Source organism: Paramormyrops kingsleyae, chromosome 19 (genome assembly GCF_048594095.1).
Source record: "Paramormyrops kingsleyae isolate MSU_618 chromosome 19, PKINGS_0.4, whole genome shotgun sequence".
NCBI classification, from domain to species: Eukaryota; Metazoa; Chordata; class Actinopteri; order Osteoglossiformes; family Mormyridae; genus Paramormyrops; species Paramormyrops kingsleyae.
The window spans coordinates 31,049,244-31,121,332 of NC_132815.1; the positions used below are offsets into that span (position 1 = coordinate 31,049,244).

Here is a 72,089-nt window from a genome sequence, read left to right on the forward strand (position 1 = left end):
TGTCCTTTCTTCACAATGCACTGAAGATATTCCATGATATAATTCTGCTGTTGGAGGGAGACAATGTAACTGTGTGTGAGTTATATGACATTCTCTCCACTCTTCAGAGAAAGCTCCAGCAGAGACAGGCAGACTCCTTTTTTGGAGTTGAGACCTGTGCTCTTCTCCAGCAGTTTCGACACTGTAAAGCAACAGCAATCAAGCAGGACTTGTCTAATTTCTACAGTACTTCACTGAGCTACCTTGAAAAACGTTATGACTTCTCAGACAGCAACTTTCACAAGCATGTGGCAATGTTAGGACTCAAGAGTGAATTCACATTCTCCAACCTCTGTGATGTGGTGAAGATCCTCCAGATGATGGATAAACTAAACATGGATGAACTCTATGAAGAGTACTTTGTGACTTTGCCACGCCAGCAGGAGGTTGTAAAGAGAGCAGTTCCTGTTGTGGAGAAGTGGTCAGCATTGCTTCAAGGCACAAACACACCAAATTTGACTGTACTTGGATCCTTTCTCTTCAGCATCCCTGTGACAAATGCACATGTGGAAAGAGTGTTTTCCCTGATGACTGCAGCATGGACTGACCAGCAAAACCGGTGCTCTGTGGACCTTATCAAGAGTGAGATTCAAGTCAAGAACAACTTTGGATATAGCTGCGTGGATTTCTACAGCTACTCATTGCAAGAGAAAACCCTACTGGAAGCAGTGCGGTCAGACAAAAAGTACAAATTCAAGAAGAAGAATTAAGGTAAGATGAATAGCCTATTCTTTGTGTAAAATTTAGAATAGCCTATATAGCCTAGTATATTTGTGATCATATTACTACACCAGTTTTTAATATTTGGTTGGTATGCTGCTACTCCTGTGTTTCAGAAAAGTGCTATCCATGGTTCTGGGAAATGCTGGTGGCCTGCTACCATCTGGATATTGACACATAGGCAAAATATGTGTGTTTGGTGGAAGGATTTTTTTTTCATTCCAAATGGCTGTTGTAATCAAAACCTTTTTGCACTGAATTTTTGCAAGGCCTTAATAATAGCCTATATGTTGGGCTGAAATTGTTAAAACTTTGTATTGGCTAGGCCTTCATATTTTGCACTGAAATACAGAGATGGGAAGTAACGAAGTATAAATACTTCGTTACTGTACTTAAGTAGAATTTTCGGGTATCTATACTTTACTTCACTATTTATTTTTTTTGCCAACTTTCGACTTTTACTTCGTACATTTTAGCACGAGTATCTGTACTTTCTACTCCCTAGATTTTTACTCTTGCATTTAAATGGTGTTTGTTCATAATCATAGACAGTAAATGGCATATTTATTATGCCATTTTGCAACGCATTTTACCTATTCCGTATCAATAATACGCGCCATGCAGACAACGTGACTGATTGGTTTATGCTTAGAAACGTATGTAAACACATACAGAAAAGACAATCCTATTGGTGCATTTGTCTTTACGCGCACAAGACGATGAACGTAAAGCGAGTAAGAGAAAAAAAAATAAAACCAGGCGGCAACTCGGTGGGAATTCATATCGTTCGCGACAGTGGCACCAAGAAGCGAAGTTCAGCGAAGTGACTGATAAAACTGGTGAGCGTGTTAGTGGAGATTCCTTGGGCGATGGAGAGTCGAGTGAAGACCAGCAGCACCTCCCGCATCCCTGGCCTTACCTCAGAGAAATGTTTGAAATCGCAGGCAGCAAGAAAGACTCCTGGAGAATGTGTTGTAAATTGTGTCTACCAAAACGCCACGAACTTTTGGCATTCAAGAATTCGCCTTCCAATTTGAAAAAACATGTGGAGGTAAGAAATGCTTCTTGTCATGGATAGTTAATTCCTTGTTTTTAGTAATAATGGCTCGGCTACGTTTGCAATGCTGTACTCGGCTAGGAGCGACACGGTGTGTCTTGGTTTACTCATTTAGGTTAGCTAGCTATCAGTTTGAAAATAAGCTCATAATCACTTCACTACCATAACCAGGGGCGGATTAAGGTGTACAGAGGCCCCTAGGCTATAGTAGTCTGTTGGCCCCCCAACCCAGCCCCGCTCCGCGCCAATGGGGGCCCCCTTGCAGGCTGGCACACGTGGGGCCCCTAGGCTTAAGCCATATCTAGCCTGTGCGTTAATCCGCCCCTGACCATAACCTAATATTATTTAGCATACTCTGTTGCTTGTATAGCCAGATATTATTCAAAGAAAATTATTTAATGTAGTCCTAATGTGTGTGTGTGTGTGTGTGTGTGTGTGTGTGAGTGCCTGCTTTTGGCCTCCAGAGAAAACACAAAAATCAATTGGAGAGGTACACAAACCTCACTTCCAAAAGGCTCACAGCGCCAGATGAAGGCCCAGCCTTCAAACAACCAAAACTATGGGAGACCAGAAGAGTGTCACAGGCCAGTGTTGATAAAGTCATCATGAATTTTGTCATTCAAGGGCTGCACCCATTGAGTGTTGTTGAGCAGCAGGGTTTCCAAGGTCTAGTTCTTCACCTTCAACCTGATGTGTCAGTGATGTCACGTGGCACTGTTAAAAATAGAGTAGAGAAGGCTGCACTGGTCATGAAAAATAATCTGAAAACAGCTCTTGGCAAAATTGAGTTTATTGCAATGACGACTGATTGCTGGACCTCACGCGACGTAGTTTTATAGGAATCACAGCACATTGGATTGAACCGGAAACTCCGCAGAGACGTCACATCATTGGCTGTGTCTTTCTCTTCCCTCTCCCCCCAACACACACACACAGTGATGTGGGTAGTTCTCACATAGATGCACTCAAAGTCCTACACATGATCTCTTGCTGTTAAATAGAAGTTAGTAATAGGGTATGCTTTTAATGTTACTGTCTAGGCTTTGAAGTCTGTTGTGATGGATAATATTTATGTGTAGGCTAATATCTATTTGCATACCAATAAATTTTTTGAACACCGCGCACATTGAGTTTGCAATCCCTCAATCTTTTACAGCAGTTTTATTTTTTGAATGTGTTTAGAAAAGATTGGTCAACGGAGCTTTTTGTATTCATTTCACTTAATTTTTTTCTGCTTGCACTCCAGGAAGCTTTTCCCTAAAATGGTGGTTTTGTCCTTCGCAAAGTTACTTTATACTTTTATACTTTAAGTATGTTTTAGAGCCTGTACTTTTCACTTTAATTTGAGTAAAAAAGTTGAGTCAGTACTTCAACTTTTACTAGAGTGTTTTTAAACACAGGTATCTATACTTGTACTTGTCAAAAGTACACACATTCTTTACTCACCTCTGCTGAAATATGCCTATGCATACTGTAATATTTTGTTGAACTTATACAGGTCAGGCCTGATATTTTTGTGCCTTTTCTATTTTTATTTTAATGTGATCAAAAGTAATAACATACTTTTAGTTGTATAATGCCTGGTCCTCTGGACAGTTGTCTAATTTGGTCTTTTCTAATAAAGATAAGAGGTTGCAAAAGTGTTCTGACTTGTATAGGCTTATGCCTTTAACTGTAGCCTACTTTGGGCTACTTCTGGGTCAGGAAGTGTCTTAATCTTCTGATGGTGTTGAAGGGCAATAATTAATGTTTCTTAGTTAAATATATAGACATTATATCTTAAGCTTTAAGATTTTACGCCTGTCCCACATTGTCCCACTTAAACTTGGTACTTGTCCCACATTTTGTCTGTCTGGAGGTGGTCACCCTACCTGTAAGGGGAAATATAAAGAATTGAAACGAGAGACAGTGTTGCTGGCTTCAGGTTCAAACTGTAATGAACGAGCCGTCGGCAACACGAGCCCCCTACAGGCGGGTTCCATAAGACAAGAGCAATCAATCAAAACACGTTACTCTGCTGGAATAATCGATTGCAAATATCTCAGAGTAAATATTAATTAAGCAGTAATGAATCTGGAGGAATAACAAATATTTTAAAGTATCATTTCAAAGTGTCTCTTTTCAGATATGAAAAACACATTAAAATGCACCTGAACTATTAGTTTTTCTTTTCTTTTCTTTAACACAGATTGTCACATCCATTCAGTGGCGTGCACAGACATTTTGGGGGGCAAGTGCTCCAGGGGGAAAAAAGGGCACTTTTTGCATATGTGGAAAACCTTTTCTTTTTATAATAAAAAAAACGCACAGGTTAAATGCAATTTGACTTTTATTTCAAAACATTCTCTAAAAATAGACCAAAATGTATGAGAACGAATAAGACTGACTGGTCATTACAAGAACAGGGCAGAATGGTCGTTTTCACAGGCAATTGGGAACTGCCTATTTTTCCTTTAGCAAATTAATGTGTTAATGTTGCCAATATGTTACACCAAAAAAAATTAACATGTCTAACCAGTGCTTCTCAAATCTTTTAACATGCACCCCCAACACCGTACCCTTCAAACTACCAATAACAACGTCACTGTTCTGTCACAATCAGGTCACAACACAGTGCGTAAATGTCTGCGAGCATCGCTGAGTCAGTAACAACCAGTTAGGCTAAAGACTGCATCTTTAGACAGTTGGACGGTGTTCTAACTTTCTCACAGGAGACACCTACTAAAGACAGTCAAAGACATTAATTTCAATCTTACCAAAGTAGGACAGTAGTTGACGTTAGTTATGGAAAGGCTAATCCACAAAAACTGAGAAACGTCCATAATTCTATTATTCATAATCATGTCAAGGTTTTAGGTTTTTCTGCAGTTCCATCTCTAAAAAGTGTGATGTCTTCCCGTCACTGACTTCAGTTTGAAAACTTTGTATTTATTCACAGATTTCCGTGAGATCATCCTAAAATTTGTAACGAAAAATGGGCTCAAAAGAGCCCTCTGCCTAACGGCATGTAGCCTATAGCATAACGTGATATTTTCAATAGTGTATGCAAAAAGGTCGGAATTGATGGAGAGTGGGGTTGCCTAAATGGTTTAGGTTACATTTTAAATGTGTCGTTTTTTTGTTTATCCATATGGATGGATGGAGGGGGCAAGCTGGCAAAGTTTGTCATGTGCAGTTTCTGACAGGCTACTTCACAACAAAACAATTGCAGGTTGGTCTTAGAGGGCAAACAGAATAATTTCACTCGATTCATGGGTTACCTGACTGGTTGGGAAGGGAAAGAGCTGCCGTGTTGTCCGCCGTGGCTCCCAGTCGCTATAGTTAGCCTACTATGCCTACTCCAAGTAGTCCTATGTCATGCCGCTGCTACACGCCTCACAACAAATGAACTGCAAGCGTGTTCACGTGACACGGTGACAGTGAAAAAGCGACAGGGTTCGGGTGTCTTTGAAGAAGGGGCACAAATCAAGCCATTATTTTCACACCTTTTTAAATCGCGCAGCTTTAAAAAAAAAAAAAAATCACGCCTTTCAAAAGGGCACTTTTTTGGACTGAGGGCAAAAGGGCAAGTGCTTCAGCACCACCTCGTCTCTATCTGTGCACGCCAGTGCATCCATTACAAGAGCACGTTAGAAAGAAAGTCATGCTGTCTCGATGAGGATGTTTTTGGTGAGGGAGGATGTTCAGAGTTAGAAGCTGATGTGGACAATGATGTTCCAGATCAGGGGTGGCTTTCCCAAAAGCCTCTTAGCACTAAGTAGTTTATACTAGTACTTAAGATTGATCGTTATTAGCACACGTTTCCTTAAAACCTTCATAACTAAAGTAGTGAAAATCTGTGCGTCACTGTTATTCATAATGAATGTCACACTTGAAGTGTCGCCTAAATATAAATAATTTAACTGTCATTTTGTGTACCATGGTGGAAGAGTATTTCATACAGTCAGCTTCTAGCTCACTAGAGCTTCTAGGACTTGATTGAACAATCCCTTGAATAATCAGCACGGATTCTTGCTTTATATCCTGAATGGGAGAGGGGAAAACAACATCATTGGGGTCATCAGGTGGGCACCCTCCATCTTCAGTGTTTCGCTGATTTAGCCCCACGACACCTCCGGAGGGCTCAGCAGCAACACCTAGTGTCCCAGGTGTGCTCCCCTCTGTCTTTACCCCTCAACGGTCATCTCGTCGGCCAATTTGAGTCCTTTCTCTTGATCCACAGCCAGTTGCTACTTCGGTCCGCAGCCTCTGAGAGTGACTTCTCTGCCTGCCGAAGGGCCTGTCCTTTCACCCCCATCCTCTTCAGGAGCCAGGTTGTAGTTTTGGCAACGAACCCTCTGCACCCAACTTCTACTGGGAACACTTTAGTACGCCATTTGCGTTGTTCTGTCTGGGCAGCTAATTCAGCGTACTTCAACCTTTTCCACTCGTATGCCTCTTCAACAGCAGCTTTCCATGGTACCGTTAGTTCCAGAATATACAAAAGTTTCTGAGAAGTTGACCACATAATGATGTCTGGCCTGAGGGTAGTTGTCACTATCTCTGTTGGAAAGATGAGCTTGTGGTCAAGGTCGACCTGCATTTTCCAATCCCGGGCTGGGTCAAGGAGGGAGGTGTTCGCTCTTGTCAATGTTTTTGGTGGACATTCGCCTGTTCTCACAAAATGGGTGGTGTTTGAGAATCCATGTATTGGAGGAGGGAGGGCATTAGTGATGTTTCTCCTTTCTTCCAGGATGTTACCCAGCTGACGCAGGACCTGGTTATGCCTCCAGGTGTAACGGCCTTGGGACAGGCTGGTCTTACAACCGGTCATGATGTGCCTCAATGTTGCTGGTGTTTGGCAAATTGCACATGTAGGGTCATCTCCTCTCCACTGATGTAAATTTTTTGGAGTTGAAAGAACATCATAGGTGGCTCTGATGATGAAGCCGAGTCTGCTTCCTTCCATTTCCCAAAGATCTCTCCAGGTGAGTTTACGATGTTCTAGGTTTACCCACCTGGTCCACTGTCCCTGTTTAACCTGTGATACTGCCTTTGCACCTCTTTCTGCCTCCTCTTGGCACCGAACTTCCTCCACTACCAGTTTCCTTCTCTCAGTGGGTGTAGCCTTAAGAACATAAGAACATAAGAAATTTACAAACGAGAGGAGGCCATTTGGCCCATCAAGCTCGTTTGGGGAGAACTTAGCTAATAGCTCAGAGTTGTTAAAATCTTATCTAGCTCTGATTTAAAGGAACCCATGGTTTTAGCTTCCACTACAATAGCAGGAAGACTATTCCATACTCTGACTACACGCTGTGTAAAGAAGTGCTTCCTCAAATTTGTTTTAAAATGTTCTCCCGCTAATTTCCACTTATGGCCACGAGTTCTAGTATTTAGACTAATATTGAAATAGTCATTTGGCTGAACAGCATCCAGACCCGTTAGAATCTTATAGACCTGAATCATATCCCCCCTTAGTCTCCTTTGCTCAAGGCTGAACAGATTCAGTTCCGCTAACCTCTCCTCGTAAGACATTCCTCTAAGACCAGGAATCATTCTCGTAGCTCTTCGTTGCACCTTTTCTAAGGCAGCAATGTCCTTCTTGAGGTACGGTGACCAAACCTGCACACAGTATTCTAGGTGGGGTCTTACCAAGGAATTATATAAGTGTAACATCACCTCCCTTGACTTAAACTCCACACATCTAGAGATATAACCCAACATTCTGTTCGCCTTTTTTATTGCTTCCCCACATTGGCGAGAGTGGGACATGGAAGCATCAACATACATACCGAGATCTTTCTCGTAATCCGCTACCTTTATTTCAGTGGAACCCATAAAATATCTGTACTGTATATTTCTGCTCCCTGCATGGATTACCTTACATTTATCTGTGTTAAATTTCATCTGCCAAGTATCAGCCCATTCGCTAATTAAATCCAGATCCCGTTGAAGCCTCTCTGCTGCTAGATTACTATCTGCTACCCCGCCCACCTTAGTGTCGTCTGCAAATTTAACCAGTTTACTGTATGTATTCGTGTCAATATCATTAATGTAAATTAGGAACAATAGTGGTCCTAAAATTGAACCCTGCGGTACCCCACTATAAACGGAGGCCCACTGTGACATAGTGCCTCTAATAACTACTCGCTGCTTCCTATCAGTTAGCCAGTTTTTGATCCAAGCTGCCACAGTTCCTAAAATTCCTGCAGCTTTAAGCTTTAACAAGAGCCGTTTGTGGGGGACAACATCAAAGGCTTTCTGGAAATCTAAGTAAATCACATCATAGGCCTTTTTGTGATCAATTTCACTTGTAGCTTCCTCAAAGAACTCAAGCAAATTCGTTAAGCAGGATCTACCTCTCCTAAATCCATGTTGGCTATCCTTTATAATGTTATTTGCATCTAGGTAATCTACCATTTTCACTTGAATTATAGCTTCCATTATTTTTCCAGTAATGCTAGTTAAACTGATTGGCCTATAGTTTGCTGGATTACTTCTATCCCCTTTTTTGAATATGGGTGTTATATTAGCATGCTTCCAATCTGATGGTACCACACCCGCAGATAACGATTTCTGGAATATTAAAGTCAAAGGTTGGCTAATAATATCCCTCATCTCTTTCAAGACTAAAGGTAAGATGCCATCAGGCCTCTGCGATTTATTTATTTTGAGTTTAAACTTGTGCCAAGTTGGTCGACTTGCACCAAATCCAAGTCCTGTTCTTCCCTGTTGTACTTGCGCTACGATGTCTCCATGCCTAAGAGCAGATTTTGCTCGCTCCACAGCCTCTGATGGAGTCCATTTCCTCCCAGTTGCTAGTCTGGGTGCAGCTGCTCGTATTGCTGCATCATTAGACTCAGACAGAGTCATGTCCAGTCTCACTTTAGTACATTTATATTCTTCAGTGATGCTGGAGACTGGCAGTTCCAAAGCATTACGTCCGTACAAGCCGATAGTGCTGAGGCACTGTGGGAGGCCAAGCCATTTCTTGATATATGAGCTGATGGTTCTCTCCAGTTTCTCGACTTTGGTGATTGAGACCTCGTAGATTGTTAGGGGCCACATCAGGCGGGGGAGAAGTCCAAACTGCAGACACCACAGTTTCAGCTTGCCTATGGTGATAAGGCCTTTGATGGTTTCCTCCCTTATTTGATTGCTCTGATCTGAGTCTATAAGACTTTGATTGTACCATCGTCCCAGGCCCTTGACTGGTTGCTCTGACACCAATGGAATGGGTGTTTCACCAATGTAGAATCTCTGGTCTATAAGTTTTCCTCTGATGATGGATATACTCCTAGACTTGGTGGGTTTAAACTTCATACGAGCCCATGTTATGTTCTCATGAAGCTTTCTCATCTGGTGCATGGAATGGTGGAGGTCAGGGTGGTCAGGTCATCCATGTAGGCACGAATAGGTGGTAGTCGCTGTCCATCCTGCAGGCGTTCTCCTCCTACCACCCACTTGGAAGCCTGGATGATCACCTCCATCGCCATGGTAAAGGCTAACGGGGAGATTGTACACCCTGCCATTATTCCCACTTCCAGTAATTGCCATGATCTTGTATACTCTGTTGTTGTTATGCAAAATTGCAAAACCTGGAAGTAATTTCTGACCAGGTCCGTGATGTTCTTTGGTATATGAAAGAAATCAAAGGCTGCCCAAATGAGTGGGGGACAGATCCAAAAGCGTTAGCTAAATCCAGGAATAAGACATGCAGGTCTCTTCCTTCCCATTTTGCAGATTGGATTTAGTGCCATATGATGCTTGTATGTTCTAAGCACCCTGAGAAGCCTGGTATCCCAGCCTTCTGCACCGTTGTGTCAATCAGGCCATTCTGTTTTAGGTAAGTTGTCATCCTTTGCGCAACAATGCTAAAGAAGAGCTTCCCTTCAACATTCAGGAGATTGATCTGGCGGAACTGGTGGATGTTTGTGGCATCCTTTTCCTTGGGTATCATCACTCTCCCTGCTCTCCGCCATGCTTTTGGGATGGTTTGCTTTGTCCACACCACTTTCATTTGCTTCCAGAGAAACACCAAGATGTCGGGGGCATTTTTGTATAGCCGATATGGAACTCCATTTGGTCCAGGAGCTGAAGCAGCCCTTGCCTTCTTAATTGCTTTCGCAACCTCACTCCATTGTGGGGGACTATCAAGTAACCTGATCAAAACTGTATCCTTCTGTCAGCCCATGGAAAAACTACTGCATGCAGACTCCTCACAAATAGTAACACATATAAACAGTTAAATATGCAAAAACAATATATATGCACATGGAAAAGGAATTAGAGGGATGACATAAAACAAATGCATATTGTTAGAATAGGCAATTACATAATAAAATAAAAATAATAAAAAAAAATATATATATATAATAAATAAATTAATAAAAAGAATAGGCAATTACTTAATTATTAACATACAATCATACAAATATAAAGTTTACTCATTGGTACATATATAAGGTAAATATATACATACTGCCATACCTGGCATTGTAGGAGCAGCGGATGGAATTCTCTACCCTATACATATTTGCAGCCCCTTGAATCATACTTGCACCTGTCAAAAAGGGTTATTAGATCTAAATGTACTAGATCTAAATGTCCAAGTGATATGCAACCATGAAGAATATTTTAAATATACAGTACATGATATATAGGTCCAGGTTTGGAGTGTGTCAGATGGCAAAGGATGGTGTGTTTGCTGGTGGCTGAGTATTGTAACACAGCAGGTATCCTCTTAGCGAATACCTACTGACTCTACTGTTGAATCCCAAAACCATGACTGAGGACACCAAAGAACACACACTGCTGTAGAGCGTTCTTTAGGCATGTAAAAGATGTGATTCTGGTGCCTTCACTCTCAGAAAAAGGGTAAAAATTTGTACCTTTGCTTGTCACTGGGGCTGTATCCTCAATTGTACCCTTAGCTGTAGGTAATTGTACCTTTTAAGGTACATAAATGAAGTGTTTATTTTATTAAAATATATGATTTTTATATGATATATGATTTTCACCATCTCCTCAATAAGTTGTTTTAAGGCTTCTTTTGAGAAATATTATTTCCTTTTCCTATTGCTGCTCATCATTGGTTTTATTTTTTTACATTTCCATATGTCTGGTGTGACAATAATATGATGTATTTCACCATTAAAATACATGAAATCGATGTTCCTGTTATCAATAGTCTGCTTTTCTCATGCGGAAGCTGGGGAGGAGCCACCAAAGTTAAACCACTTAAAGTTAATTTGTTAATTCTGAAATAACAATGGGTTATGTAAAATGCACGTAGACTCACTCGTTTTTTACGTCGTTCTTTATCTGGTTCATTATTCACTAAGATCAATCACTTTCGAGAAAGCCACCCCTGCTTGGTAGACAAACTGCAGGCAGTCCAATAGGTGTCCTGTGATGTCCTTTAAGTGGGCCAACACCTGTCATTCAAAGGATTTCATGATCACAGATGTCAGACCGACAGGCCTGTAATCATTCAGTCCCATGATGGAGGGTTTCTTGGGGAAAGGGACAATGGTGCAACATTTGAAGCAGAAGGGGACTTCACAGATCTCCAAGGATCTGTTAAACATCTGCAGGAAGATAGGACCCAGTTTCTTTTTGACATAAGGTGTTTTTCTGGTCTTCTGTCTCTGGATGAGGTAATCTGATTGGTTGATTAGAAATTTGTTTCAACAAGCAGTTGAACAGGTGTATCTAATAAATTAGCCAGAATGTGTATATATTGTGCATTGCTATTCTGCCTAAAAACAAAGAGGTATGGTTTTCGATGAAAATCAACCAGCCCTATGTGCATTGCCATCCCCCCTCCCTGTGGCCCATGTGAAAATCTTGGGTCTGATCATCAGATTTGTTCTGATGTTGGCACTGCCCAGATAAGACCATTTCATATTTTCCTAACCTGATTGGACGAAGGTCTAACGTAAACATTGCAATGATATATAGTAGTTCCACTTCTAGCCTGAAAATTTCAAATAAAAATGTTGCAGTTGTCCCAAAGTGCTTTACAGGGTTGTGTTGTGATACATAAAACAGAAGTAGAGTGAGATACAGAACTGGAAAAAAAAGGAAATAAAGAAATTGAATAAAGAAATCCAGAAGACAATGGAGGAGAGGAACCAAAAACTCCCAAGTAGGGAAAAGAAAAACCTCTGTGGGTCCAAGGTCAACTGGCTGCCAACCGCCCCTGGGCATACTGACATTACCGAAAACAGAAAAGAGTAGACATGCTTGCTAAAAGGTTTAAACTGGAATTAAGAATGAAGGCAAAGTCCATCAATGAGCCCATTATCCATGTTGGCCTTTGAAGGGTGGCCAAGGTCTTTTCTCCTCGTTGGGCTATGCCAGGTAGCACTGAAGGCTGCACCCACGATGATATAGTTTGTATGGCCCATTTGCGATGTCACCCCTTCATGTGACTGAACCAGGATTCCAGGTCAGATGGTGCCCACCCCGGGCACCACCCGGACATGTGGGAAGGCAAAGAGCATGGATGGTCAGAACATGCGTTGACACATAAACAGACAAGCATAGCAGATAAAAATGACATGTACAGCAGCACCAGCAGCCATAGTTATGGTGTGGTAGGTCGCAGGTAAGCTAAACTGAAGTAATGGGTCATCAGTCGAGATTTAAAGATAATCCCGAACAAAGGCTGGTAAACCATTCCACAATTTAGGGGCCCTGTAGCAGAATGCTTTACCGCCCACTCTCACTGTATTTATATGTGGAACGACAAGGAAACCTGCATTCTGTGACCTGAGTGGATGATGTGGCTTGTAAACTTGAAGTAATTCTGGCAGGTAGGCAGGAGCTACACTGTAAAAATACCTTAAATGGCGACGGAAAAATACCGTAAAAAACAATCAGGTAAAATACCGTCATATATAGAAAAAGAACAGTAAATGTAAATACAAATTATTTCTGTATTTAATACATTGTTAGAGTTTTTTTTTAAATGCAGTAAAAAATACTGTAAAATACCTTAGATGATAACGGGAAAATACTGTAAATATCAATCAGGTAAAATACTAGTTTAATTGTAACATGGATTAATTTTTTGCTTCAGTTACTGGTATAATCTGTAACATGATAATGACATGAGAATACGTGTTAAAATACAGTTTTACATATGTAGTTCTACAGTTTATGGGCACAAGGTATACTGTTATACATTAAACAGTGCTCCTGTAATTTTATAGTAGAATTTATACTGTAGTGTGGGTGAGCCAAGCGCCGTCTGGCCTATTTGCATGTGTCCCAGCATGCCGCACTGTCGTGCTGACAATGGCCGCTGTCTATGTTATGCATGTAGTTAATGTTCCAGGTTCTATGCATTGTGTGTTCTGTACTGGTGCCCTGCTTAAGTTTAAGCTTTATCCCCGTGTGTTTGACTGTGTATAAATTACCCAAGATGTGTAGTTCCCATTGTTCGTACAGTGACCCTCCTCCTGTTCCTCCAGTTAGAAGTAATGCTTGTTCTTGTATGTTGTTATACAAGCAGGTGTTGTGATGATTGGTGTGATTCACAGTCCTGTTAAGGGTTATGAATAAAATTGCTTTAACTGGACTGCATTTGTGACATGGCATCATGGCTGGAATCAACAGATACTACAATACAGTGGAAAATCTACACCTGTACATTTTACAGCTACGTTTTGCAGTTTTTATGGTTTTTAGCTGTTAGTTTTAGATTAAAAAAACACAATATTTTAATATGAAAATGTCTGGAAAACTACAGATTTAAACCGTATATTATACAGAATAATAATATGTACTGTATTACATTAAACAGTATTACTGTAATTTTTACAGTGAAATTCTGGCAACCACGGCTGCCAGTAATTTACCGTAAATTGAACAGATTTTTTTTACAGTGTAGACCATTAAGTGCTTTATATGTAAGTAGGAGAACTTTGAAGTCAGCTCTAAACCTAACAGGAAGCCAATGCAGGGAACTAAGAACAAGGGTTATGTGTTCAAACTTCCTGCTCCTGGTGACAATTCGAGCTGCTGCATTTTGAATATGCTGCAAGGTATTCAGTGTGCAGTGTGTGCTGCCAGATAATAGAGCATTGCAATAGTCTAACCCACTGTATACAAAGGCATGTGTCAATTTATCATTGTCTTGAATAGTAAGAAATCGTCACAGTTTGGCGATTTGGCGTAGCTGTATGAAGCATGCCTTCATAAGAACATAAGAACATAAGAACTATACAAACGAGAGGAGGCCATTCGGCCCATCGAGCTCGCTTGGGGAGAACTTAACTAATAGCTCAGAGTTGTTAAAATCTTATCTAGCTCTGATTTAAAGGAACCCAAGGATTCAGCTTGCACTACGTTATCAGGAAGACTATTCCATACTCTGACTACACGCTGTGTAAAGAAGTGCTTCCTTAAATCCAGTTTGAAATGTTCTCCCGCTAATTTCCACCTATGGCCACGAGTTCTTGTATTTGAACTAATGCTGAAGTAACTATTCGGTTGAACAGCATCCAAACCTGTTAGAATCTTATAGACCTGGATCATGTCCCCCCTCAGTCTCCTTTGCTTGAGGCTGAACAGATTTAGCTCAAATAACCTTTCCTCGTATGACATTCCTCTAAGACCAGGAATCATTCTTGTGGCCCTACGCTGCACCTTTTCTAAGGCCGCTATGTCCTTTTTAAGATATGGTGACCAAACCTGTACACAATATTCTAGGTGAGGTCTCACCAAGGAATTGTATAATCTTAGCATTACCTCCCTTGACTTAAACTCCACACACCTGGAGATGTACCCCAACATCCTATTGGCCTTTTTTATTGCTTCCCCACACTGGCGAGAATGAGACATGGAAGCATCAACATACACACCAAGGTCTTTCTCATAATCAGCTACCTTTATTTCAGTAGGTCCCATAAAATACCTGTACTTTATATTTCTGCTCCCTACATGGAGTACCTTACATTTGTCTATGTTAAATTTCATCTGCCAGGTGTCAGCCCAGTCACTAATTAAATTAAGATCCCGCTGTAGCTGCTGAGCCGCTAGTTCAGTATCTGCTACACCACCCACCTTGGTGTCATCTGCAAATTTCACCAGTTTACTGTATATATTGGTGTCTATATCATTTATGTAAATTAGGAACAAAAGTGGTCCTAAAATTGAACCCTGCGGTACCCCACTATGAACGCAGGCCCACTGTGACATCGAGCCTCTTATAACTACTCGCTGCTTCCTATCCGTTAACCAGTTATCAATCCAAGTCGCTACAGTTCCTAAAATACCTGTCGCTTTGAGTTTAAGTGAGAGCCTCTTGTGGGGAACAACATCAAAAGCCTTTTGGAAATCTAAATAGATGACATCATAGGCCTTCTTATCATCAACTTCCTGAGTAGCTTCCTCAAAAAACTCCAACAGATTTGTTAAACAGGATCTACCTCTCCTAAATCCATGCTGGCTATCCCTCAAAATGTTATTTGAGTCCAGGTAATCTACCATTTTCTCTTTGATTATAGCCTCCATAACTTTACCAGTTATACAAGTTAGACTGATTGGCCTATAGTTTGACAAATTACTTCTATCCCCTTTTTTGAAAATGGGCGTTATGTTGGCATGCTTCCAATCAGAAGGTACCACACCTTCAGATAAGGATTTTTGAAACAGTAATGTTAAGGGTCGGCAAATAATATCCCTCATCTCTTTTAACACTATAGGTAAGATGCCATCAGGGCCCTGTGATTTATTTATTTTGAGCTTAGCTAGGCTTTGCAAAACATCAGCTTCAGTTATATATATATTAGTTATAGACGATGTTGAATTAGTAATAAGAACTGGTAAGTTACTAGTGTCCTCGACAGTGAATACCCGTGCAAAACTATCATTGAACTCATTTACTATGTCAATGTCGTTTTCAATTATAAGACCCTTACTATCCTGCAGATTAGTAATTTCAGCTTTTAGAGCTCTTTTAGAGTTAAAATACTGGAAGAAACTTTTAACGTCATCCTTAGCCTCCAATGCGATCTTCCTTTCGACATTCCTTTTAGCTCGTCTAATGTCATTTTTTAATTCAGCCTGTAGATTTAGATACTCTTGCTTTATTATGTCATCATCAGTTATTTTCCATCTCTGGAACAAAGCCCTTTTCCTCCTTACTTTATACTTTATGTCCCTATTAAACCACCTAGGTTGGAATTTCCTAGATTTATTCTTGCTAGAAACAGGTATGAAGTCCTCTTGTACTTGCAATAATGTGCTTTTAAAAAATTCCCATGCCTCTTCAACAGTTTTGTTATTTAACTCCATCCAGTTCACGGTTTCTAGTTTTAATCTCATACAATTGAAGTTAGCCTTCCTAACATTATATATTTTTGATTTGGACTTTGCTCTTCGGGCACTAAACTTAACCTCAAATTTAACCATGTTATGATCGCTACTGTCAAGTGGTTCTAAAACATCTAATTTACCAATCCTGTCCTGGTTATTAGACAAAACAAGATCAAGAATGGCATCTCCCCTGGTAGGGGTGTTAACAAACTGAGTAAAAAAACAATCCTGTACTAATTCCACCATCTCAAGTTCATTTTCAGAAGAGCCAGCAACAATGTCCCACTGTATCCCCGGTAGATTAAAATCACCCATAACTACCACATCATTTTTATTGCTCATAATCCTAATATCACTGTATAACAATCTGCTTTCCTCAGCAGCTACATTGGGTGCTCTGTAACAAACACCGACAATTAGGCTATTTGAGTTTGTAGCATCTAATTTTACCCATATAGCTTCCGTACTTTTACTTATATCAGTAAGCTCCCTTGCCTGCAAGATTTCCTTTACATATACTGCAACACCACCTCCCTTCTTACCTATACGGTCTTTACGGAACAATGTGTAACCATCCATATTATATTCTTGTCCATCCTTATCACTCAACCACGTTTCAGTTATTGCTATAATATCATAAGAGTCCGATGAGATAAGAGCCTCTAAATCATGAATTTTATTCCTAATACTCCTGGCGTTTAAATACAGACAACAAAGGGTAGGCTTATTACAGTGCCTACTTATAATATGATTTTTTTGGGCTTTCCGTTTCCCCCCAGTTACATACTTAACTAACCTCCCTGCCCCCCCAGTCCCTAGTTTAAACATTCCTCAACTACTCTACAAATACGCCTTCCCAGTACACTGGTTCCCCTCCGGTTCAGATGCAACCCATCCGGCTTGAACAGGTCCCACCTGTTCCAGAAGGTCCTCCAGTGCCCCATAAACCTAAACCCCTCTTTCCTACACCATCCTTTTAGCCACGCATTTAATCTCCTTATCTCAGCTAACTTAGCCTCACTTGCGCGTGGCACGGGGAGTATTTCGGAAAATACCACCATGGACGTTCTGCTTCTAAGCTTATTGGCGACTTCTATAAATTTATCCTGCAGAACAGCCCTTCTACCCTTGCCTATGTCGTTGGTGCCAACATGCACCACGACAACTGGATCCACCCCAGCTGGGGCCAAAAGCTTGTCCACACGATCTGGAAGGTCTCCTACCTGGGCACCAGGCAGGCAAGACACCGTACGGGACCCTCTATCACGCGTGCACACATAACTGTCTACTCCCCTAATAATTGAATCCCCCACTACCACAACCTCCCTCTTTCTGGGGGGAGGGGGCTCCTCAGTGCCCAAGGGCCCACCTGCTTCCCCAGTCCCTTCCGGCTCTAAAGCTGGAAGCACCTGAAACCTGTTAGACACAGACACCTCAGGTGATGCCGCCTCTGTAACGTGTGTACGCCTTTTCCTGCGTCTACGACCTACGGTCACCCAGCTCTCTCGACCTCTCTGCTCTTCATTCTCCCTCCCCCCCGTTAGTGGCGTACACACCGTCTCCCTAAACGGCGTATCAACTAGCTCATCTAACTCACTGTTGCATTGGATGCGAGCCAGTTGCTCCTCAAGGTCGCGAACCTTGACCATGAGTGAGTCCACTAGCTTACATCGCTCGCAGATGAAGTCCGACTGGACACTAACGTCCAGAAGGGCAAACATCTTGCAAACGCAACACTGAGCTGGCCCCATAATTAACTAACTCACTATGACCCCGTACTCCCAGCCCAGTAAATTTATATAGTGTATTTAACTATAAAGATTAATTTGCGTAACAATAAATGCAGTAACGTGCGGAGTACACTAAAATAAGTTATTACTTGTGTTAAAACGGAACTTAATTATTATTTTATTAAAAATTTTAAACCTGATAAACTTACTACTACTTACCAGAAGAACTTCTGCCTGAACCAAGTATGAACTAAAAACAAGGCGAAATCGAAGTTGCTCTTGGGAGGTCGAAAAACCACAAAAACCCCCTCACAGCAGGCTACTGCCGGAGCGGGAAAAAAGTGGAAAATGTCCTCCCGGCCCCGACTGGCGACCGAGCAAAGCTCAGGAGCAACTGTCCTTTTCCGACGCTTGGTAGCGATACCGACGTTAGATGTTATTAGTTATAATCGCCCCGCGGGTGTTTGTTACGGAGTTTAAACGCGGACAGAAAAACGCCGCGCACGCGACACCCGCAGCTCTCTGTCGGTAATAATCGCGCTGTTGATTAACAGACAGGACAGACAAGCACTCACGCTGACCGAAATAAGAACAATAAATAGAAATAAACAGCCACCCACGTAAACAGGTAAAGCACACAAACACTCAAAACACTCCAAAAAAAAACAATCCCAAACAATCGCTGCAGCTCAACACCACTCTCTCGCAGCAATCCCAGCAATCCTCGCAGCAATCCCAGCAATCCCTTCGATACTGCATTTACATGTGACTTAAATGAGAGGCTTGTATCTAAGATGACACCTAGGTTACGGGCTGAGCTGCTGAGGGTTCAGCCCTTTGGAGTGAGGTGCAGAGATTATACTATTCCTATCTGCAGACCTACCTCCGAACAACAGAACCTCAGTTTTCTGAGCATTTAGTGATAAGAAGTTTTCCTAAATCTGCCTAACCACTGTATTGAAGTCATGCATGACTTCATTAACATGTGTACTAGACAAGAAGGTCACATTATGAAATGTATGTTCCCGGTGGTCTATAAACTATAAGAAAATAGATGGGCGGGTTGGACACCAAGAGGATTAGCAATGCTTCAAATGTTATAAAATCTCTGATAATCTTGGGTTCAATTTTTAACATTGTGTTAAAAATTGTTGCCAGACCGCCCCATTCAAATTCCAATTGAACATCTTGTGGAGTGTGACCAATTCAATCTAAATTACAATTCATGAATGGAATGAGGCACAATTAATAAATTCTGAACAACACTGGCACATAATGAGCTAACCAATCAAACTTGCTATGTATTCACTCACATCCTTTAAAATGGAAATGTGAATCACCCCTTACTACCAGCAACAACGATGGCAGCTATCCAGAGCATTCCGCAACTTAACCAGAGATGATGTTTGAGAATCCAAGAAGCCAAGTTGCTGGTCTAAATGCTGTTAGGTGGGTGGACATGAACTCACATCTAAGTAATAAACTATTAATAGACAAATACCAGCTGGACTGGGGTGAAATGAGCCTCCTTGGTCTGGTACAGTATAAATTGAAAAGAGGAATACACTGGAATTTTGCCCTCAGTCCCACTGTGCAGCTTCTAACAGTTCTGTCTGTCTATGCCACCAGTGGATGCTTGCAGACCGTAGGTGATGCACATGACCTCAGAAAAGCTGCTGTGTACAAAACTTTTCACGCCATCACAGACATACAGCTGCAGAAAAAATTGAGACCACTCTGTATCCTAGTAAAATTGTGGTTCTGCTGGCAGAAGGCTACGCTGAGCAGCAGGCTGCTTCCAGGTTCAAAATTTCTAAGACAGCAGTACACAAGAATAAGGTGACACAACAGACACTGGGAACGACCAGAAACCAGCCAGGTAAAGGGCGGAAATGACATTTTAATGCCAGAGATGACCGTTAACTTATCTGATAGTTTCTCATGTATATATACACTCACCTAAGGATTATTAGGAACACCATACTAATACGGTGTTTGACCCCCTTTCGCCTTCAGAACTGCCTTAATTCTACGTGGCATTGATTCAACAAGGTGCTGAAAGCATTCTTTAGAAATGTTGGCCCATATTGATATGATCTGTCCAGTAGAGCCCTGCATTGGGAGCGGGATCCCGTGGGTCCCGCGGGACCCAACGCAAATCTCACGGGATTGGGCGGGTTTTAGATTGTCGTGGGCGGGAGCAACAGAGATAGCGGGCGGGATAAAAATAGACAGCGGGTCCCAAAATTGTTAGCTTAGCAGGATGGAGGATGCAGCTGATGTTGTTAATAAAATTGCAAAGGGAGAATATAAAACAAAACTAAAACTGGGGAAATCGGAGATATGGAAAAACTTTAAAATTGTAACAAACAAAGAGGGTAAAGAGCTGAACTTTGTGTGTTGTGTGAAGTGCGGCAAAGCAATAGTGTACAACGGGCACAAATCTGGCACTTCAGGATTGAGGCGGCACACTGCCCCGTTGCTGTACTCCCAGGTAGAGCCCTGCATTGGGAGCGGGATCCCACGGGTCCCGTGGGACCCAACGCAAATCTCACGGGATTGGGCGGGTTTTAGATTGTCGTGGGTGGGAGCGGGCGGGAGTGACAGAGACAGCGGGCGGGATTGGGCGGGAATCGTCAGAAATTCAGCGGGAGTGGGCGGTAATGGTCAGAAATTCAGCGGGAGTGGGCGGGAGCGGGATTAAAAAAATAGTCCCGCGCAGGGCTCTACTGTCCAGCTCTCCATTTTAACAGAGAGGGATGGCCCTGGTAGCTGTATCCCTCTCCGTGGAAGGGAACAGAACAGTGCCAGTGCTGCAATATCAGTTGAGCGTGCTGTTGCAGATGGAGATTTGTGGGATGCACATCCAGGGCACGAAGCTCCCGTTCCACCACATCCCAAAGATGCTCTATTGGGTTGAGATCTGGTGACTGTGGGGGTCATTTTAGTACAGTGAACTCATTGTCATGTTCAAGAAACCAATTTGAAATGATTAGAGCTTTGTGACATGGTGCATTATCCTGCTGGAAGTAGCCATCAGAGGATGGGTACATGGAGGTCATAAAGGGATGGACATGGTCAGAAACAATGCTCAGGTAGGCCATGGCATTTAAATGATGCCCAATTGGCACTAAGGGGCCTAAAGTGTGCCAAGAAAACATCCCCCACACCATTACACCACCACCACCAGCCTGCACAGTGGTAACAAGGCATGATGGATCCATGTTCTCATTCTGTTTACACCAAATTCTGACTCTACCATTTGAATGTCTCAACAGAAATTGAGACTCATCAGGACCAGACAACATTTTTCCAGTCTTCAACTGTCCAATTTTGGTGAGCTCGTGCAAATTGTAGCCTCTTTTTCCTATTTGTAGTGGAGATGAGTGGTACCCAGTGGGGTCTTCTGCTGTTGTAGCCCATCCGCCTCAAGGTTGTGCGTGTTGTGGCTTCACAAATGCTTTGCTGCATACCTCGGTTGTAACGAGTGGTTATTTCAGTCAAAGTTGCTCTTCTATCAGCTTGAATCAGTCGGCCCATTCTCCTCTGACCTCTACCATCAACAAGGCATTTTCGCCCACAGGACTGCTGCATACTGGATGTTTTTCCCTTTGCACACCATTCTTTGTAAACCCTAGAAATGGTTGTGCGTGAAAATCCCAGTAACTGAGCAGATTGTGAAATATTCAGACCGGCCCGTCTGGCACCAACAACCATGCCACGCTCAAAATTGCTTAAATCACCTTTCTTTCTCATTCTGACATTCAGTTTGGAGTTCAGGAGATTGTCTTGACCAGGACCACACCCCTAAATGCATTGAAGCAACTGCCATGTGATTGGTTGATTAGATAATTGCATTAATGAGAAATTGAACAGGTGTTCCTAATAATCCTTTAGGTGAGTGTATATATATATATATAAATTCACAGAGGCATTCCTAATTTTTTCTGTGGCTGTACAGTGGATTACATAGTCTCTTGAATTCCATCTACACCTGTTGAAAAGGGTTCAATGCCCTGGTGATATAACACAACATTTTACAGAAATTGTGGCCAAATGGCCTAGGACACATATGGTGTTTATATCTGGTCCAGCTTTGGAGTTTGACAAATGGCAAAGCATGGTACGTTTGCTAGTGGCTGGTTATTGGGAGACATTGGGTATCCTCTTAGCAAATATCTGCCAATTCAAGGGTTGAATCCCCAAACCATGGCTGAGGAAAGGTAAAACACTGCAAACCAAAGAGCCCAAACTGTTTTAGAGTGTGCGTTGGGCAAGTGAAAGATGTGATTCCAATGCCTACACAAGTCCTTGGGACCTCTAACAATTTCCCCTGACTGATGCTGTACTGTTGTTGTTGTGTGTGCTAGGCTGCCCACTGTTGCAGTAACTGTTTTATTAAAACTTATTTTTAGCTATACCCCCACAATAAGTTTTTATATTTCTTTTGAGAAATATTGTTTCCTTTTCCTATTGCTGCTCGCCATTGTTCTTTTTTACAAGAAAGAAACACCACATCTACATTCTGGCGCCGGACACACCGAGGCTGCCACAGGTCCCAAAAAAGTTGGCACGGGAGCATGATTTGGCTTGGAGAACATCTAGCAACTAATTAAGTTAATTGATATCAGGTCTCTAACATGATTAGCTATAAAAGGGATGTCTTAGACAGACAGAGTCTCTCAGAAGCAAAGATGGGCAGAGGCTCTCCAATCTGTGAAAGAGTGCGTAAAAAGATTGTGGAATACTTTAAAAACGATGTTCCTCAACATCAAATTGCAAAGGCTTTGCAAATCTCATCATTTACAGTGCATAACATCATCAAAAGATTCAGAGAAACCAGATCTTTCACCTATAGAGAACATTTGACGCATCATCAAATGAAAAATACGTCAAAGACGACCACGAACTCTTCAGCAGCTGGAAACCTATATCAGGCAAGAATGGGACCAAATTCCAACACCAAACCTCCAGAAACTCATAACCTTTATGCCCAGATGTCTTCAATTTGTTCTGAAAAGAAGATGAGACGCTACACCATTGTGGGCAGTGGTGGCTTAATAGTTAGGGAAGCGCACTTGTAATTGAAAGATTGCTGGTTTGAATCCCTGACCAACAAGGCACCACTGAGGTACCCTGAGCAAGGTACTGCTCCCTGGATGTTGAAATAGCTGTCCCCTGCTATGTCACAATGTCTCATATGGGCTAAATGCAGAGGCCATATTTTTTTGTTTTGTGCTGTGGTGTGTCAACAATGATGACTGATCACCTAAATTTTAAACATGCCCCTGTCCCAATTATTTTGGGACCTGTAGCAAACATCAAATTTAAAATGAGCTCATTTTGTGAATAAAATGGTAAATTTTCTCAGTTTAAACATTTGTTATGTTATCTACGTTCTGTTGTGAATAAAATATTGGCTCATGTGATTTGAAAGTATTTTAGTTTTCATTTTATTCAAATTTAAAGAACGTCCCAACTTTTCCGGAATTCGGGTTATAGGCTATACAGTATAGGCAAATCTCACCTGCGCTACACTGTATTTCAATAGGTTACTTTGTTGTGGTCTTAAATTATAGTTTTTTTGTTAATAATTTATTGTGGGTTTTTTTGTTTTCTTTTTTTTACAAATGCGTTTTACAATAATATACCTAACATATATTTCACCATAGAAACACGGGGGATCGATCTTCCTGTTCTCAAGTCTGTGTGGAGACTGGGGAGAAGCCAGCAAAGTGTAACTGTAGTTTGTTCGTTAATTCTGGAATAACGAAGGCTTTTGGGAAACACTCGCAAATCTCTTTTGTTTTTATGTTGTTCGTTATTCATCAAGATCCACCGTTACTGGAGAACTCACTCGAGCTCGACAGAATCGGTTCTGTACATCGAACCTAACTTTCCAATCACTAATGGCACTACGCTTGGTGAAGAAATTTAATTACTGGTCCACACGTACCATGCTCCTTTTCAGAACCATTATCAAAAGAATCACATATAATTTGACGTTTGTCAAGGTTAACTGCTTAATTGAAGTGGGTTTTGCAGTTCCTTACCCTAAGTAACTATACGTTATGCGATGCAGTGATTTTTCACCTTGCCCTTTTTTCTATAATTTTATATGAAATTGAAGTAAAAGCTGCAAATACGTTCGAATCAAAGTAACAATTTTCCCGAGTTGCCTTACTGTAGATCGTGAAACCTTTTAGGTGCTCATATGCAAAAGGTTTGCGCGGGGGGGGGGGCAGTTTATTTTCGGTGATGTCATTTCCTACCCACAAATTCATATAAATCGAGTGATGCGGCATTAAGCAGTACCTGAGACGACGGCGGAGCAAGGCAAACGTTGCAGAAAGAAGGAAAAACACATAAATGCAGCCACAGATGCACTGCTGATCTAAATATTATATTCATTCATTAAGGGAAATTCACTGTGCTTCACAACGTCTCATCGTCTCTCATCAGCAAAAATGACAAGGGCATGCGTTGTTTTTGCATTAATTGTGAATTATGGTAAGTAAATATTACTAAATGTTATGAGCATAATAACATGAGTTATTATGTCGGAAATACTGAGACATTTGATTGCATTTCAATTAATGGTTCCGCTGCCTACTGTAAAATACGTTCCGTTTTTGCGAAGCTGTCCTTTTCAGTTCAGCACCAAGGACAGAGCTAGAAACCAAAACTCCACGGATGTAATAATCATTCTAACACGGATTAAATTTCCTGTTTTATATTTGTAAATGTATATATTTTAAAACGTTGTGAAACACGATACACTTACTTTGGTTAGATGCGTATTAGGTCCATTACTGTTTTTTAAATAATGCATTCAGTGTCAAGTGTGTTTATATAATATAATCTAAATCGCTTTTGGCAGGATATGTCATTGCGTAAAACTACACTGCAACGTTTTAGATGGCCCGTGTATTCTGATCAAAACCAAAGTTTCTGAGGAGGAATTTAAAATGATCACTAACAAAAAAAAATATTTTATCCCGAAGTTGTTTCTTTACCAGTAACATCAGATCACATGGACAATAATGACGTAAAGGTAAGATTCTGATTTATGAACTATTATTAACTTTAAACTTTTGAATGGGCATAAATTATGGGGGGACAGGGGATTGTAACCCCCATTAACCCCCATTAATCAAAAACATATATATAGTATATATGTATATACTATACATAAATGGCAGTGGGAAAAGAACCAAGAAAACACATGGCGTCAATTTCCGGATCAGTTTTATGTACTTGATGGTTTGATTTGGCTCTACATGTAGCCTACTTCAAGGGGGTCAGAGACAATTAGGTCTAAGGCAAACACGGGTTCGACTAAAATACTAAGAACTCTGATTCTTACCAATTACATAACAGAGAGAAACACATGGGCACAGTTTCCCACATGCTGTTTAGTGCAAATGAAAACACACTGATTCAGTTTATTGGCAGGCTCTCCATTTTAACAGAGAGGGATGGCCCTGGTAGCTGTATCCCTCTCCGTGGAAGGGAACAGAACAGTGCCAGTGCTGCAATATCAGTTGAGCGTGCTGCTGCAGTTAGTGAGGAATGGACAAGCTGACCTGTTATGCTGATGGGTGCATTGCCTGCATGAACAGAGACAGATAAAGAGAAAATACATCGAGTGGTTAGAGGGGAGCATGCGCTGATCATGTGGGTAGGATACAAAGCATTTGGTGCAGAGGAAAGGTGTCCCTAGCTAAGTCGTGTCTGTTCAAACAAGAAAAGTAGTGAAATATTAAAACTGTAATATCATACAATGCAACCAGAGGTATTTCTTTTGATGTTTTTCACTCACTCTTATGTGCATCTAATGAAATGGCACCATAGGCAATTGCCTATGTTGCCAATAGAGCAGGCTGGCCTTGGTTCTGTTCTTTGGTTTAAGAGACAAGCAGGCTAAAGTCTACTCATCAAACTCCAGATGTACTGATCTCTAGCACATGCAATTCAAGTGTGAAAAAAAGAATTGAGTGTATTTTGTATGTTAATTACATTGTTCACAAGCAGTTTACCAGACAGTGTCTGCAGAACATTTTGATTGGGGTGGCTATCAGGGGCCAGTAATATTTAAGGGCTTGGGCATGATACTCCGTGCTTTTTTATGGGTCCTTTTAGAAAACAAAACAATCTGTATTGTTTTATTATTTTGATATGGGGTGGCTACAGGGGTGGCCATATATTTACTAGGGGTGTCGACCCCCTTACATCCACCTCTGCTCTTGATCCCTGATTTCTGCAGGTGATGAAATGTATCGTGGAGGTGATTGCTGATGTTCTGTCCATCCCCGGGCCCAAACCTGTCAGCCGGGAGTGCCTGGACACCCTGAGAGCAGGTAGGGGTTTTCAGCAAGGGGATTGGTCATTGTGAGCTGGAATATAACTGTCACTGTAGTATAAAACTAAGGCACTGATGGCATGAGGACAAGGGAGGTCAACAGAGAGTGAAGTAGCAAAGATGATTCACTGGTCAGTGCTGAGCAATCAATGGAGCTGGTTATGTAATCCAGACCAAACAGGATGGGGAGGAAATGGGTGGAACAGTGCATGGACAGAGAGGGGACACTGGAGAGGGAGGATTTTTTTTTAGATTATATTCAGCTTTGTCATTGTGCCGAGTACAGGTAAAGAATCAATGAAATGCTGTTAGTATCTAACCAGATGCACAAAATATATACAAATATATACAAATGCAATAAATCATGTATAATTTATTCTATTTGTATATATTTATATATTTTGTGCACCTGGTTAGATACTAACAGAATTTCATTCATACAGCATTCCAGAGGGCAGACAGAACATACAGAGAGAGTGATGCTATGAATTATGACAAGATGCAATGATACAAGTGCAAACTAGAAATTTAAATTGTGCCAAATTAACAGTGCAAACAAATAAGCAGACAATCCAAACAAAACCAGTATTTCACACTGCAAATGTGAAAAAAGATGCTTCCAATGGAGCAAAGACAGAACGGCACAAACAAGTTGGGGGGACAGGCTGTTTATTTTAGGTGACCATAAAAAGTACAGCCACTGTTGTGGCTTCTTCACCAAGCTGGTAGCGTTGGTTGTCCATGTGAGGTCCTCCGTGATGTGGATTCCCAGAAATTTTAAACTGGAGACTCTTTCCACATTATCATCATTGATGTTTAATGGGTGGTTTTTGGTTTTGTTGATATTGAATGACAAGTTGTTTTCTGTGCACCAAACTGCCAGTTTGCAGACTTTTTCCCTATAGGCTTATCCCCTTTTTAGATCAGACCCATCACTGTTGTGTCATCTGCACATTTAATTATTGTGTTTATGAGGAAAACAGGTACTCAGTCCTATGTGTAGAAAGAATAGAGGTGGTTCAGTACGCAGCTTTGTAGGGTCCCATTGTTGAGTATCAGATTAGGGGAGAGACGGGGGCCAACTCTGACTGTTTGTGGGCAGTTTGGCAGAAAGTCCTTGATCCACATTGACTGAGACCCAGAGGGAGACTGAAGAGGGAGGGGAGGCTGGAGAGGAGGCAGAGTCTGGACAGAAGGTAAAGCCTGGACAGAAAAGAGAGACTGGAGAGGAGGCAGAGTTTGGATAGTGAAGAGTGACAGGAGAGGAGGCAGAGTTTGTACAGACAGAAGAAACTATAGAGGAGGTAGAGTAAGGAGAGAGCAGAGTGACTGGAAAGGAGGCAGAGTTTCGACAGACAGAAGAGTCTGGAAAGGAGACAGATTCTGACAGAGGGGAGAAACTGGAGAGGGAGGAGGGACTCCAGGGTGAGTGAAGTACCAGTGCTACATGTGTAGGGTGATGTGGGGAGTCAGTTCTTGTTCCCCCTGGTCCTTCAGAGGGTTTGCTGCTCTTCCTCGGTAAGCAGAAAGCGGAGGCCCAGCAGTGCAATTGTGTTCATTAATTGCCTGTTTGCAGTAGAGCCCCAAGCCACTCACTATAAATTTCAGCACAATTAGCTACCGAAAAGCAAAATTCTTAATGTGATCAATGACTGGTCATAGCTGAGTCTTGCTAACAGATTAACAGGCCCTCCTCTGTTCTGTGTGTGTGTTTCCTAGATGAGCGGCTCATTTCCATCCTCCGCCACCAGAACTTCTTGAAAGAGCTTCAGGATATTGCTGCTCAAGGTGGGACCTCAAACCTGACTTGGTGTCATAAGTAAGAGGCTGCTGTCTAATGTATCAGACCAGCCATTAAAGAGCCAGCAGAGTAACACAGTGTGCATTCCCTAAATGTTCAATCCAAGAAAGGAATTATCCTAAGCTGATTGCTACTGCTTAACTGGTAATACTTAATTAGTAAACCCTTTCAAGGTAATGAAACATTTAAAAAAATTCAAAAGGAAATCAAATATAGCTTAAATCATTTAACAGCACATACCACTCAGCATTTTATTAAATTTGATTAAATATGAGATTATATGAGGTATCCACATGCTTGTTACACGCTTGTTGTTTTGGCCATCAACAGGGGCCACTGAGAGAGCCAATCAGAAGAATGCGATTGGGGCTGGTCACATGTTTGACATGCTGGGGTATTCCCTGGGTTCAAGAGAGTTAGCAGGTAAGAATCTTCCCTAGCCATGTGTGTATGTGACGCGTGTTTGTATATGTGTGTGTGTGTTGGGGGTGGGGGGAGCGGCACAGACTGCGCTTCCCTCAGTGTGCACCTGGGGCACAGACCATCCTTTCCACAATCCACAGTGCATATATATGCATTGTGGAAGGTTTCACTGAAATTTGGTGGAGTGTAAGATGGGAATACAGGACGGCTCTGGCAGCCACTCTGTAGCCCTTTTTGCAGCAGAAAGAATGGAGCAATACACGTACAACATGCAGTGAAATGTATCCTGAACCACTCTTTTGACTGTGCAACTAGTTACAAAGGATATGAAAAAAATAAAAAGGGCTTAAATAGAACATTGAATATAATACAGATTTGAAACAGATTTACAGATGTGTGATATGCAGTTATAAAGCTAAAGTGCATTGTATGGAATGATGACGATGAGAATGAGACCATGAGAAGGTTGCTGTCCAGTATAGTATAAAAGTACTAATAATATACTATAATACAGTGTAGAGAGAGGGGGCATGTCCTGATTGAGGAGTCAAATGACCTGGGGATAAAAACTCCTTGTGGGTCTTTCTGTCTTGGCCATGATGTTGCGGAACCTTCTGCCTGAAGCTGAAATAGTTTGTTACCAGGATGAGAGGGGTCTTTTACAATATCAGTGAGCAATGGTTTCAACCTTGATACTCGTCTATGAATCAGGTATAATTTTCATGAGGCAGGGAACACTTGCAATTCTATGGGAAGGTGCACCTCTGCAGGGTTTTAGAGACTGGCAGTGTTTAGTCAGGTAATTCTTATTGCCCTCTAATTGGGTTGAATTACCTAGAAAATCAGTTTATTCAAAAAATTAAATAAGTAAAAACTATTATTCTCCCTGGTTGTATTTATCTAGTATTTTTTGAGGATATGAAAACATTATGTGTCCAAATTTGCAATAATTGAGAAAACTGGAAGTGTAGCAATAATTTTGCAAATAACCAGCTACTGAAAAGACAGTGGGTGGAACACAAACCGAAATCTGTCATTTGAAGTGTGGGTCAGATGGATGGGTGCAAACTATGGGGGGACAGGGGGGTTGTAAATCCCCCCCAATAACTAGAACAGGCCAATGCGATCACCCAAAATAATCATATTGTCAGGATGAATGGGTGGGGACTTCAAGCCCCCCAGTGTTCAATCCAAAGTTACACTGTTGGTCAGCCGCCAATTTGCTCTTTATTCATGGATTTGAAAGCTGGAAAATCTGTATTTAATGCTTGCTTTCCTTGCTTCTCCAAACTACAGTGTTTTTGTTTAACATGTTTTAACAGGAAAATACGTATTAGATCTACTGTTAAACATATAGAATCATGGGCCTGTGTTTTTAGTGATTATTTCCAGCACTTTTCCATTGTTACAAGGCTGTTCCCAAAGCATTTGTCGCATAAATTAGCAATGGTAATGTAACGGTCGAGGAGCACATTTAACGCTGTTAATATTTGCTGAGGAAATTCGGATTTGGGGCTATGCTTAGTTGAACTTTCAGTATCTAGGTAATGAATACTTTTGACTTTCTACAAGTAGAACCAAAGTGAAATAAACTCATAATAAAACAGCAAATGACTTTTTCAGTTTTATATAAAATCAATACGTTACGAAAAAGTATCCCATCATGTCTTTGTATATCTTATTGAAAATATCCATATTTCATGTCAAGAGCTAGCCTGATGTTTTTTTACTTTTAGCTAAAATCTTAAACCAAAAATGTTCGTAGTTTGTATTATAATTCAACAAGAAATTATAAGTTTTCTTGGGGTGACTGATTATACTGTACTTACTTTTAGATACAGTTGCACATCTATGTAACAGCAACTGCATAGAACATTCAGTAAAAAAAAGCTAACACCAAAATAAATAAATAAATAAACAAACAAACAAATACACTCATAGACATAGTCTTACCTTACACACAGCACATGCATCTATGCATCTATCTATGCATACAGTACCTCTATTGTTAGTCTCCCATAATCATGCATGTGTTACTAATGTTATTGTGAAACAGCTGAATGAGTCTTTCAATCAAGGAAACACACCAGTCAAAGCACAAGAGGAACTGAACTGTTTAGCCAAGCACAGGAGCCATTCAGTTTTAAAGTAGTTTTTAAAACCTGAAGTAGCTCAAAGTGTCCTCCCTGACATGCACTACTGGTTGCCCTATTTGCTTTTCACTAGTGGGGGCTAAGTGGGTTAGGTAAAGCTGCACTGTGCTCTTGTCTTTGTGGCCTAGAAACTCATAGCCACAACTTTTCATTTTCTCAACTGACAAAACACGTACTTTTTCTCCAACCCATACTGCTTCTCTTCTTCTTAGACCAATCCATGCTGGTTGCTTTGAGGGCTGCTCCAACTGAGAAGAGGGAGGCCAGATTGGATGTGAAGGAAATGTTTGCCAGCAAGGCATCTGAAGAGCCAAACAGCAAGGAACAGGAGAGCAGGCAAAACCAAAAGTTGGTTATCAGAACTCAGGAGGAGGATAAGCATGGGCCAAAACAGAGGGGGAAGACCAGTTCTGAGGAAGCTGAAGAGGATCAGGTTAGGAGTGCTGCAGGGGAATACAAGATGCAAGCTGACACAGGTTTGTTGAACCTGCCAGCTAAACCCTACCCATTAAATAAACAATGCAGAGGAAGCTAACTTAAGAACATTAGTCTGCTCAGCAGAAACTGGATATCTGTATCCAGGGTCTCGGAGCAAATCACAGCATGATATAAGAGCAGTGGCTACAGGAGCTCGATTAACATGTGACAAACCTCTGTCACGTGTGGCCTAACAGCAATAATCCATGAATTTTGTAGCTGACCAGAGGCTGAAAAAAATATGAGGGTTATTATAGTGCAATAAGTGCCTACAGCTATATGGAATGTGTGCCCAGGAAGATTTGAGATTGTTGAGTAGAAAAAAGATTAATCATAGACCCACTGGATTGACAGGCCAATCTGGTGCCCTCTTTGTTATGCTTGGTAAAGGGAGATACATGCTGAGGCAGAGCAATAGCACTATGATGGATGGGGCAGCAATTCTGAGGGCCATTATAATTCTGGTCAGTTCAGCAGGGTACCAGATTGATTAAATAAATGGAAATTGAACTAGATCCAGGTAAGAAAGCTTGCAAAATAGGCATAAAACCCTGCAATTCAATCAGGCAAATGCTAAGTCTCTGATCCTCCTGGCAGCCAGGATAGGAGCACTGGAACAGGTGCTGTGGCTGACTACAGTGGGGCAACTCAGAACGCTCTAGATTAACATTAATACTCAGAAACACTCTTACCATTTAATGCTGTTGATAATTTACTGAGGAGATTCAGATTAGGGATTCAACATCTACATGGCTACTTTTGGTGTACTACAAGGAGAACCTAAGTGAAATAAACTCAAGAGAACTTTAGTGATTCTATGTCCCAGAAAGGCCAAGATAGGTCGAGTTCCAGTCTACACTTTTCTCCCACAGGACACAAGCTAGAGAGTAGTCATAAGGCAGAGCTCAAGGTGGGAAAACACATGGAGGAAGAAGAGAAGGAGGTGGCAAAAAAGGAGGATGCAGAGAGGTCTCCTGAAGGACTGGACAGTGAGGCAGAAGGAGATGAAGAAGAAAAGGATGAGGAAGAGCAGATCAAACACTGGAACAGAATTGTCAAAATGACAGAGAAGTCATCTGAGATGGATGTAGGAAGTGATGACACCTTCACAGCTGGAGAACAGCCCATGGCGCTCAACCCGTCCCACCACTCCAAGGAGGACAGTGAGGAGCAAATCCAGGAGCTCCAGATGATGGCTCGCAGGGAGCCCACTGAGCGGAGAGATGATGACGGCAGTGGCAGCAGGAAAGCTGAGGTATGTTCCTGTTGCCTGGGCCAGTGGGCGCATGTGCAATGTGGCATGGCGTTGGAGATCTCACTTTAGGAATATGTGGGCTTTGGCCAAATGCGGAGATCTGACTCCAGCATGGCCTGATACTCCTTAAGCAGGAGAGCAGCGGGGAGGCCTTTCCGTGTCCATGACAACTGGGAGTAAACAGCTTGCTTGCCTGCAGCTGTCTTGTGTCCCTAAGGTGCCTCTTCCTGATAAGCACATACTGCCTGTAGTCTCTCAGGCGGCACTGAACACTTATAGCTGACCTTGTTCATGTTTTACTCACTTAATAGTCAGGGTCATGCAGAGTTACATGGCCATCTAAGTTACGGTGGGATCCAGTATGTTATTTCATACCACACCCTGAAAAGCTTGTTTCTGAAATATCACTTCAGTGTCTCATGTTGTCTAGACTTCATTCTTAAATACAATGCCCGTCAAAAATTTGGACACACCAAGCTGCCTCCAAAGGAGAGTGATAGAGGGTTGCATCTAGGGTGACCACCTAATCCATGTCAGGAGGGACACTATGAGCTAATTCAGGTTTGGCAAACTACTTTAATGAAAGGCTCCCCTACTCGGCTAAATTGTTTGGTTTGTCTTGTACTTTTACTAGTTTGTTTCCTTGATTGAAAGACTCATCCAGCTGTTTCACTTTAACATTAGTGACACATGCATGATTATTGGAGACTAACCAATCAACACACAGCAAGAACTCAGTGCTTAAATTAATTCCAGGTCTTTTTAATTGAAATAGTTAGAATGGCAGTTTGCAAATCCTGTCATAGCTCATAGTGTCCCTCATGACATGGATTGGGTGGTCACCCTAGTTGCATCACATACCTGGCCACCTGATCTAAATACAGTAGAAATGGTTTTGGAGGAGTATGACCAGAGAGTGAAGGAAAAGAGGCCAATGAGTGCTCAGTATATCTGGGAGCTTCACGATAGCTGGAAAAGCATCCCAGGAGGCCACCTCATGAAACTGGCATAGAGGAGACAGTAGGGTCAGCCTGTCCCTGGAGCCACTGGGGTTAATGGCCTTGCTCAAGAGCCCAATGGTGGGATCAGTCTGCCGACCCAGGGATTTGAACAAGCAACATTCTGAGTTCCAACTGACAGCTGTCTGCCACGCCCACAACACATAAATTTTTCTTGGGACAATTTGCATTATTTTATAGGTTTGATGTCTTTGTAATCATTCTAAAATGTAGAGAATAGTACAAATAAACATTTCTATGGGTAGGTGTGACCAAACTTTTGACTGGCACTGTATACCCAGCAATCAACAGGTGAATCCATCCTGGCCAAATTTGCCATTCTGGCTGATACTGAGTTTTCCACATCTCAGGCTCCCAGCTGTAGTTGCGCTTGCATTCCTCCCTGTGCAGACACCCCTGACCTGTACTCTCCCCTGTCCTCCTCTTCTCCCAGCAGGACCAGGAGATTGAGAGCCTGGCAGCCATCGAGTCGGAGCTGGAGAGCGTGGCCCAGAAGCTGCACAAGCTCAGAAGAGGCTGAGAGCAGAGCAGGGACCGCTCCTCACTGCCCTCCTCTTCCTCTGCACCCCGTTATGGACACACTCCGGCTTTCTGAAACGGGCTGCTGCTGAAAGAGGGATTTCTTTTGGTACTGTCCCTGTCTCCCCTTGCTGCTCTGTTCACCTCTATGGCCCTTCCTCTCCCTGAGCTGCCTTAGCTCCTCCCACTCCCTGAGCTGCCTTAGCTCCTCCCACTCCCTGAGCTGCCTTAGCTCCTCCCACTCCCTGAGCTGCCTTAGCTCCTCCCACTCCCTGAGCTCCTCTCCACTGTGCCTCCTCACCCTCAGTACCCTGTCTGCTTCATTAATGATCTTTGCCCTCTGCAGAGCTACAAAAAATACTAAGTGGCACTAATTATATTTATATCCTGAGATATTTATGATTTTCTGTGTTGGCTGGGGTGTAGGAAATGAATCTAGTCTGCAGGCAAATGTTTAAAATTTATTTATAAAATATTATGCTTTGTTAAGAAGACATTAATTGAAATAATCATTATGAAAAACTCATGCAATAAATAAGAATTTTTAATAGGCAAATGACAACTGTATTTAAGAGCTATGGGATTTATCTACAAAAATCAATAAACTAGATGGAATTACCTGTAAATCCATCTGTATGTGTTTCTTTTCTGCACTGATAATACTTATTCATTTAGCTTCTTCATATATCCTGTACACCAGGGCTAATGGTGTATCACAGTAGCAGCCTGCAATACTTTGTACAGCCCTCTCTGATGGATGTTAATTTTATTAGGCTGTAGGTGGCATTTCCCACCCCACTTGTGATATAGTAACGAGCCTGAAATTATTATCTGACTGTTCCCATGACTGACAGTGACACTACCAGTGGGTTATATAATAACCTTCTCTGTTCCCCATTAACACAGTGCTGACATATGAATAGGGTTAATCCAGCTCCTCGCTGATTGCTAATGTGGCTGTGCTTTTGTCAATCCCTGTGTGGTTTAATGTTCTATAAAAACCTGACAAAGACACCCAGGTCTACTGATAGGCCAGGAAAACAGGATAATGTGCCGGAGTGCCAGCCAGCAGGGGGGATTTCAGGCAGACAGTCTGGAATGTTTCTTCATCTGTTTGCTTCACCAAAAAAACTAAATTGACTGAGTTACCGCAGTATTTTCAAAACAACCAATTTAATGCAACTGAGTTGTATCCATATCTATGGAGCCCCTGATGGGACCTATTCAAAAAAAAAAAATTCTCTTACTTCTGTGTGCACACATGAAAGTATCTCGTGCTCATGCAAAATTAAGTCATGCACATGAGAAAATATCTTGTGCGCATGCAAAAGTATGATTTTAATTTTTTGCACAGGTCCCCTCAGGAGCTCCGTGCATATCTTATATTTCATTTATTTAAGAACAAAAAAGCACTAAACAAATTACACGGATTTGTGTGACAGGAATTGCAAGTTTTCTAATGTTTTTTGCACATTTTCCTACACTATTACTGATACCATCCCCTTCATAAGCTGTTTATTATTATTTTTTATTAATGACGTTATGTGAAACATTATAACTAATCTTAAAGTCATTAATTAAAAAAAAGCCTTATGCACCCCATTAGGTGTAATATGAAAGAAATCCAGCCTTTAACATGGCCAGAGTAGCCTAGCCTACGCTTATATTTAACGTTTCATACAATTATCGTAACTCAAGACGCTATAGCAGGTTCCCGTTTTGCAATGTTTTTTTTACAGATAATGATCATTGCTTTGCTTAACTGAATGACATGCTGCTTGTGCACCCTCCATTACAATACTGCAGGATCACAAACACCCAACATGACTTTGAACAGCTTTCAGTGAAGTACGTGCGTGTGGTTCGTGAGTTGCACATCCTCTGTCATGCTGATACTGAATGCTCTAGTTCTGTCTCATACACATACACACAGCAGACACTATTAATAAAACATTAAAACTGAATTAAGAATTCACGTGGCCCACAGATATTTTCAACTGCTGATTTTTCAAAATTGAGGTGAAATTTTATTTTTAGCTCTTTAAAAAATTACCAAGATCTGGGCCTCGTGACCTCATATCTGGCAGGCCCTGATTGGGAATGCTCCCCAGACAAAGGTATATCCACTCAAGATGAACTGACACTGGACAAGCAGGCACAGGACAGCACATACATCCATATGCAAACTGTAACGCAAGGTGGTCAAGCTATAATCCAATTGAGTGCGAGAGACCTATGAAGAAACATATGGACAATCGCAATCTTTCCAGCATCTTTCACATTAATTTTTAAAGGGTCTGCTTGCTCAGTATATCTTTTCAGCTGTCCCTGTGCCCTCTGAAGCCATACAATAGCGTTACACTGCCAGGGCAGCTGGGAGATGTAGTTCATTGTTCACTGTAGCGCTGCAACAAGAGGACAATGCAGGATTTTTTTTCCACTTAGTGAGTGGAAAGAAGTAGGGGCGCCGTAAAATGGGGGAAAGTTAGGACGATTCCAAGGGCCCCTGAGTGACTGCATCCCTAAAAAAGTTGAAACATAACCCAACTGATCTGAGTTGGCGGCACCCCTGAAAAGAAGTATATTTGCATATCCATTCAGATAATATGTCTTGTAATATTTTGAGACTTATGGTCAAGACCAAGGAAAGATCAAGACAAAATGGGCTCAAGACCAACATGAGGCTGAGATGAGACCAGATCTGAAGAACTACCACTCTGAAAATCACGTACTGAAATATGTGTAGTATTATCGCATTTTCTTTTGAAGAAGTCATCTGATTTATCTTTTAGCTGTGCATGTTTTGTTTCCAAATGCCGGTGTAATTTCGACGGTTTCATAGCCTCGTTACTTAGCTTGGCAGATGACACAGATTGGTTTCGGGGGGTACTATCGCTAGAAATAAAACCGAATTTAATGTATGAAATGTTGTAATTTCGAGTAAATGGGCGATGCTTTTTTGCCTCTGGCTCATCCTGTAAGTCGGCATCATTTGATGGATGCTTCCGAAAGAAAGAATCCAGACTCGCTTGCTTTGAACACACCATGATTTATTGACAGCTCTTGTAACTTGTGTGTGTCTGTGAAAAGTTTGGAGTGAATGAGACAAAGGGCGGGAACGCTTAACATTCTAGAATGCTAAAACAAGGGGTGGGACATGAAGTCAGGGGGACAGGGAGGGGCACACAATGACAGCAATGCTGAGATCAGACCTGATCTGACTGAATTTTGATTGGTGCAGAAACGAGGCTCTACCTCCTGCGCCACCATCTTCACCCAAATTGTTCTTGTTATTTTACCAACAAATCTTCTTATGCAGTATAAACATGGTTATTTATTATATCTGTAGTAGACAAAACGTTACACGTATCAATTCAAAGAATTCAACCCACATCGACCCAGGAAAACAAATATCTTTACAATATCTTTTCAGGGCTTCCCTGAATTACCTTTCGGTGTCCCGTAAGGGACGGGGCCATAGGCGTCGGGCCCGGGTCCCGCCCGCCCTGCCCCCTGGCTCGCCCGTTCGGCCCCTGGCTGTGGCTCGGTGGCTGCCTGCGGGTCCTCCGGCTCGGGGTCGGCGGTCGCCTCCGGGTCCCCCCCTGGATCCTCGGTGCCGGTCCTCGGTCCCGCCTGCGGGTCCGTGTCGGCCGCCTCCGGGCCCCCCTGCTCCGGCTGGGCGTCGGACGGCGCCTTCTGCTGCAATACTACGCCTACATGTGCACGTTAAGCATATAACTGAAAACCATTAGGGAATTAAGGTAGTCACATTCAAACACTTGTTTTCCCTTTGACTACTAACAAACAATTATTAACATAACCACAAATAAAAAAAAGAGGTTAATAAAAACAGACATGCATCATGTTACAAAATTTTAGTGCCTATATTTTGGACTATATTATCTTTTTCGATATATCTCAATGCTAAAAAGAGGAGAGGTAAGAAAGACATCCTTGCATGTCTTCACTGACCAGCAGGACTGGGATGGAGCAAATCCTGTTCTAAAAGAAAATAATTTAAAAAACTAGACCTGGGAGAATAGCAGAGTGGTGCAGATCACACCTGCATTCCCACAAGGATAAGTGCTGTTGGTGGGCCAGGATGAGGGCAGGTGGACCATCTGCCCTGTTAACAGCAGTAGCAGCAGCAGGATGTTGGTTGGAGCATCCATTGCCATCCTGGGAATCAGTCAGCCATGATACCTTTGTCTCGAAGCTCCTCTTTGACCCGAACTAGATGTGTTGAATCTGGATAGCCGAAACATCATGGCCCTCCCCAGATGGAGGTTTTGTGGTGGATATCATTCCAGGTGATGACATTCTGCATGACTGTGGTCATGGAGGTACCAATGGTAAAGATGAGTCGCTGTTCAAAGACCCGACGCAGCAGACCTATAAAACTGTTTCCTTCTGAGCTGTCCGGGAGGTAGGTCACACTGTCTGTTCCTGGATACCTCACCCTGGGTTTGGGTGCTCTTGACTTGCAGATGTAGATTATACAAACACAGCCGTAGCCCTCATGTCCCGACAGGTCTGGGTCGCGCTCCACCATCATGCTGCCATTGGCAGGCTAGTTCCCAATTAACTGGCCATACACCATGCGGCACACTGGACACACTTGCTTCACCTGGAATGCCTGATCTAGGCAGGTCCGACAGAAGGAGTGTCCACACTTGTCCAGTGTTGTTCTTTCCACAATCTCACCCATGCATATGGTACAGGTAGTCCCACTGTCTGCACCCAGAGAGGTACCAAATTCGGCCTCCCTGCCAGCTGACGTATTGTGATACGTGCAGTGATGGGCGGTACCGGCGCTTCATGTAGCGAAGCTATTAGTTTAGCTACATTTTCTAGTAGCTCGCCTGTTGCGTCGCTGATTTCTGAATCAAATAACTTTCCAGTAGTTATGTTATTTTTTTGATCAAGTAGCAACGTAGCGTCCACAAAAGCTAAAATTTCCAGGACATGTCTGAGAAAAGCAGAGGTTTCCTCTGCAGTATGATTTTGAAACGCAACAATCACAAATAAAGCATGTTCATGCATGACCTTGTACTCTGCTTCTATTGCCTGTCTATCGAAACACACATGGGTATGGCAGCGTCATGAGATCGATACTTCAGTTTCAATTTCTGTCCTGAATGCACTGCGGCTGTTTGTGTAAGCGATGCTGCTCATGTAACTCAGCGGCGCCAGGCAAGCAAATAGGCTCACTTGCGCGTGCACACACACACACACACACACACACACACACAGAGTTTAATATTTACAATAAAGTATTGAACTAGTGGGCCGTCAAACCATTCTTGCAACAATTAAACAGCAGAGATAGTTCGGGGTTTAATCACCAGATGACGTCTATTACACCCGTATTACTACAATCCACATACTCGCACTGCTCACCGTGCACATCGCCCCGTTTACTCCTCATACACACAGTGGGTACTACAATAAACATTAACAATTATACATGACATAACACACAGCACTTTTATAATGACACAAGCGATTACTGAGAACTATTTACAAGCTGGCGTAAGTCCAACATGCTGCGCTGCCCACCGGTACCTCCGCGCTACAGTATTTATTTACTTATAGACTTTGCCCAAATTCTGTCCTGGGTTTTAACTAATTAATAAATAAAAAACACTTAAAAGTAATGAAAATGAATCCAGCTTTAGCAATTTGATGATGCATTCAGGACTTTGATTCTCATTTCAGTTTGGACCAGTTCATTTGCTATTGTCCTAGTGATCAATCTCTGAGCCATGCTTTTTAATCATGGTATTGCATGTCTTCCGTAAACACAGTTTAACACGGTTCTTAAACACAAAGTTCATTTGTAACTTCAATAGACTTGTTTAATTGATGATAAATTACATGATAAAAATTTTTAATCAATTTCAGTTTGGGTGTTCTTGAAAAGATAAAAATGGCTTTGCATCTTTTAGAAATATACAACGTGCATGCATGTATAGTGATTTTTTTTGTCATAAATATCGATTATTTGAACATGTCAACCATTTCTTTAAAAATAAACACTTTCTTGAGGGAAAATCAAAGGAATTAGTTGACATGCTTTAAAACATGCTTTTTAAATGTCACATAAGTTTTGGTACTGTAACAGGACTGAGAAAAATGTAACCATCTTCGGCTTAGAAACCTTGTAAAAAAAATTAAAAAGCTGCCTGAGATTGACCAATACATGTATTGAATAGTTAAATATGTGTGTTATTAGATTCAGAGTTGAAAAAAGATACAAAATTAAGTTTAATTTGGAAGAGTTACAACAAGGAAATGGCACCTATTCGGTGAAATGGCCCAGTGTTTCTCGCTAAGGCCAGTTCCACACTCTGTAGGACTTTGGTAATAATATTTAAATCATGTTAGAACAAGATTTGTGATGTAATATCGTGTTGTAGCAGGACTGCCTGTACATAGAAGGAAATGGGAAACAATACGGAGGACAGCCATTCATGCTCTGTAGATGGAGCCTCATGCACCTCCTGCCTGAGGACAAGAATAGAATGACCATGCTGCACCCAATCTGAATCACTATTGCTTTTCTGTGGGTGGGGTTCTCATGCTCTACCCAAAGGGAAACACTATTGCTTTTCAGTGGGTGCATGTAACATGCTCCATCCATTGGGAAAGCTATTGCTTTTCTGTGGGTGGGATCACCATGCTCCACCCAATGGGAAACACTATTGCTTTTGTGTCTGTGGGGTGAACATGTCCCACCCAGTGGGACATGCAAGTCTGTATATAGAGATATTTTTCCAATTAATCCATCTTCTGACCATTTATATTGGTGGGGAGCCTGGACCCCATGAGGAATGTATTCCAAGAAGAAGTAGATCTTACATATATCTTACATTATCTACATCTACACTGTTGTCCATAAAGTTGGAATAATTTTGTTTTCAGACACATTCCTCATTTAATTGCTATTTATACACATCAGTAATCACCTTTGACCAGGCGCAATGATTACATACTGTGTCCCAGTTACCGAGGTGAAACAAATTCATGCTTAACAATTGGTTGGCGCTATAAAAGGCAAGACAGTCGTGGTGTTCTCGTTTTCCTGCGTAAAGTTTGTATGCAGTAAGTCCATGTTTTCAGAATTGGCTGATAATTTTCAACCAAATTTGACAAAAAAAAGTTCCCTAGGCTATGCCTTGTCCGACACCACTGGTAATATAGCAAAGAGTGCTTGCACTCTGACAGGCCAACATTTCTGATTTCCTTGGAATAACACAGAGTGCGGTCTGTAAAATCGTCAAACATCATCGAGAGGAGGGTCATTTGAGGCCATGAAAATCTCCAGGACGAGCACAGGCCACAGGGGCATCCCCTAGCTCCAACCCTAGGACAAAGGCGACAGGGGCAGCCTCCGCCCCAAGCCAAAGCATAGGCCGCAGTGGCAACCACAGCTCCAAACCCTAAGCATAGGCCGCAGTGCCAACCCTAGCTCCAACCCTAGGACAAAGGCCCACGACTAACTACAAGACGAGATGATTAGCAGCTGCTTAATATAGAAATCGGAAAATGCCAGCAAGCCACCTTCATCGTTTGTGGAGAAAATACAATGGGATCAACATTTCCCGCCAAACTGTAAATCGAAGATTGCTTCAGCATGGTTATCGAGCAAGACTAATGACCAAGTGTCAATGCCTAACTGTTCAACACAGAGTGGCTTCACTTCGCTGGGCTACGGAGCCCAGAAGATTACAGCTTGAGCACTGGTGACATGTTATTTTTATAGATGAGAGCCGCTATATCCTTGACCATATAGCTGGAAGACAAATGGTGCGGCGATGCCTGCTTCCAGGAAGCCACTCAAGTAGGTGGCAGCTCAGTGCTGGTATGGGCTGGTATTCATTATGGAGGAAAAACCCCATTGGTAGAGTTGGATGGAAACGTCAATGACATCGTGTACTGGGACTTCCTGGAGAACCATCGCCTCCCACATGCAAGAAGGGTCTATGGGAACAACTTTAGGTTGCAAGAGGACAATGCAGGAGCACATAGGGCAGCTGCAATGAGAGATTTTCCTGATGCAGAGGTGGTGCAGCAGATGCCATGGCCTGCTTGCTCCCCTGATATGAACCCTATCAAGCATGCCTGGGATGCCTTAAGCGGGTTTCAGACTGAATGTGGCATTTCCTCTCAAAAAACAGCAAATGCGCTCAACACACTGCGCTTGCCGTGGGGCTCAATGAAAAAAGTAGGTGTGGTTTTCTAAACTCTCTTATTTTGTTGTTGTCCTGGCCCATGGTCAGTCACGACAATGTATAAAAGAAAAGCACTAGCACTAGCTCTGTTAGCACCAAGAAAGAATAAGCTGTGGGTGCATGAGACCCTCATATCCAGAGAGCAGCTTGGGGGATTCAGGCTGGTAAAGGAGCTGAGGTAGCCTGGGGACTGGAGGGTCTATTCTGTGAGGATGGGGACATATAGGAGGAGGTGGCCCTCTCCCTGACATAAGGCTCCAGGAAGCTCATGATTGCGAAGTACTTCCAGGTTATTTTCTGCTCTGCCCCTGCACCACACTTCTTTTCCCTGACATCCTTCCTCTCCTTAATATAACTGTCCCTGAGATTTTTCCAGGTATTTTTACATTCGTCCTCTATTAAAGTGGAGAACATATGTCAAGTTTAAAGATAAAATATGTTTTAAGACATCCCAACCTGCAAAGGGTCATTTCAGGGAGGTTTCCTGAAGCCCTATACCTATTAAAACCATACCTCATTATTTCAATTAATAAACCTAAAATAACCTGTAGCTATCACATGGTATTTCAGTCATATATACTGCCAACAATAAGCAACAAAACACACCTGGCATGCCTATATCAAGAGAAATCTTTCTCCAACATGTCGTCTTCCTCCCGACGTCCCGGTAAGACGATTATGTCGCATTGTAGATTTCTGGACACTCAGAGACTGATAAGATGAACTTTTCCTCCATATCCGCTTTGTGTGTGTGTGTGTTTTGAAGGGGCAGACCGAACACTAGCCTGCTTCGATGCTTTGATTCTATTGGTCGTGCGAAAATGCATCACGGTGCACAGCGGTCAAAGTTCAACAAATTTCAACTTTGACCGCGGTGCGTGCACAAGGCTGCCGAGTGGCGCGCCGCGCTTGCGTTGAGCTCGCGCTGCGCCGAACCGCCGTTGCGGCACGCAAGCCATAGAAAATAATGGGTTTCAGAGCAAAGCGCAGCGCATGCCGCGTTCGGTCTGAAACCCGCTTTAGGCTGAGCCCTTAATGAGTGGGACAATATTCCTCAGAGTCTACAGGAATTAGCTCGGGATCTGACTGAAGAGTGGCATCAACAAGCTTGTGGACAGTATGCCACAAGGTCTTAACGCATTGATCCGTGTCAGGGGTGGCCATACTCAATATTAGTGACTGAGTGACATTTGAAAGATTAATATTGAACATTCTTATGCATGAAATCCCCTTGAATATGTGTTTCCTGTTAAATTGACCAAGGTTGAAAAATTGAAACAGAAGTCCTTGATGCTATTGTTCAATACCCCCAATTTTGTTTAAGCTTGAATACACAGTTTGCAAAGCTTAATTGTGGTTTAATTTTCACTATTATCTGTTTAGAAGAGTTTGATCAATTATATTTTGAGAAAATATATACTTTATGTATCAAGAATATATCACATTTTCATAATCACATAATCATTTCATGAGAAGAGGTAAAAATGTATTCCAACTTTATAGGCAACAGTGTACATTTAAGGATAAATATAATATCACTGGCTATCTGAAAAAAATGTAGTAGACCAACAATACTATCAGTAGGTAATTGTTGGTCTCTGGTCCTGATTTGATTTAGATTTTTTGTGATAATGAAGAGAAAAGAGTAAGAAGGAATAAAGTGATCACTGCGTTGCTATGGTCACTGAAACCACATAACATTGTATGTCAGGCACAAGAACATGACTACTCAAATTTTCCTCACAGCTTTTGGTATCCAAGGCAACATGAATGCACCAGGTATCATGAATATGACATGCAGTGCTCTCTCCAAGGGTGAGGAGCATTCTATGTCATTCTGTCTTGGGTGGAGCACTGCTTTCATTGTCAAAAACTAACCATGAGAGCTCTTAGAGATTCTGGGACCGCTAGTGGGGGTTAGTTGGACCAGCCAGGCACTCTGCCCACAAATCTAAGGCACGTAAGACTATTTTTTAAAGTTTGGCATTGATGTCCCATTGCATCATAAAAAGTGCCATAATGACCAACCTTCCCATCGCTCTCATCACTGAAAAGGCATCTTCTGCTGCTCTATGTGTACTGCTGATCCAGAGCAGTGAGAAACTGTTCACTGCAAGGAGAGACTGTGATTCTGCCGCAATCCAGGATGCATGCTCGCGTTGTATCCGAGCCTGTTGTGCGGCACTTTCTGCACCTCCTCATTTTCTGCAATCCCCCTGCCAATGTCTTTTCCCAACATGCGATATCTCTGTGGCACGTGGGAAGCTGTCTCAGAGGTTGAGATTTCCAGGATGCTGGTGATGTGGTTCAGGAGGTCAGTGAAGAAATTTGGTACACCTTCATATCCTGGCGGAGTAAGACAAAGGACAGAGCAGTCTGATAGGCTGAACTAAATAATTTAAGGCAGAGAAACTGCTCTGTGCCGTGACTGGATTTGCAGATTCAGCCAGGACAGACCCTGAGGGTTCGCTTACTCCCTGTTTGATTCCACTCCTATGCCTCTCTTCATGAGCCTCTCTTCCTGAACCTCTCTTCCTGAGCCTGTCTTCCTGAGAATACATTGTTGCCCAGGTATCACATCTGGGAGGAGCATAGGGCATAATGAGACTGTTGCACCCTGTACTATGCATGAGGTATACAGCAGTGGGAGCAGAGATTTTTCAAATCGATAACGTTTTGACACGTACATCCATCCATTGTACGCCATTTTTCAAGGTCTAGGTGTGGGAGCAGCAATCTAAGCAGAAATACCCAGACCTCCCATACACCACCCACCTCCTCTAGCTCCTCTGGGGGAATACCAAGGCATTCCCAGGCCAGCTAAGAGATATAAACTCTCCAGTGTGCCCTGGGTCTGCCATAGGGTCTCCTCTCAGATGGACATGCCCAGAACACTTCCCCGGGGCAGTATCCAGGAGGCATCCTAGATGGATGCTTGAACCACCTCACCTGGTTCCATAGGAGCAGCAGTTCTACCTTGAGCTCCTCCCGAATGACTGATCTCCTCACCCTATCTCTAAGTATCTGTGATTTTATTCTTTAATTCACTACCCACAGATCCACACAGAGTGATGAAAAACCACCACAAAGGGCACACAGAGATTCACACACACACACACACACACACACACACACACACACACACACACACACACACACACACACCTTCATGACTCATAACTTCTGTGGGCAAAACCCTAATTGCAACAATTACAACCTTAACCATAAGTAACCAAACAAAATACAAGTGTTTTGGAATTTTAAATTTTTTGCATATCTTTATAAAACTTGTGGGGACTGACAAATGGTCCGCATAATGTCAAAATAACAGGTTTTTAATCACATTGTGGGGATGTTTGGTCACCACAATGTAAAGTATACCTGACCCACACACACACACACACACGTTTGTATGTCAGTACCATTCGTGGGGAATGCCCATTAATTTCTATGGGCAAAACCCTAGTGCCAATTATGACAAAATTGACCAGCCCTAACCTTAACCATAAGTAATCAAACAACATACAGTACAGGACTTATTACATTTTTAGTCTTCTGATTGCATCTCAGATATTTTTTAAATTGAGCCTGTCCTTGAGGACTGAAAAAATGTCTCCACAAGGTAAAAAGTTACAGGTCTTTATTATTGGAGAAATCTGGTCCCCACAATCTAATAAGTACAAAAACATGCACGCGTGCGTGCGTGCACACACACACAAACAAACAAACACACACACACACACACACACACACACACATGTAGGGTAAACATATCCTTATGGGGATCGCTCATCCTCCATTTCAATGGGAAAAATGCTAACGCTATCTATGATAACCTTAACCCCTACCCTGCCCTAACCATAACCATAAGTAACCTAACAAAATACAAGAGTTTTTGCATTTTTAGTTTTTTCATAGCAGTCACCGATTTTTATAAAATATAGAATACAGTTTTCCCTTATGGGGACCAGGAAACCGGTCCCCATAAGGGAAAAAAAACTTTTTTTTATCACGTTATGGGGACATTATGTCCCCATAAGGATAGGTAAACCCGCTCACACACACACATTACATTGAGGTGTATTTGTGTAAACTTCCCACCAACGCTCATGTAATTAATAATATTTGACTCCAAACTATCTTAACTCAGTTTTATTTTCATTTTACCACATTTACTTAGTTGTTAATATGACAGCTAATCAAGTTCACAAATTCACACATAGAGTCTTACAGACAGACACAGATCATGCCATCTGTCATGCTAATCTGATCATTTAAGCATGCCATAAATACTCATTTTTTAATACTTTCGTTTATATGAGCAGCTTTCATTAGACCATCACATGGCTGACAAGAATAAGGCAATATTTTCTAATTTTCCTTCTATTATCTATATATTGGAAGGAAATGTATATAAAGCCACTATAAAAGGACAGAATGACAGTGGGTTGCACAGATGGTACAGAAGTCGTCCGTGTATGTGATAGCCTTTCAAACTGTTACTTCCCTCACAGTCCACTTTCTGTTGACTCACTACTGACACCCTGTGACCAGTGGTGCTATACCCAATGATTATGCGCATATGGATCATTTAAGAAAAGGAGTAACTGCTAAGTACGACAGCTATTTTTTCTTCTTATTGGTATTATTAAATCACTAGTTCTCAAAAGGAGAGACTTCCTAAATTTTAAGTTTATTTTCAGTGATCATTTCAATAATTTTCAAATGATCAATTCTCTTCCTCTTTTTAATGGCATGTTTTGAACAGCACACCTAGGAAGGCATTGATAACAATGACAGCGTGTTGGCCTGTCTGGCTGTTCATGATGACACCAATGCCAAACAGAGAGACGCCCAGGGCCTTCTGCAGTGACCTGGAGAACTCCTGGATGACCTCTGGGATAGGAAGCTGAAGGATCCCCTCCATAATGTCAGGCAATAGGGGGGAGAGACAAAATGGCAAGAAAATGAGCAGGTAAAATTCCACATTACATATTTCCCAAAGGCCCCAAACCTCAGGGACATCCCAGCCGTATAGTGTGTTTGTTAAATTTTACCTCCAGCTCACTTTAATTAATTAATCAATTAATTAATTGACTTGATAAGGTGTTGATTATCCAAAATTGGTATGTTAGTGGTCAAGTCAACAATTACACGTTAGATGGAATTGGATGGTTTCTGCAGATACTGTAGTGATTTTAGGAGAGGTTTTGAAATGGCTGACACACATTGACACCTACTTTGACATAAAATCATAATTTTACACCAACATGAAGATCATTTAAACATAATTTTGTTTGGCAGCATCTCAGGAGGGCACCCAGTGCCCAGATGTGGACAGAGACTACCCAATGAGGCTTCCTTGAAGCCACCATCAAGACAAAAGACGCACCTGCTGGTGCTGTAGGAAGAAGGGCTTCCAGGTGCATTTCTGCCCAGAACCCGCTCCATAGCTATAGAAAAATGAGTGGGGGGCAGCAAGGGAGACACATTCCTATTTTCCTGAACCCCCTCAGACCAGTGGTCCCATCATGACCACCTACCCCGTGGGTGTTTACATTCCTTTTTTTTCATTTTTCATTTGGGGTCTCCAGGCAGCACACCCCAGGAGGAGTAGGGGAAATAAAATGTGCAATTAGCCAAAGTAGGGGAGACTTAGAGGCAGTGCAAACAGTTAGGTGAGTGTAATATGTAAGCTCTGGCAGATATGACTATGGCAACATAAGTAGAAGGGAGAGGCAGGTGGGATTGCAGGCATGGGGGGTCCCTGAAACATTAGCACTTTATTTCCACAAGAGAGCGTCAAGCACTCAGTTCATCCAGAGCCAGTGGCATCGATCCCCACCCAGCTCTACACGTCACACTATAGGTCTAACTGGGAGTGAACAGTTAGCTAGAGCTAGAACTAGAGTCCCTACAAGCTAAACTAAACAGGTGTGTTTTTAGTCTAGACTTGAATATTGAGAGTGAGCCTGAAACCCGCACATCCTTTGGAAGACCATTCCACAGCTGAGGAGCTCTATAGGAGAAAGCTTTGCAGCCTGCCGTAGCTCTTTCTACCCTAGGTACTAACAGATATCCCGCGCCTTGAGAATGAAGCAAGCGCGGAGGGTTGTATGAGGTCAGCAGATCACTAAGGTATTCTGGTGTAAGGCCATTCAGTGCTTTGTAGGTTAATAGCAGTATTTTATAGTCAATCCGAGACTTAACTGGTAGCCAGTAAAGGGAGCATAGAACAGGGATAATATGATCAAGATTTTTTAGTGTTTGTAAAAACCATGGCTGCTGCATTTTGTACTAGCTGAAGCTTATATAAGGATCCAGATGGACAACCAGTGAACCAGTGGAATACTTACATTTCCTGGGCATCATCTCACAGGACCTCAGATGGGAGCTGAATATCAGCACTCTCATTACAAAATCCCAACAAAAGATGTACTTTCTATGCCAGCTGAAGAAAGTACCAAGGTCTGCCAAGGTCAATGATAGTGCACTTTTACACAGCCATCATCCATCCTCACCTGCTCTGTCACCGTCTGGTATGCTGCAGCTACTGCCAAGGACAAGGACAGAATGCAGTGTATTATCCACTCTGTAGAGAAGGTGATTGGCTGCAACCTACCATCCTAACAGGACCTATACACCTCCAGAATCCTGACACAGGCAAGAAAGATCATGGCTGATCACTACCATCCTGGACATGGACTGTTCAAAAAACTACTCTCCGGCAAGAGACTCAGGGCTATCAAGAGCTGAACAACATGCCACAAAAACAGTTTCTTATCTTCAGCGGTGTAATGCGATCAAATTTTTTAGCGTTTGTGAGAACTCTGGCTGCTGCATTCTGTACCAGCTGAAGTTTATGTATCAACCAGAAAGGAGGTCATTACAGTAGTCCAGTCTGGAAGTTACAAAGGCATGTATTCATTTTTCTGCATCATGAAGTGAGAGCATCTTACGAAGCTTGGCTATGTTCCGTAGATGATAAAACGCAGTTCTAGTAATACTTCTTATGTGAGCATCAAAACATATATCTGAATCAACTAGAAGACCAAGATTTCTAACCACCGTGTTAGGTTGTGTAGGAAGGCCGCCAATGTTGAGGTGGTGAAACTTATTTCTTGCAGCCTTGGGACCAATTACCATGGAGCTGAATTAGGAAAATGAAGGGGCGGGGGTGCTTTAAATTCAATTTGTGGTCTACACAAAACATTTCCTGGATCTTACAAGTGGCTGCATTTATTTCTAACTGCACTGGGATTCCTGGGATTCAGAAGCAAACACTTGAGTATATGTGGGAACAGTGTATTTAAAATGAACTGAAAGGCACTATAAAGGAATTCAAAGGCACTATAAAATGAGTCTGCAGTTATTTCAGCTCCTACATACAGTACCTGTCTCGCCCCTCTTGAGCAAGCACACATCACCTATGGAATGTAAATCACACAAGGCTGAAGAGGTTATGCACAGGATCTTAATGGCAGCTCAGAGCAGCATGGCCCCAGGCTATGAGGAGTGCCTGGGTTCCCGGTGGGTTTCCCAAGCTTAAAGGCCCATTCATACTAAACTTTTCCACATGCACTTTCGGTCCGCACACAGGGTGAGTGACGTAAATATCTAAGGGACTAAGCTGGACAGTGCACATGAGGCCCAGATTTTTATGTCTGGAGAAGACTGTGGGCATCGGTGCACATCGACTGTGCATGTGCAAGATAATTGACTGGGTATTTGCTGTAGGTGGCAGCAGTAACATTCACAGAGCAGAGGTGAACCAGGAAAGAATCTATCTATCTCATTTTTACTGTGCAGACATTATACCACGGTGCATGGTATTTTCAAAATCAATATTATTTTGGCACTTTGAAATCTTGCTGATAAAATTCTCCAGAGGGATGGGGAGGACCTTTTCTGACACTCACATTCCTTTGCATGCACTTTTGGGCAGTAGACAGGGGTCTACATAGGGACTCTGGCCTGTTTGTAGCTATGAAGCCCCATGTGCAGCAAGTTGCGATGCATTGTGGGTTCTGACACCTTTCTATCATAGCCAGCATTAGTTTTTTTACCAATTTGTGCTACAGTAGGTCTCCGGTGGAATTGGACCAGGTTAGCCTTAATTTCTCATGTGCATCAATGAGTCTTGGGCACCTGTGACGCTGTAACCTATTCACCAGTTGAAGCACTTTTCGTAGGTACTGCTCAGAGAAGTAAAACTTCAGAAAGTACAAATGCAACCAAAGGAATCCAGTCCCATCGAATGGCACTTGGGCCCAGTCCCTCTCACTTGACCTGCTTACCTGCATATGCTGCATGAACAGCTGGGCTTGAGTATCACTCTGCTCTGCCTCCAGGAGCAGGTCGATCAGCTTGTGAATGATGACATCCAGGGGACCTTGTTCCTCCAGAGGCTGGCTGAGGTCCAGTTGGGGAGAGGCCCAAGGGTAAAAGATCAGTCTTGACAAAGCATGTGCTTCTATGGTACATACATTAGACTAAGAAAGCAAACATTTGAGTGTATCTGCTGTTTGCTTCTGTCCTACAGCCAATAAAATGTACAGACACAGAGCATATCTTCCGATAAAGGTTCCACTGGTTTTCCAGTCTCGCCTTAACCGTTTCTCCGATCCAGGCAAGCAGATGTTTTTCTTTGTTGATTCCTGAGGTCTATTAAACCCACACGGAATTCTCACTATTTAATTCAAATGCACCTGCACCAGGTTGGGTACCCGCAGATAGTTGCTGAAACGGGCGGATTTTAATGTTCTGGAATTTTACGGTGTAATTCATTTCACATGGGTGGGTAGCAGGTCAATCAAAACAGTATTGTAGCCTGCAAAAATAACATATACAGTCATTGACAAAAGTCTTGTCACATAAGGACATAGTAACTTAAAAAGGCATATAACTTTATTTCTAATAAAACAATTGTTACAATGAATGGATCAATTTAATGCCAAGGACTTTCACATTAATAACTGGGTGCAAAATGAAACAGTCAAAAAGTGTCCTGATGTTCATAGCTTGTTAAAGTCCATAACACCTGTTTTTGCAAGGACAAAAGTCTTGTCATGTCTTTTAATGATTCAACCAATCACAGATTAGAGGTTCACCTGTGACAAATATTGTAATTAACATATTCCCAGGTGTGTATAAAAAGAACCCCAAGAACACCAGACCTTCACTTGAAGTGCAACCTGACTTCTGACAACATGCCAAAGATTCAACGACAGACCAAGTCTGCTGCTGAGGTGGCAGACATCGTTAATGTATCCAAACGTCAAGTGGAGAGGATTAAAAAAAGATATGAAGAAACTGGTGATGTTCATGACAAGCCCAGGTCAGGCAGACCCCATAAGACAACTCTTTGAGAGGACCGTTTGTTGCTTCGAAAGTCCAGGGCCAACCCTTTTTCAATTGCAGCAGAGCTACATCAGAACTGGTCACCAGAAACCGCTGTGTCTACAAGAACAGTTTCTTTAATTGTAATTAGTGCTCAGAAACCAGCATTAATGAGAACGCAACAAAAAAAGCATGTTGAATTTGCCAAGGCCCACAGCTTGCAGCAAGGATTTTACAGTGGCAAAGTGGCAGAAGGTTGATTTTTCTGATGAATCACCCATTGAACTACATACCAAATGCCGCAAATACTGCAGGAGACATGTTGGAACCCTCATGAACTCAAAATTCACCCAGAAAACAGTCAAGTTTGGTGGAGGAAAAATCATGGTTTGGGGTTACATCCAGCATGGGGTGTTCGAGAGATCTGCAGAGTGGATGGCAACATCAACAGCCTGAAGTATCAAGATATTCTTGCTGCCCATTACATTCCAAACCATAAGAGAGGGCAAATTCTGCAGAAGGATGGCGCTCCTTCTCATACTTCAGCCTCCACATTGAAGTTCCTGAAACTGAAGAGGATCAAGGTGCTCCAGGATTGGCCAGCCCAGTCACCAGACATGAACATTATTGAGCATGTCTGGGGTAAGATGAAGGAGGAGGCTTGGAAGACAAAACCAAAAAATCTAGACAAACCCTGGGAGTCCTGCAAGACTGCTTTCTTTGCCATTCCAGATGACTTCATCAACAAGTTATTTCAGTCATTGCCAAGACGTATGGATGTGGTCCTCCAAGCTCTTGGGAGTCATACACATTATTAATTTTTTTTTCCAAGGCACCATGACTTTATGTTCTGATGTTATTGTAGCATGTTTGTGTATTCTAAATTAAGTATATGTATAATTTCTACATTATTTTTGTATATGACAAGACTTTTGTCCAGGCAAAAGTTGGCCTTTCTGTCCTAATTCCATGACAAAACTCAATGAATGATGCAAAACTTTATTTTGGTATAATAAGCATAATCTAGAGGGCTTTGCCTTTTCTTATAAGCCATTTCTGATTCCAACTGATTAACTACAGGTCAAGTTATTATTTGTTGTTCCTACAACTTGGTTAAGTGACAAAACTTTTGTCAGACACTGTAAGCAAAAATATCTATGTATTAGACTATCATGTACAAATTGTCATCATCACAGTGTGTTCAGTATGTCGGGGGTACCTTATGGTGCTTTCGATTATTTCTCTCCAAGTCGGAACTCGGATGAAAACGTCACGAAACGTCACAAAAAACGTCACTTCCCGTCGGAAACACGCCTCTTTTATGACGTTGATGACGGACAAGATTTTGTTGTCCGAGTTGCCCCTGTGATGTAATTTCAACATGGCGGCTTACATACTCAACAGTAATTCTGTTTCATAAATAAATAAAAATGTATATTTTGTTAAATGTATTAATAGTTATAAATGTAACTGCACGTGTTCGATTTAGAGAATACCATAACATGACCGTAAACAGTATCCTATCATGCAATATCAGATTTTTACCAGACTTGTTAGTGTCTTTGGTTTGTTTGTAGTTTGTTTGCCTCTCGAAAAAAGAATATTGCTATGAATGTGCTAAAATATTTTATAAAGCTTTTAATGTGGTTTGACTAGTTCGTGTTTCTTGTTTGTTTGTCTCTCGGAAAAAAATAATCTCACTCCGAATCTGCTAAAATATAAAGCAACAACACACAGCAGCGTGTTCATGGAGGCAGCCATGTTTGTTGTGGAAGCTCGAACGGGAGATTGTCGGACGTGATGTCACTCAACTCGGAATTTCTGAGTTCCGAGAGAAAAACGAATGCACCATTAGATAACCGCCTCGACAAACATTCACATACACGTCTGAATCCTTGTTGAAGTGTGTCGTCGTGTTCTCTCTTTCACGCTTGTCACAGTATGGATAGCTTAGATCTATCTGATTAGATTTTTTGTTAAACGGACTTTTTCGTTTCAATTCAAAATTCATGTAGGCCTAGCGCTTGTCACGTTGAGAGGTGCATAGAAAAAATAATTGTGTAATTTATCACGGTACGGGCAGGTAACGGGTGGAATGTTAATGGGCCTGGGCGGGTGCGGATTTAACTTTGAAATAATCATGGGTGCATGGGTGGGTGTGGTGCTGTACTGTGCGGGTGCGGGCGGGTGCAGGTCTCCAAAAGTGGACCCGTGCAGGACTCTGATTCACATAGCTGCCTCAACTTGTTTGGGGATGCTGTAAAGCGCTTTGGGACAATGTAATGTTGTGATAATGCACTATACAAAAATAAATTTGTTGTTGTTGTTGTTTTATCCACGTACATCACTCTTCAGTATATATTTCCGTCTTCCTCTTCGCTTGATCCCCATAAAAGCAGTGATTTTACACTCAGTTGGAAATCCTCATGAGTACATTACATACTCTGAAGTTCTGAGAGCTCAAACAGGCTGGACATAATGCCACCTCAGATAAGATCTCCAGCATCAAAAGTGCCCAGGGGGTTTTATCCACTGCAAATACCATCAAAAGAAAGCAGCTAGAATATGGCAGAAGACATCAGAGCTTCCACAGTTCCACAAAGATTCATCTACTCTCGTTTTGGCTTTACTCCCATTTAATTGCAAACAATTTTAAGGAGAAGCAAAACCTTGAACCTGGAATGCTGCTCTCTCTCTCCCTCTCTCTCTATAATTGGAAGTTTTCCTTAGATGAGCCGTATCGCATCTAAAATATTCAATTTGAATGAGCTACATTGTACTATGTCTATATAAGAGTCTATTTATTGTAATTTAAATCTCAGTCAAGAGCCTCATAGGCTGCTTTCCAGTGTCATACAGTCGTAAATGTTGCTAAATCACAGTTATTTGTGGCAGCGTGTAGCTGCAAAAAGGATGAATAACAGGGAGAAGAAGAACAATAAGGCAGCAATAAAACAGACGCTGTATATGGCCACCATGCTGCCCCATCAGAGCATCTCTCAGCTATAGCACAAACAGACAGAGGATCCTTGCCTGACCTGTTACTCTTTCTTTATTACAAACTCCTTTGTGTGTAGTGTGCAGCTCTGTGGGTTAGGCTGCTGTGGTTCAAGGCCCAGGGTTGACTGAGTGATATCACCATTGGGTCCATGAGCAAGACCTCTAACCTGAATTGTTCCACGGACTGTCTGACCCTGGTTTCTCAAAAGAAGAAAAAAAAAGTTTGTTGTTTTAGATTAATGTGTCGACTAAATAAATTAAATATAACCCCACCCCCACACCTGGTAAAGGCCCAGATAATGCAATGCATGAGTAGAGCAGCTGAGGAGGAACAAAGGAGAAAACAAGGTTATAAAATAACAGGGTTATTTTCAGTCATACAGGGAAATGCAAAATATGGGAGCACAGACAGACCTCTAGAGCAGCAAGTCATAGGACCACATGGTGGGGAGATTGCTGAACCATGGATCACCCCCAGAGAAGTGGTGGAAATCTGCTTCCACTCTGCTCAGACAATGTAAGAAATGACTCAGCACCTAAAGCAGCAACTTCACTGCTCTGAGATGGCTACATACTATAGTTATTATTATTGCTCTATTCAGTTTTGCTAAAGTTTCACAAACAATTGGAATTTTAGTAGCAGAATACAATTTTATTGCCTCCTTTGAGCAGTTGGTACAAAAATATCATATTCCCAATTCGCATTTTTATCGATACTTGCAACTTCGGAATTTTGTATTCTCAAACTTTACATGCTCTCCCTTTCCTCCTCCAACTGGCCTGATGGATTCGATTTTTGACTGTAAACTAGTCAGGAAGCGAACTATTAGCACAATATACGAAATATTATATTCTCATAACCTGATGCCATTGGACCTCCTCAAAAATAAATGGGAGGCAGATTTGAATGAGCAAATCACAGGCGACACTTGGCACAAAATAATTCAGGGAACTTTTTCATCTTCCATCTGTCTGAGACATGCTGTCATTCAGTTTAAAATTGTGCATCGTCTGCATTGGTCTAAAGTTCAACTTTCTAAGATCAATGCTGATATAGACCCCACTTGTAACAGATGCGGGCAAGCTCCAGCTACTCTACTACATATGTTCTGGGCATGTCCAAAGTTATGCGCTTTCTGGCAGCCCATCTTTGAGACCTTTTCTACGATCTTTGCAAAAAGGCTTCCGCCGTGTCCATTCATTGCACTTTTTGGCGTAACTCAGACGGGCTCCCATCTAGAGATGCGGGAAAGAGTAATAGTAGCTTTCTGCTCTCTCCTAGCTAGGAGACTGATACTATTGAAATGGAAAGACTCAGCACCTCCAACATATAGTCATTGGATTAGGGAAATCATGTATCATATCAAGTTGGAGAAAATCAGATACACAATTAGGGGGTCTACTAGAACATTTTATAACATATGGCAGCCCTTTTTTATGTTTGTTGAAGATATGGCGACTGAGAATATAACAATGTGAACCCCTGTTGCTCTTCTCAGTTATTTTTATTATGGTATTTTATTTATTTATTTTTGGTGTTTTTCTGTTTTTTTTTTTTTTTTTTTTTTTCTTTCTTCATCTGGCTTTGGGAGCTCTGTATACTGAACTGTGTTTCATGCTGTGAACATGGTTGTGGTGTTTTGAATACGTTTACATACGTGTCAGCAGGTGTCGCTGTTACAAGATAATGTAGAGGTATGGGAAGAGAGGGGTGATTAAAGAAAAGGAATTCAGTTGTAAAACTACTACCCGAGTACAGAGATTTATTGTTCCGAATACACAACATATTGGCGACGAGGATGGCTCTTCTTGCCCTCTCACCCCCTCCTGCTTTTTTGGAAACTGTATATGTTTCCAACACAGCACATATGACCATACAGTTTAATTCATGGATTCGTATGTTTGATAACTACGTGACGGCGTTGTCTGAAGTGGAAATTCCGGAGAAGAGAAAGCATGCTTTGCTAATTCATTGCTTAGGTACAGAGGGACAGAGGATTTTTTACACACTCACAGTGTCGGATGACAAATATGAGACTGCGCTGACTGCTTTATGAGCATTTTTTGTGCAGAAAGTAAACGTGGTTGCTGAGAGAAATAAATTTCGCCAACGTGCTCAGAGACTCGGTGAACCTATCGTGCAGTATGTGGCTGCTCTGCGTGAGCTGCTTGTGAACTGTGACTTTGGCGCGCTTGCGGACGATATGATTAGAGATCAGATTGTGGAGAAGACATGCACTTCAAGTATACGGGAACGTCTGCTGTTGGAAACGGACCTCACTCTGCAAAAAGCGATTACTATCGCGGGACAAATTGAGTCTGCAGTAGCAGAGGCTAAAGCTATGGAGCGGACTGAAACTTTAGTTAAAGTGGTGCATACTGGCCCACGCGAAGATACAAAACAACGGTGGCGTCAGAAATCTGTACCACGTAAGCCCACACCTTCTCATCAGATGCCATCTCGTGACTCGCAAGGAAAAATGGATGCAAAAACATGCTTCCGTTGTGGCACTACATCTCACTTAGCAAATTACCCTAAATGTCCAGCTAGACAGTCAAAATGCAGACAGTGTGGTAAATTTGGACATTTTGCAAGAGTCTGTCGTAGTTCAGCTCCCACCTGCAATGTACAAGAAGTTACTGTGCCTGAGTTAACAGTCTTGAGCATTGATACGCCTTTGCAAATGAAACAGAAACAATATCTGACATGCACTGTTTCCTTGCACACGGAGAGTGGTAAATCAGTTGACATTGAACTACTTGTAGATACTGGATCAGCTGTTTCCATTCTCCCAGAGAACCTGTACCGCCAGCACTTTTCAGATATTTCCCTTAATGCACCTAATGTTAATTTAGTGACATATTTGAAAAAGACTATTCCAGTTTTAGGGTGCTTGTCCCTTGATGTTACCTTTAAGTGTCACTGTGTGCAGGCTTCATTCTACATCGTATCTGGCGGAACACCATTACTTGGTATGGATCTCTTCACTGCTTTGCATCTTGACATAAGGAATGGATCTGTTGCATCTTCTACAGAAAACAGCCAAGCTGCTGTGAATTTCACTAAGCCTTTGGGTTTGGCTGCTGGCTTTGTACATAAAATAAAAGTGCGTTCAGATGTGCCGCCAGTCCAGCAGAAACTGCGTAGGCTGCCATTTGCAGTGAGAGATGTAGTCTCGCAAGAGTTAAAGAGGCTGGAATCTGAGGGGATCATAGAAAAAGTAGACTCCTCTCCCTGGGTGTCTCCAGTAGTTGTCATTCAAAAGAAATCTGGGGGAATTAGACTTTGTGTTCATTTAAGAGAGCCAAACAAAGCTGTAATCATCGACAGTCACCCATTGCCACACATTGAGGAAGTTTTTACAGAACTGCGTGGTGCTTCTACGTTTTCTACAATAGATCTCCAGCATGCATATCACCAAGTGACTTTGCATCAGGATAGTAGAGATCTGACAGCTTTTGTCACACATGACGGACTGTACCATTTTACAAGGGTCCCTTATGGGCTGGCCTCAGCACCTAGTGCATTTCAAAGGATGATGTCTCAGATTTTGGCAGGTCAGGATGGTGTGCAGTGTTATTTAGATGATATCATTGTCTATGGTGATAATCCAGAGGTACATGAGAAACGACTTAGATCCGTACTACAGCGTTTGCAAGACAGTGGTTTAAAGCTTAATGTAGGAAAGTGCCACTTCAGGAAAACGGAGCTGCTATTTTTGGGCCATGTTGTTTCTGCTTCAGGCTTACATCCAAATCCAGATCATGTTCTAGCTATACAGCAAGCGCCTCCTCCTCATGATGCACAGTCCTTGCGTTCTTTTCTTGGACTGGTTGGATGGTATTCCAAATTCATTCCCAATTATGCGACATTGGTGGAACCTCTCCGTGCAGTGCTCAGAAAGTCTACTAGCTTTTCCTGGACAAAGGGAGCACAGGATTATTTTGACCGTTTGAAACATCTTATCACTGTTAGCCCAGCCCTTGCATTGTTCGATCCTTCTTTACCAACAACAGTTACTACAGATGCTTCAGATTATGGCATTGGTGCAGTGCTTACCCAGCATCATGGCATTGCGGAAAGGACTGTTGCTTTTGCATCTAGAACATTGTCAGATTGTGAGAGGAAGTACTCCACAATAGAAAAAGAGGCCTTGGCATGTGTGTGGGCAACAGAAAAGTGGCGTACCTACCTCTGGGGCCGACACTTTACTCTTTGCACTGATCACAGTCCCTTGACCACTCTGCTTTCGACTAAGGGCCTTGGACGCGCGGGCATGAGAATCGCCCGATGGTCTGCACGTCTGCTGTGTTTTAACTACAGCATAAAGTACAAACCTGGACAAGACAATGTGACGGCTGATTGTTTGTCCAGACTTCCACTCCCAGTCACCGATTATAGTCAGGAGCAAGAACTTGAGATGGTTGCAGTGCTGTCTCCTGAATTTGCAGCTGTTACTGTGGAGGAGCTTAAGTCTGCATGTGACCAAAGTTCATACAACTGGCTCATGCCACACATCAAGGAATGGTGCGCACAAAGCAGAGACTGAGGGAATTGTATTGGTGGCCTGGCATGGACTGTCAGGTGGAAAATGCCATCAAATCTTGTGCTACCTCTCTCCAGCACGATAAAACTGCTACTACACATGTAGCCCCACTCTGTCCTGTGCCTACTCCAACGACCGCTTGGGAAAAACTGGCTATTGATGTAGTTGGGCCCCTGCATAATGCCCCTCAAGGATGTCGCTTTGCGATAACACTTATTGATTACTACAGCAAATGGCCAGAGATTGCGTTCGCGCCTGATGTGACTTCTGCAACTATTATAAAGTTCCTATCTGCTACATTCAGTCGTGAAGGAAATCCGCTTGAACTTGTGACCGACAATGGTTCACAATTCGTTTCGGCTGAGTTTGAGGCATTCCTTACAGACAGAGATATTAAACACTATCGTAGCTCTGTCTATTACCCCCAAGCGAATGGTGAGATTGAACGTTTTAACAGAGTGTTCAAAGACTGTTTACAGACTGCTAGCATTGAAGGTAAAGAGTGGAAAGCTTTTGTGACAGAGTTTTTGCATACATACAGGGCAACTCCACATGCTGTGACAAAACTGTCGCCTGCCGAACTTTTGCATGGCCGACAAATTAGGACAAAACTACATGTGAGTGGTCTTCCATGCGTGACCCCACCGAAGAATAAGAAGGATTTAAAACAGATCATCCAACGGTCACAAAACAAAATGAAAGACTATACAGATCGGCGACGCAGTGCAACACCTCCGAAGATAGAAGTTGGGACATTTGTGCGTGTTAGACGGCCTGGGATCATCAAGACAGGACAGTACAAGTTTACACAGCCTCTTAAGGTTGTCGCAAGGAGAGGCTCAGCAACATACCTCCTCTCTGACGGGAAAGTTTGGAATGCTATGCATCTGGCTCCAGCTGCATCCTGTGTCAACGCACCTGCTACAACTTCTGTAGCAGAAGACTCCTTCATGTCTCCTGTAGCATCTCAAACACCTCAAATGGCAATTTCTCTTCCTGAAGCCCGACGTACTCGTAGAGTGCATCATTCTCCAGTGTGGTCTAAGGACTATGTTCCTTGAAGAGACATGCTCTTTAATTTAACGAGGGAGGGCGATACAAGTACTTTTGAGAAATAGTTAAAAAAAAAAAAATAATTAATAATGTGTTTTACAAAACAAGGTATTGTGGAATATTTAGTGGCATAATATTACATGTTGCAATATTCAGAATTGTGGTTTTCTGGTGTTCTGTGCTTTGTTCAATTTTGCTTGTAAGGCAAGTTTCCGTTCTTTCACAAAAAGGGGATATGTGGTGTTTTGAATACGTTTACATACGTGTCAGCAGGTGTCGCTGTTACAAGATAATGTAGAGGTATGGGAAGAGAGGGGTGATTAAAGAAAAGGAATTCAGTTGTAAAACTACTACCCGAGTACAGAGATTTATTGTTCCGAATACACAACAATGGTTTGTCTGGTATGTGTGGGGGGAGGGATGGTTTTAGTTCTGTTGAACTTATGTTATATTGTAAACTACAACTTGTAAAACTAAATAAAAATACCTTGATCAAAAAAAAAAATACAATTTTATAAGAGTTATTTCAATTATGGCTAATAAATTCAGAGTCAGGTGCAACGCCCATGAAACAGTGCACCTAATAATAACCCCTTAGCCATTCAAAAATGACACTGGTATACAGTGATTTTGGTGCCAACGATGTCTGAATGGTTTTATGTTAAGTTTATGGTGCTGATTAAGAATATGGCTTTGGTTTTGCCAGATTGGCTCTAGTTTCTGAGATATTTAATAGCTAATTAATTAATTAATTAACGCAACATGTTTGAAGAGCATTCAGAATTGCAAAAATATTTTTTAGTTACAACTAGTAAGTAAACAGTCTAACATCATACAAAAAAGAAATTTAAAATATCTAACAGTGACAGGAAAAAGTTCTGTATGATTTGATTAAATAATACAATATTAATTAGTTATTAATTGTTATTAATGTCAATGCTTCAAAAAAAAGTACTGTGGCTGGTTGAAAAAGACGACTAATGTCTACGAAGCGCGATGCGACCTTTGTAAAATGCCATCGACTCACATATCAGGGGAGAGAAGCACAAGCGTTTTGTCAAAAGTCAGACAACAACTGTCCCCATTCAGTTGTTTGCCAGTCCTGCAAGTACAACCTCTACAGATACTACACCCTACACCCGCTTTGGTAGTGTCTCTGGATCCCACGACAAGCAATGCCTTCGGTACATTCTCCTCAACCAACACACTGAAAGCAGAAGTGTTATGGGCTTTGCAAGCGGTTAGCCGACATCACTCCTATACGTCCAATGATGACATTCACACTGTGGTGAGCAATTTGCTGGGACACAGTTAGTAATTGTAGGAAGTTGTGGCCTACATAGCCTTCACTGGTTTTGAAGTGTGGATGGTGGAGAAAATGCTCAAAGCACTACATTTTCTTTTCCACTCTGCACCAGCCAGAAGAGAGGATTTCACAGCTGCAACATCATCCTCAAGATTCCCTCTACCTTTTTGTGGCCATCGGTGGCTCGAAAATTTGCCAGTTGTTGAACGAGCATTGGAAGTCTGGCCCTCTGTTGTGAAATATGTGGACTTGGCCCTATCACAAGCATTTCAACCATTTCTGGCTAAATACCATATAGGTGTTCCCATGATGCCCCTCCTTTGGAAGGACTTGGCAGATTTGATCTGGGTAAATATTCACCACCACAGTAACAACAGCAATAAATGAACAAGCAAACACGCACATGTGAACGTAACTCTAATTTTATTTTCAGACTGTCCTTCAATGCTTCATCATTAATGTCATTACCTAAGACACTGCTAAAGAGTCAAAAGACAGACCAAAAGCTATTGCATTTGTTATCACACACAAATGCATTATTTTCATGGATGTCCATTATTTCAAAAACTAGAACTAATTCAATTCAATGTGATTTTTGAATTGAGCACCCTCAAAATACCCTAAATCCATTCAAAAAACCTTGGCACGAATTTTTTATTTTTTTTGTAGACCCGTGAAATCTGTCATAAGTTCACTTCCTTCTACTGGACTAACTACTGAATCACTGAATTTTTTTGAAGACTCAAATACGCTGAATTATGTTACACAATGTTCAAGTGACACAGTCCCCCTGGAGCAATTGAGGGTTAAGGGCCTTGCTCAATAATAATAATAATTGATACTTTATTGATCCCTGTGGGGAAATTGTTTTTATGCCTCCCTCAACTTGCTCTTTGTAGAGTAAGTTGTCTGTGAAGGGCAGCCACCTGTAGCAGTGCCCAGGGAGCTGGGGGTTAAGGGTCTTGCTCAAGGACCCACAGATGTGCTGAGGCTGGGTTTGAACCTACAACCTTGTGATTACAGGCACACAGGCTTAGCCCACTGAGCCACACACTGCCCCCAAGGGCACAACAGTGACATTACTCAGCTGTCCCTGGGTTTTAACTTGGTGACCTTCTGATCAAGAGTCACACACCACTCCATACCCCCCCAACAAAATTGTTAATAAAAATTAAGAATGTCTTTAAGACCACAATCCTTTTCTCTCTTAAGGTTTATCCATCCATCAATCCATCCATCCATCCAGCCATTCATCCATCCCTCTTCCATTGCTGCAACTTAAGGTTGCAGGTGGTCAAGAGCCTATTACAAGATGAAGGTGCCTGTGCAGGCCATGTCTTACAGATTTCCCAAGATTTACCGCAGTGTTTTTAACTTTCGTTTGTCTTTTTCCAGTAACTTAAGAAAAGAAAAGACACAGGGTAATGCTGTAACACCGCGAGATTTCGACGAGAACCACGGCAGTATTGAACATGGCGGCGCGAAGCTGATTACAAACATTTCACTCAACGGTTCTTTCTTCGCCAGCTCATCTAGACAGCTTTAAAGGTAATAAAAACATAGTTTGGTTGTATCGATAAGAACTTTAGCACCCTGGAGCACAGTGAAGACCTGAACAATTTAGAAAAGTTTATTGACGAGTGTTTCGAGCGGATTACAATGGGGAAAACAGACAAGACATCGACTCCCTCCAGCAGTAAAAGCACCTTGTCCGTCAAGAGAAGTCGCCCCGAAGATTCCCCAGAAGCGGCTTCTCCAAGAACCAACGACATGACGGACATTTTGGAGTCGATAGATAAAAAACTATCTAGCTTAGACGCGCGTCTGTCGCTAATGGAAATTCTCCACAAAGAGTTTCAGGCTTTGCGCGAGTCAGTGGAGTTCAGCCAGCATCAGGTGGAAACACTCGCTGCGGAAAATGCGACTCTCACGGAATCGGTTAAAACCCTCACAGATGGAATGACACATCTTGCAGAAGAAAATAAAAAAATAAAAGAAACTGTCATTGACCTCCAGGCCCGCAGTATGAGAGACAACTTAGTATTTTCAGGTATCCCGGAGAAAGCAGACGAAGACCCAGAAACAACGGTAAAAGAGTTCATTCAAACTCACCTAAAACTTCCGGAGGACACAGTGAAAACCATCAACTTCCATCGCGTACACCGTCTAGGTGGGAGGCGACCCGACGGTCGCAGACCCAGACCAATCGTGGCCAAATTCGAGCACTTTAAACAGAAAGAACTGGTAAAAAGCCGCGGTCGGGAATTGAAAGGAACGGACTTCAGCATCAACGATCAGTTTCCAAAGGAGATCTTGGAGAGAAGAAAGATCCTGTTCCCGATACGAAAAAAGTTCATCGAAGGAGGCTCCCGTGCTGTCATCGCGGTCGACAAGCTGTACGTTGGAGGACGGCTCTATCGCGACCAGAATTCCACTCCCTGGCTGTTCTGAATCTGCAACAGGTGATCTGTATCCACACCAACCTCTTTTCTTTATTCCTTCCTTTTTACTCACTTTCTCATCAGCACAATGGTATTACAGATATGTCTACATAGGATAATTTTTGCCGGTTTAATTAGCGAAAGGTATCGTCGTTATCTCTATGCTTTTTTATTATTTTTGTTTTTTTTTTCTCTTTTTTTTCTATGTTGATTGTTGTTATTCTGGAATGTTTCTTGGGTACCTGCACTGTTTTAGTTCACGTAAATCTCTTCCCATGTCTTTTCTCTTCTTTTTCTGTTATCTATCTATTATCTCAAATTTTGCCATTTGCTTAATACACAGCATTATTACTGACACAATGTTTACTCAGTACCAATACACACACACAAACATACAACCCAGATATATACATGTCCATCACAGACACATAGGACAGATACAACCATACAGGTCATGCACAATATACACACACACACACACGCACACACCTTTAGCGAATATCAAACAACTTAAGTTAATATAAACATGACCACACTGAAATTTGTCACATGGAATGTACGTGGAATTGGTTCCAGGGAAAAGAGGATAAAAATTGCAAATCGGTTAAGAGATCTGCAGGCAGACATTGTCCTCCTTCAGGAGACTCATATGGCCAAAACATCTGAACATATACATACCTTCCCACAGTACCCTCACATGTACTCAGCCTGCTACAATTCAAAACAAAGAGGCGTAACCCTATTGATTAAAAAAAGTATAAACTTCACTGTTAACAATACTATAACAGATACAGAAGGTAGATTTATTATACTTAATTTAACTATTCAAAATATGGATTTCTGCATTGCTAGTGTTTATGGACCAAATGTTGATGACCCCTCCTTTTTTCATACTTTCTTCACTTCACTTTCTGTTCATTCGGACTCCACACTTATAATAGGAGGAGACTTCAACTTGGTATTGAACCCAGAAATAGACAAGCTCAGCACGGCCATGAGCCAACGGAACTGGCAGTCTGCAGATACTCTTAGACAATACATGAATGATTTTGGTCTTTGCGATGCCTGGCGGTCACATCATCCCACTTCCAGGGATTACACCTTCTTCTCACCAGTACACCACTCACACTCTCGCTTAGATTACTTCCTAATTAGCAGCTCAATGATGAGGAACATCACAGAAACCCAGATACACCCCATCGTTATCAGTGATCACGCACCGGTGTCTCTCTTGCTAGCAAAGGAAAGAGTCACACCACCAAGTAGGAACTGGAGATTCAACACATCCTTACTTAAAGAACAAGATTTTATTAATTATTTCAAAAATGAGTGGGCAACATATTTGGATAACAATGACCTACCAGAAGTCTCACCATGTATTCTCTGGGAAGCAGGAAAGGCAGTAATGAGAGGAAAAATAATATCTTACTGTACACATAGAAAAAATAAAGAAAAAACATATGTAGCAGAATTAGAACAGAAGATTAAATCGCTAGAAACAGCGTATGCTTCCTCGCCGCAAGAGCATATACTTACCAACCTGAGAAAACTAAAATTAGAATTTAATGATTTAAATGATAAGAAGACACAATTTCTGGTAAACAGATTGCGTTTGGAAAACTTTGAACAAGGCAATAAATCTGGGAAATTCCTTGCTAATCAGTTAAAACTCAATAAAGAAAAAACAACAATCTCTTCTATTAAAGACTCGACCGGGAATGTAACTCATGATCCCGAACAAATTAATAAATCATTTAAAGAATTTTATAAAGCTTTATACTCATCACAGAATAATCCATCTGATGATGACATCAACAATTTTCTTAGCAATATAAATCTGCCAAAACTAAATGATGAACAAATTAGGGTTCTAGACTCTACTCTATCAATATCTGAATTCAATGCAGCCATACAATTTCTGCCAAATAATAAAGCTCCAGGTCCAGATGGTTTCCCAGCAGAATTCTACAAGGTATTTTGGCCAGCGCTAGCACCTGTTTTTATCAGAATGGTTACTCAAATTCAGAACGATCGGTCGCTGTCTTCAAACATGAACTCTGCCAACATCAGCCTGCTTCTAAAGCCTGGTAAAGACCCAACACTAACATCCAGTTACCGTCCAATCTCACTGATAAACGTAGATCTTAAAATAATTTGCAAAGCTCTTGCCAAAAGATTAGAAAAAGTTACGCCATTCCTTATACATCCCGACCAAACAGGTTTTATCAAGGGTAGACACTCAGCCAATAATACACGTAGATTAATAAATGTTATAGACTACTGCTCCATTAACAAATTAGAAACCACAGTTATCTCTCTAGACGCGGAGAAAGCATTTGACAGAGTCAACTGGAAATTTCTATTTGCAGTTCTACACAAATTTGGATTTGGGTCATCCTTCATAAACTGGATTAAAACACTATACTGCTACCCAAATGCATGTGTTAGGACAAACGAATTCATTTCCCAAAGCTTCCGTTTGCAGAGGGGCACCAGGCAGGGCTGCCCACTCTCTCCCTCGCTTTTTGTTATCTTCATTGAGCCACTAGCAGCAGCAATTAGACAAAATGTAGATATTAAAGGAATTCAAACAGAAAAAACAGACCATAAGATAAGCCTTTATGCAGATGACGTTTTACTTTTTCTTAGGAATTCATCAACCTCTCTTCTGAAGACAATATCACTTATAGATCAGTTCTCATCTATATCAGACTACTCCGTCAACTGGAGCAAATCAACAGTTTTGCCTTTTAATTGCAGTTTCCAAAACACAACTACTACCCCTTTACAGTCAGGCAACCTTAGATACTTAGGCATAAATTTTTCCACCAGGCTTTCAGATCTAGTACAGATGAATCATATTCCTTTGCTAAAAAAGGTGGAAGAGGATCTTCTGCGGTGGAAATCTCTACCTATATCTCTTATTGGAAGAGTTGCCACCATTAAAATGATGGTCCTGCCTAAAATCAATTACTTGTTCTCAATGATCCCTAATAAACCCACTATGGCTTGGTTTAAATCACTAGACTCAAGCATCTCGTCATTTTTATGGAAGAACAAACCGTCACGAATAAGCTTAAAAACTCTGCAAAAAGCCAAAGGTAATGGTGGTCTAGAACTACCAAGTTTCTATCACTACTTCTTAGCCAACAGACTGCAGTATATATCAAATTGGATGAAATCAAGCCCGGTAGATAGTCCATGGCTGGACTTAGAACAAGCAATCTGTGGCGAAGTAAAATTGTCTGATTTGCCTTTTATAAGTCCTACCATTAAGCGTTGTAAATGTTTTAAGAGCCTTAGTATTAGCACCTCATTAATAGCCTGGTGGGAATTTTTAAAAATTACAAGGTCTCCACTTATCCCTTGTGAATTGACACCCATTTGGAACAATCCAGATATTTGCCGAAAAAAGATAACATTGAACTTTCCCTCATGGCATGATAAAGGGATTAGAAATCTTGAACATGTTATTCAAAACAGGAAATTTATTTCGTTTGACGAAGTAGTCTCAAAATACGGAATTAGCAACAGTAAATTTCTTGAGTACCAGCAACTGAAGTCCATTATTCAGGCTAGGTTCAGTCTTAAAAAGTTTAATCGGGAATTACCTCCATGTGTGCTAGAATTTTTAAATCTTTCTAGCCCCAAATTACTGTCAAAAATGTATAAGTTATTGTCAAAAATGGATGACTCAATCTCCCTTCCAATCTCAAAATGGGAGCAAGATCTATCCATTGATTCAGATCAAAACTTTTGGAAAAAAATATGTTTAAACACCTTCAAAATGACTAAAAACCCGAACTTACAGCTTATACAATACAAAACTCTGCATAGAAGTCATTATACAGGACAAAGGATGTTCCAAATGGGCCTTATCCACTCAAACCTATGCACCCACTGCTCAGGTGACTTTGTGGAGAACTACATGCATGCCATATGGTACTGCGCCCCAGTTCAGAAGTTCTGGCAAAGGATTTGTGAGGATCTATCAATTTGGTTTAATTGCTATATCCCAACCTCACCTACATTGTGCATTTTAGGTGATGCAAGTATATTAGATATGGAAGAAAATAAAGCGCACATGATCCTTACTGCCTTAGGCATTGCAAAGAAAACTATCTTCATGAACTGGAAATCAAAAAATAATTTATGTATTACTCAGTATAGAAATTTAATTCTAGACCACATAAGTCTAGAGAGAATGTCTAATTCCCTCCAAAAAAATCAATTGGGCAGATTGGATCCTCTCTGGTCCATTCTGGCCAATTCCATTACGTAGGGGGGGTGGTCGGCTGTGGTCTCGTCCCCTCGGGGTTCTGGCGGGTGGCGGGGTTGGGCCCCCGGGCTATGGGCGACTGGTGGCCTCTTGGAGCTGGGGGGGCTGTGGCTGCCGTCCTGTGATGTCTGGGTGTCTGCCCTGGCTGGTGGTGGTGGGGTGGGCCTTGGGCGGGTGCTGCCTGGCGGTCAAGGGGCGTGGGGTCTGGGGTGCTGGTGGTGGCGGGGGCTGGCCCTGGGATGGGTGGTTGGCCTCTTCGGTGCGGGCCTGGGTGGGGGTCTGGGGCTCTGGTGCCCGGGGCCTGGCCGTTTCCTCGGTGGGTGCCTTCCTGCGCGGGGGTGGCCTGTGCTCCCTCTGGGGCGCCGCCGGGGGGGGTGGGATGGTCCATGTCTGGGGGGCCGGCCTGCGCTGTTTGGGGGGTGGCATGTCTCGAGCCCGGGCTGGTCTGCCACTTTTTGTTGTCGAATGAGTGGGTGACTGAGTGCGGGCTGTCCTTCGGGGTGGGGGGGGATGGGGGTTAGCTCTTGGCGTCGGCGCTGCTCCGGGGGGTTGTCGCCGGGGGCCCCCCGGGTCCGCTCCATCCCGTGCCGCGGTGGGGAGCTGCGGTGCCTAATGAGCCAGCTTGGTTAGCTGGCTCTCTTCTGCCAGGGGGTAGTGATCTTCCCCCTGGTATCATGAATCCCAGCCCCTCTCCCCCCTCACTCACATAACATGCCACGCACACATGTAGGATCTTGGGGTGGGTATGTGCCGCGCACGCTGCAGTGAGGGGGGCCATTCACATGGCCTTACTCGCTGTGCTGCGCGGCCCTCTGCCTCCCCTTGTTTTAATTACACTTTAGTCATCACATATCAGTATACACACAGGGCCTTGGGGGGTGGGGGCACTACCTAGAGGTTGGTGGGTGGGGCCGCTGAGGTGGTCTCACTCACCTCTTCACTGCTGCCCGCCCCTCAATTTTACTTACACCATATACATTGAGGGTCTTGGCGGGGGGGTGATGAGGAGGAGAGCTGTTTGCAAGCAGTGCTCCCCCGCGCTTCCCCCGTCAATTTTAAATCCATCTTAAGTTTCTCAACAGTCATACTCACTCACTCCTTACACCACATACATTCACCAACACATGCATCCAACACTCCACTTCTCACACAGGTGCGTGGGGGAGGAGAGTGGGCGGGTCTTCCTACACCCCCGCTCCCTGCCCGCGATGGTGGGGGGGCACTCGGGCGGGCGTCTGGCTGGCGGTGCCCTGGGGTTGCGGCTGGCGCTGGGGGGTGGCGTCCGTTCCCCCGCATGGCGGAGGGCGGTCCGGAGTGGATGGGCTTATGTCTTTTTGTCTCTGTGTATGTGTCTGTGTATGTTGTGTGAGTGGGTGTATGGTCTATGTGTATGGCTGAGAGGTGTGTCTGCGAGGTGTCTGCGTGGGCAGTGTGGGCCTGGGTCCGGGGCTAGCTGCTCCTTCCTGGGCGCGGCTGCCTCCTTGGCATGGTTGCTGTCCCTCCTCCCCGGGTGGTGGCCTGGGGGGGGCTCGGGCCTCTCCGGCGCGGTGGGGCTCTCTACCGGGGGCCAGTCGGCTCCCGGCCGCCTGGGGTCCTGGGGCCCTGGGGCCCTGGCTCTGGCCCGTGCGGGAGCGGCCGTCACCCTCGCGGGGTCGGCTGCCTGTTGCCTCTGGTTCTCTGGGGCTCGTGCCCTTTTGGCTGCGGGGGGCTGCGCCTGGGGTCTCCCCCCTCCTCCTTCTGCTGGGGTGGGGACGCGGCTGTCGTGGGAGCGTGGGGCCTTGGCTCCTCTGTGCTCTTGGGGGGCCGTGGACGCCTTGGGTCTCCTGGGCCTGTCTCCGCTGGCCTCTGGCTCTTGTGGGGTGGGGTTGCGGCCCCCCGCCCTTGCTATCAAGTACATTCCATGGAGAAATTCACACGCACCCAACACACGTATACCCCCACACAGAAGAACACACATGCAAACCCACTTCCACACTCCCTTCCAAGCACATGCAACAATTTTGTATGTCTGTATATCTGTTTTATTTTCTTTAATTCTGGTTGTGTCTTTGTATTTGTCCATTTTTGGTTGTATTTCAAATGCTGTTTTTTTTTTTTTTTTTTTTTTTTTTTTTTTTTTTTTTCCTCCTTGATATGTGCTTTTTACGTTACTGTTGTCTTTCTTAGCCTCTCTCCCACTGTTGTCTCCCCCTTTGTTCGTGTTTTTTTTTTTTTTTTTTTTTTCCTTCTTTTCTCCTCTCTCGCCTCCTCTATAATCTCTCTCCCTACCCCTTTTCTTCACTATCACTCCCTTCCGGACAGCTCGGCAACTGGAATATTTCACATGTGTTAAAAATAAAATACAATAAATATACAAATAAAAAGAAATCAACCAACATGAAGGGCCTATACAGAGTCTATAGAGCCCCTCATGGCAAAGCAAATATGTCTGACACAGCAGTGCATTCAGACCATTATTCTGCTTGCTAAAGCTGCCGGACAGGACACATTTAAAAAAAAAAAAAAAAAAAAAAAGAAAAGAAATTAAGTTGAGCAATAGTAAATGCACTAAGGTCCACTGAACTCCCCAGCAAGCTGCTGATAGACACACTCTGCAGCCATTGTGTACTTTGGCAGCCGGAGAAACAGACTTGGCTGGAACGCAAACGCTGTGATCAGAAGCATCCCGGTAGAAGATGTTACTGTCTCCATGGATGTTACCATGAAAGCCAATCAAAAGCCCTGGATGATGAGGGAAGTGCACATGCTGCTAAGAGTCAGAAATGCAGCTTTCAGATCTAAAGACAAGGCTGCCCTCAGGATAGCCAGAGGCAACCTGTCTAGAGCCATGAGGAAAGCCAAACATGCACATGCACATGGATAGCCAGAGGCACAAGGATCAATGAACACCTTAATTGCAGCAAAGACACAGGCCACAATGGCAGGGCATTCAGGCAATCACAAAGAACAAGCCCAATCCACACAGCAATGGTGGTGATGTTTCCCTCCCAGATCAGCTAAACCACTTCTTCACATACTATAATGCACAGAATAAAGAGCCTCTGAGGAAAGTGACACCTCCTTCCAGTGACCTGGCACTCTGTCTGTCCACAGCTGATGTGAGGAGAACTCTATCCAGAGTCAACCCACACAAGGCTACAGGACCTCACAACATACCTGGAAGTATGCTGAGAGAATGCGCTGACCAACTGGCTGGTGTCCTCACACATATTTTCAACACCTCTTTAAGCCAGTTGTCTGTCCCAGTGTGTTTCAAGTCATCCACCATCATCCCAGTGCCGTAGAAACCATCAGTGATGGGCCTGATTGAATACCACCCCACAGGACACACGTCAGTCATCATGAAGTGTTTCGAAAGGCTGGCCATGGTACATATACAGACGAATCTCCCTACCTCTCTAGCACTAGAACTATTGACCTTTTTATTTTCTGGTGAAAAATACCACAAATGTCATAAGCTACGAGAGTTCATGGTCCATGGTTGATGACGTGCCCGTACACTCAGTTCCAGGTTCATTTGTCTCAGTGGCCACTCTCCCACACAGTCTGTCTGTCTATCTGTCTGTTTCAAAGTCTGTGTTTGCAGCGTATGCAGACCCAGTGACCATCGTCCCTGCATTTGGCGCAGGTGAATTTCTGACACTTTACGCAAGCAAACTTGCTGCGACTTCTGTTGCAGCTCTCTTGTACCTGGCACTGAGTTGTCTGTACAGACCTTGGCACAGGGCAGAGGGCAGCTGCAGTGGCGTCTCTCTGTCTTCATTGCCTTTTGTTGCATGAATCGGCAATGGAGTTCCTTGCGAGACGAATTCTTCACGTCAGTGCTCAGAAGTGGCAGAGTGTCCTTGACAATCTACGTGCCAAAAAAAAAAGAAAACTGTGTGTCTGCTGAGTTCCTTACATCCAGTCGTGGCAATCAGGGATGGCAGAAAGAGGAAACCTAACACGATAACAAACTACAACCACATGAAGGTATGTGAATGTGTATATAATTTATGCCAGTGCCACAATGTTTTCTGATGTGT

The 72,089-nt window shown here is 42.5% G+C and overlaps 2 protein-coding genes across 4 annotated transcripts; one reads left to right on the plus strand and one right to left on the minus strand.

Annotated features, from left to right (window-relative positions):
* The first annotated feature begins 24,129 nt into the window (after positions 1 to 24,129).
* LOC111838663 (chromogranin-A-like) lies at positions 24,130 to 34,491 on the plus strand. 3 transcript variants are annotated; one of them, XM_023801889.1, is made up of 8 exons: positions 24,130 to 24,366; positions 24,861 to 24,910; positions 26,123 to 26,216; positions 27,938 to 28,006; positions 28,350 to 28,442; positions 30,808 to 31,071; positions 31,945 to 32,327; positions 33,780 to 34,491. In XM_023801889.1, exons 1-8 carry the CDS (start codon positions 24,324 to 24,326, stop codon positions 33,864 to 33,866), a joined length of 1,083 nt encoding a protein of 360 aa, XP_023657657.1. In that variant the 5' UTR covers positions 24,130 to 24,323; the 3' UTR covers positions 33,867 to 34,491. The 3 variants fall into 3 exon arrangements, with proteins under 3 accessions (XP_023657657.1, XP_023657658.1, XP_023657659.1); XM_023801890.1 differs by having other exon boundaries at positions 33,783 to 34,491; XM_023801891.1 differs by lacking the exon at positions 24,861 to 24,910.
* A 3,560-nt stretch (positions 34,492 to 38,051) lies between these two features.
* On the minus strand, positions 38,052 to 38,681 carry LOC140581224 (probable E3 ubiquitin-protein ligase DTX3). Its single transcript, XM_072703131.1, is given in 1 exon segment — positions 38,052 to 38,681. A coding segment is annotated over 1 exon segment (522 nt). The 5' UTR covers positions 38,574 to 38,681.
* Between the last annotated feature and the right edge of the window lie 33,408 nt (positions 38,682 to 72,089).

What these genes read in the sequence shown, in the direction of transcription:
- LOC111838663 (XM_023801889.1), top strand. Translation starts at nt 24,324, where the DNA reads ATGACAAGGGCATGCGTTGTTTTTGCATTAATTGTGAATTATG. An exon ending in TGCATTAATTGTGAATTATG is followed by an intron (nt 24,367 to 24,860) that starts GTAAGTAAATAT and finishes TTTATCCCGAAG; the next exon opens with TTGTTTCTTTACCAGTAACA. An exon ending in GTGGCAGCAGGAAAGCTGAG is followed by an intron (nt 32,328 to 33,779) that starts GTATGTTCCTGT and finishes CTCTTCTCCCAG; the next exon opens with CAGGACCAGGAGATTGAGAG.